General features: G+C 44.1%; 1 protein-coding gene across 1 annotated transcript; it reads right to left on the bottom strand.

Annotated features, from left to right (window-relative positions):
- Positions 1-24384: 24384 nt before the first annotated feature.
- Positions 24385-66886, bottom strand: LOC126106614 (gamma-interferon-inducible lysosomal thiol reductase-like). The gene is made up of 6 exons (XM_049912964.1): positions 66732-66886; positions 55428-55577; positions 45306-45476; positions 34495-34641; positions 27050-27109; positions 24385-24527 (listed from the first exon to the last, which is right to left on the bottom strand). The coding sequence occupies exons 1-6, from the start codon at positions 66789-66791 to the stop codon at positions 24501-24503; spliced, it is 615 nt and encodes a 204-aa protein (XP_049768921.1). The 5' UTR covers positions 66792-66886; the 3' UTR covers positions 24385-24500.
- Between the last annotated feature and the right edge of the window lie 5203 nt (positions 66887-72089).

Raw genomic sequence — 72089 nt, 5'->3', positions numbered from 1 at the left:
GCATGTCGGTCATTGTTACGTCGTTTCGGCGGTTCCATCTCAAAATCCGGAGTACCTTGCCAATTTCTTTCATAATTTCCGAAGTTCCCTGTGTTATTATTTTGTGGCTGTTCCGTATTCGCGAGTGTCCTCTGAAATATGTAATTCTTGTATTACCTGTGTCAACTGATCTTGTACTTTCCAGATTTCACGTTGGTGTTGCGTATTAATTTGATTCTGATTTTGTTTGAATTTCCTAATTTGTTCGTACTCTTCTGTGTCATTAAAGACTACCGGTCTTGTGTCATTCAGATTATCATCTACCTTCGTAGATAAATTAGTTAGCTGATCCGAAAGTTCGACTACTTTCTCTGATAATGAACTAATTTCCTCCAGGTGTCTTTCTGAACCAATTTTCAGAGTATCTACTGTGTCCTTTAAGTTTTCCTGAGTTTTTGCAAGTAGCGTAACCGAATCGGTAGATGCAACTGAGTCAATTTTAGCCCTCAAGGTCTCGTGATTTTCATGAACAATACCTTGCAGTTCTTTCATGGCTGCTTCGTGATTCTGTAATGCATTTTCATGCCGCGAAAAAATAGGTTGCAAATGCTCACAAATTTGTGTTTTTACATCATTACAGACTTTTTGACATTTCGATTCGATGTTATGTAACTCAGTAGTTAAATCTTCACGTGTTTGTTCAAGTGTGGTGTCTAACTTTCGAAGATTTTGTTCCATTGTGTCTAACTTTTGAAGCTTTTGCTGTGTTTGTCTCTGATTTTGTTCCATTGTGTCTAACTTTTGAAGATTTTGTCCCATTTGTTGTATTAATTGTAATAACAATGCACTGGTGTCTGAAACATGTTCCTCAATGCTTTTTGGCAGTGCATTTGCACCGGAAACATTCACATTTTGACAAGCAGAAAATGTGTCCTGACTTATCTGAGAAAACGGTGAGGACCCAAAACCTGAATCTACAGTATTTGCGAGATTGTGTCCTGTCATTTCGGATTCCTGAGGCTAGCTGTTGCCGACCGATCGATCGATAATGCTTCCCTGTTCACTAATTGTTTCACTGTCTACATCATTATTTGCAGATCGCTCCATTTCCCTATGCACAATTACCAAATTACTACTTTGAACATTATTTAATTCATTACACATGGAAATGCCAACTGCTTTTGGTCCCCACAGTAAAAACCGCTTAGTAGAGATACTGATTCTACTGCAAAGCTATCACCGTAATGGACACAGCTGGCTACTACCGTGACAAGCACCCACTTGGCAATTTTGGTTTCACCAGTCCGGACTCAGCTGTACTCCATCAGCACAAGTGCCCAGGCGGAATGGTGGCTCTCCTCTACAGACATCACTACACTTGGCGATCATTGGGGATGAAGTGGATGTGATGGCGTCCCTGTATTACATTGACATGATCCCCCCTCCTTCGCCGCTGCCCCCCCCCCCCCCTCCCATTCCTCTGAAGGGAGTAGCTAGTACCTTGCCAGGATGCTGGTAATACTATAACACAATCTATCTTGGCGCAGGACACAGATTGTTCCTGTGACAGCAGTTACTGCACAGTGGCTACCTAGTCGTGATGATACATCCACTCCACATCGTGACACCAAACAAATGTCTTCGTTGATACGGAAGTTACTGAAATCATATCCTGAGAGCCACTTCAACACACATTTTCAGGACGAAGAAGTGCCAAGCTGTGCGTTTGTGCTGGACTTAGGATATGGAGATACTGGAATTATCATCGTGAAACATGTGCATGTGACTGTGTTTCCAGTATACATTCATACTCGTAAGCTACAATACTGCTCCAAATTTAATTTATTATCGTATTTGTCTTCTGTAGTAAAGATGTGGAAAATAACACATAGTTGTTTGCAAACCTCTACTTTTCTATATTTTTTATGTCTAAACTTATTTTTCAGCTTTTCACGTCTGTGTAAGCAAGACAATGCTTCATAAACCATTTCGAGGATTGCAAGACAATCCAAAACGGTGATAAAGCCCCCACAACTACCTAGTCACCACCACATTGCTATATTTTGATGTAATAGAGAAACGTTCCTACTTTAGTTGGAAGTTGGTAACAGAACAATTTTTGGTTCGCTCGGAATTTCATTTAGAAGTATATAAAAGTATTTGACTGACTTGGTTCTGAACAATAGTACTAGCCTAAAACACACACACACACACACACACACACACACACACACACACAGAACAAAAATCGAGACTTCTAGCGCTACTAAAGCATTTTTTTGTCTTTGCATATCAGTGGCGCGACTGGTTTCTTGAGCTTGAACTCTATCCTTACGTGAAGACCAGTTCAATCAGCATCAATCTTCTGAGCGGTAGTATACAGACAGGTTGATGCAGACTTGTCATCACTCACTGCTGTTCTTGTTCAATCCCTCTCGTGTAGGACCTCCAATACAAGCGACAAGAGAACAGTATTCAGATTTACCTGCTCTATTGGCCATTCGAACTGCAACTCTGGAAACGAACGGAAATAATGAAATGTTTGTTATTGTGCCTACACCGTAAGCTAGAAAGAAAACACACATATTATAATAATGGATGCATACATGTACAAATGTATATAAATTCCACATCTTCACCGAAACTACATGACCATTTTTAACTAACTTGGTACATATATCAGTTACTATCTGGAAAGAACTGCTGTGGGGGTAAAAACCACCTGCCTATGAAAGAGGTGGGAGTGGGATGAAATGACAGTTTAGCCCATTATGCGCAAATACCCACATTTTATTCATCCAGTATTTGAGAATGAGAATACGTAGTGACTTGCGACAAGCTTTACACATAATATCAAGACTTTACGATATTTCTCTGACAACCCCCACAAATGATGAATGGATGAAAATTTATCGCTTGATACATTTTCGCTGTTCATGAATCAGAACTGTGGCATGAAGCGTAACGTTCCATTTTATTACTTGTTTGATACCAACACTATTCAGAACACGTTTCGCAGACAGTAGCTACACTACGTGATCAAAAGTATCCGGACAGTCCCAAAAACATACGTTTTTCATATTAGGTGCATTGTGCTGCCACCTGCTGCCAGGTACTCCATATCAGCGACCTCAGCAGTCATTAGACATCGTAAGAGAGCACAATGGGGCGCTCCGCGGAACTCACGGACTTCGAACGTGGCCAGGTGATTGGGTGTCGCTTGTGTCATACGTCTGTACGCGAGGTTTCCACATTTCTAGACATCCCTAGGTCCACTGTTTCCGGTGTGATGGTGAAGTGGAAACGTGAAGGGACACGTACGGCACAAAAGCCTACAGGCCGTCCTCGTCTGTTAACTAACAGAGACCGTCAACAGTTGAAGAGGGTCGTAATGTGTAATAGGCAGACATCTATCCAGACCATCACACAGGAATTCCAAACTGCATCAGGATCCACTGCAAGTACGATGACAGTAAGGGGGGGAGGTGAGAAAACTTTCATGTTCGAGCGGCTGCTCATAAGCCACACATCACGCCGGTAAATGTCAAAAGTCGCCTCGCTTGGTGTAAGGAGCGTAAACATTGGACGATTGAACAGTGGAAAAACGATGTGTGGAATGACGAATCACGGCATACAATGTGGCGATCCGATGGCATGGTGTGGGTATGGCGAATGCTCGGTGAACGTCATCTGCCAGCGTGTGTAGTTCCAACAGTAAAATTTTGAGGCGGTGGTGTTATGATGTGGTCGTGTTTTACATGGAGGGGCTTGGCACTACCACAGCACAGGCCTACATTGATGTTTTAAGCACCTTCTTGCTTCCCACTGTTGAAGAACAGTTCGGGGATGGCGCTTGCATCTTTGAACGCGATCGAGCACCTGTTCATAATGCACGGCCTGTGGCGGAGTGGTTACACGACAATAACATCCCTGTAATGGACTGGCCTGCACAGAGTCCTGATCTGAATCCTATAGAACACCTTTGGGATGGAAAACTTTGAACATAGCTGCTAAGGTTCAGTGACCCTGTCAGAATTATATTGTAACAAATAAGCCCTCGGTCACAAACTTTAAATTGACCAGGTTTCGACGCTACTATGAGAGTCGTCTTCAGAATTAGACTAACTGTACTAAAACATTAATAAAATTAAAGTTTGTACTGACTCGAAAAGATGCAGTACTTACAAGTCACATATTAAAAAAGATCTAAGCCGGAAAGGCGACGTCATGAACACTTGTGAGATGGCGAGCCGCTAAGGACAACCCTTGTTCACAGTACGAGCAGCCCTTAGCGGCTCGCCATCTCACAAGTGTTCATGACGTCGCCTTTCCGGCTTAGATCTTTTTTAATACGTGACTTGTAAGTACTGCATCTTTTCGAGTCAGTACAAACTTTAATTTTATTAATCTACTATATACCTAATGTTTTAGTACAGTTAGTCTAATTCTGAAGACGACGCTCATAGTAGCGTCGAAACCAGGTCAATTTTGACTTAATATTCAATTTTGACTTAATATTTGTGACCGAGGGCTTATTTGTTACCATATAAACCTTTGGGATGTTTTGGAAGGCCGACTTCGTGCCCGGCCTCACCGACCGACATCTATACATCTCCTCAGTGGAGCACTCCGTGAAGAATGGGCTGCTTCCCCAAGAAACCTTCCAGCACCTGATTGAACGCCGGCCGGAGTGGCCGTGCGGTTCTAGGCGCTACAGTCTCGAACCGAGCGACCGCTACGGTCGCAGGTTCGAATCCTGCCTCGGGCATGGATGTGTGTGATGTCCTTAGATTAGTTAGGTTTAATTAGTTCTAAGTTCTAGGCGACTGATGACCTCAGAAGTTGTCGCATAGTGCTCAGAGCCATTTGAACCATTTGAACCTGATTGAACGTACGCCTGCGAAAGGGGAAGCTGTCATCAAGACTAAGGGTGAGCCAACAACATATTGAATTCCAGCATTACCGATGGAGGGCGCCACGAATTTGTAAGTCATTTTCAGCCACGTGTCCGGATATTTTTGATCACATAGTGTACATACACCACTGGAGATATTTTCAAAATTATGTGATTGTATGACAAATAGTTCAGGATAGACAACGTCATAGGCATTGAGCTGCATGAAAATGAAACTCGAGGGCTACAGTCGCTAGAGAGACAGGTGAAATACACTGACGGAAAAAAAAATCGCTGCATCAAGCGAGTTGCGCGACATAAAGGAAAGTTGGTAGGCGTGTTTCTGGATCTGAGAGCTGATGTCTACTCAAATTTAGAGCCAGTCGCATAAGACTGGCGCTAGTAGCGCCTCTGTGAGGATGCAAATGACTTTTGGTTTAAATGCACGCTGTGTCGGTCGTGAGCGTTGGTTTGAGAACGGACGTCGTGAGTTGATGTTAGCCAGGAATACCTTTAAGGCGACAGTGCGGCCATTATCAACATCTCACTGAGTTTGAACGAGGTCGTGTAATGGGGCTACGAGAAGCTGGATGTACCTTCTGCGATAGTGCAGAAAGACTTGGCAGGAATGTATCCACTGTACATGACTGCTGGCAGCGGTGATCACGAGAATGTACGGTCACTAGAAGACCGGGCTCCAGACGGCGACGTGGCACTACTTACAAGGGAACCTCCCCATCGCAACCCCCTCATATTTAGTTATAAGTTGGCACAGTGGATAGGCCTTGAAAAACTGAACACACATCTATCGAGAAAACAGGAAGAAGTTGTGTGGAACTATGAAAAAAATAAGCAAAATATACAAACTGAGTAGTCCACGTGCAACATAGGCAACATCAAGGTTAGTACGAGCTGAGGAGTACCGTGGTCCCATGGTTGGCGTGAGCAACTGTGGAACGAGAGATCCGTGGTTCAAGTCTTCCGTCGAGTGAAAAGTTTATTTTTTTTATTTTCAGACAAGCACTCACTCATAATCAACTTCGCTCTCCAAAATTCCAGGACATGTTCAGATTTGCTTGGACATATGCAGGATTTGACGGTCTACACACGGGAACATTTGAAAATGTTAAAAACATGTTTTGACAGAGCACAGAGAAAACTGTGCGACTGTGAAACTGTTGCATTCATTTGTTGCAGTTTATGTGACAAACTCCTATGTTTTCATCACTTTTTTGGGAGTGATTATCACATCCACGAGAAAACCTAAATCGGGCAAGGTAGAAGAATCTTTTTACCCATTCGCCAATTGTACAAGTTAGGTGGGTCAACAATATATTCCTGGCCCGCATCTCGTGGTCGTGCGATAGCGTTCTCGCTTCCCACGCCCGGGTTCCCGGGTTCGATTCCCGGCGGGGTCAGGGATTTTCTCTGCCTCGTGATGGCTGGGTGTTGTGTGCTGTCCTTAGGTTAGTTAGGTTTAATTAGTTCTACGTTCTAGGCGACTGATGACCTCAGCAGTTGAGTCGCATAGTGCTCAGAGCCATTTGAACCATTTGAACATATTCCTGTCATGTGACGCACATGCCGTCACCAGTGTCGTATAGAATATATCAGACGTGTTTTCCTTTGGAGGAATCGGTTGACCTATGACCTTGCGATCAAATGTTTTCGGTTCCCTTTCGTTTACTAATCGCACGGTTCTGCGGTGCGGTCTCAAAACACAGACACTACACTCATTACAGTGAACAGAGATGTCAATGAACGAACGACAGAGTATACCTTTGCGAAAATAAAGAAAGTAAAATTTACACTCGAGGGATGACATGAACCAAGGCCGTCTCGTTCCGCAGTTGCTCACGCTAACCAGGGGACCACGGTGCTCCTCAGGTCGTACTAACCTTGATGTTGCATATGTTGCACGTGGACTACTCAGTTTATATATTTTGCTTATTTTTTTCATAGTTCCACACAACTTCTTCCTGTTTTCTCGACTGATGTGTGTTCAGTTTTTCAAGGCCTCACTGTGCCAACTTATAACTAAATCTGTAAATCTGAGGGGGGTGCGATGGGGAGGTTCCCTTGTTAGATGGAAGACGATCGTGTTTGGGGTATGGCGCATCAGCAGCAGCAATGTGAGCAGCAGTTGGCACCACAGTGACACAACGAACTGTTGCAAGGCGGCTGCTTCAAGGACAGCTCGGGGCCAGACGCCCGGTAGCGTGCATTCCGCTGATCTGAAACCACCGCCATTTGGGACTTCAGAGTTGTCAAGCGAGAGCTCACTGGAGGGCAGCTTGGAGGTCTGTTGTGTTTTCCGATGAAAGCTGACTCTGCCTCGGTGCCAGTGATCGCCGTGAGTTTATTACAAGAATCAGTTGAAGGCCTGCAACCAACCTGTACGCATGCTAGGCGTATTGGACCTACACCTGGAGTTAAGATCTGCGGTTCGACTTCGTATGACAGCGGGAGCACTCTCGTGGTTATCCTAAGCTCCCTGACAGCAAAATTGTACGTCAGTCTGGTGATTCGACCAGTTGTCATTCGTGAACAGCGTGACAAGCGGTGCTTTCTAACAGGACAATGCTCGCCCACATACCGCTGTTATAACCCAGCATGCTCTACAGAGTGACAACATGTTGCCTTGGCCTGCTCGATCACCAGATCTGTCTCCAATCCAGCACGTATGGGTCATCATTGGATGACAACTTCAGCCTCCTCCACTAACAGCATTAACCGTCCCTGTGTTGACCGACCAAGTGCAACAGGCACGGAACTCTACCCCACACACTAACATCCGGCACCTGTTCAGCACAATGTATGCACGTTTGCATGCTTGCATTTAACATTCTGGAGCTTACACTGTTTACTAATGTACCAGCATGGCCTACCTAGCTCTTACATTAACCTGTGATCTTGCAATAGGAACCACTTAAATTTGTTACCTAGACAAATGTGTTCTCGAAATTTCATCTCCCTACATTAATTAGTTTTTGGTACTTCGATTTTTTCCCTCCATATGTGTGTACTAAAACATGTAACATATGTTAATATGTGTGACATATACTCGCATTAGGAAACGTTTTGCATCACCCTGGTTTCCAGAACTCCTGAAGATAGACGATGACTGTCCCTTTGACAGTTCAGATATATCACTAAACCCGCCCAAAGATATAAACAACCATGCATGAGGACAGGGGGGTCCAACAGCCGATCAGTTCCAGTCATTCCACCAGGAAGGAGGTACACGGCTCCTGTTGTCTGTAGTTCAACCATGACTAGACGGTCAATACCGCGGTTCGATCGCGTCCGCATTGTTCCCTTGTGCCAGGAAGGGCTCTCAACAAGGGAAGTGTCCAGGGGTCTCGGAGTGAAGGAAAGCGATGTCGTTCGAACATGGAGGAGATACAGAGAGACAGGAACTGTCGATGACACGCCTCGCTCAGGCTGCCCAAGGGCTACTTACTACTGCAGTGGATGACCGCTACCTACGGATTATGGCTCAGAGGATCCCAACATGTTAAATAATGCTTTTCGTGGAGGTCTCCAGGTGTCTTCGAGCGAACCAAAGCGATATTTTTCGGACGTGAAGGAGATACAGAGAGACAGGAACTGTCGATGACGTGACTCTCTCAGGCCACCCAAGAGCTACTACTGCAGTGGATGACCGCTACCTACAGATTAAGACTCGGAGGAAACCTGAGAGCAACACCACCGTGTTGAATAATGTTTTTCGTGCAGACACAGGACGTCGTGTTACGACTCAAACTGTGTGCAATAGGCTACATGATGTGCAACTTCACACCCGACGGCCATGGCGAGGTCCATCTTTGCAACCACGACACCATGCAGCGCGGTACAGATGGACCCAACAATATGCCGAATGGACCGCTCAGGATTGGCGTCACGTTCTCATCACCGATGACTGTCGCATATGCCTTCAAACAGACAATCGTCGCAGACGCGTTCGGAGGCAACCTGGTCAGGTTGAACGCCTTAGACACACTGTCCAGAAAGTGCAGCAAGGTGGAGGTTCCCTGCTGCTTTGGGGTGGCATTATGTGGGGCTGACGTACGCCGCTGGTGGGCGTGGAAGGCGCCATAACGGCAATACGATACGTGAATGCCATCCTCCGACAGATAGTGCGACCATATCGGCAGCATATTGGCAAGTCATTCTTCATGGACGACAATTTGCGCCCCCATCGTGCACATCTTGAGAATTACTTCCTTCGGGATAACAACATCGCTCGACCAGAGTGGCCAGCATATTCTCAATACATGAATCCTATCCAACATGCCTAGGATAGATCGCTGTTTATCGACCACGTGAGCCACCAATCACTCCGAGGCATCTACGCCGAATCGCCGTTGAGGAGTGGGACACTATGGACAACAGTGCCTTGATGAACTTGTGGATAGTATGCCACGACGAATAGAGGCGCGCATCAGTGCAAGAGAACTTAGTACTGGGTATTGGAGCTACTGGTGTGTACAGCAACCACGACCACCACCTCTGAAGGTTCCCCTGTATGGTGGTATAAATGGAATGTGTGGTTTTCATGAGCAATAGAAAGGGCGGAAATGATGTTTATGTTGATCTCTATTCCAATTTTCTGTACAGGTTCCGGAACTCTCAGAAGCGAGGTGACGCAAAACTTTTTTTGATGTTTGTCTTTGATCTTGTGTATGTGGGCAATGCCATTGGTGAGAAGGTCACCCTTTCTCAAAACGATTTCAACCAAATGTGGTACAAAAGTTACTTCCCATGTGGGAGGAAATATTGTGGGGGTAAGAACCACCATTCTCCTATTGGGGTGAGAGTGGTAGCGTGGCGAGAGAAGGGGGAGGAGTTAGACAGACAGAGTGGGAGGGGGGAGAAGATGGGCACATAGTGGGGGAAGGAGGACAGAGAGAGGGGGAGAGGAAAGAGGAGGATATGAACAGAGAGAGGCGGGAGGTAGAGATGAGCGGGAGAGGAGGAGGAGGACATGAACAGACAGAGGAGGGGAAGGAAATGGACAAAGAGTGGTGGGAGGAAAATTGCAATCAATACATACCCGAAAAACGCATTAACACATTAATGAATTTCCATTTGAGTTGCGGGTGTACAGCTTGCTAAATTAAGTAGACAGGGCTGCACCTGTGACAACAGCACTGGCGCTGATCGGGCTGGAACTCAAGTGGGACTGAGTTTGGATGAGAGGCACGGTAGCTGATATTTACTTTTGATCTTCTTTTAAAAACCCGAGTGGTTCTATCCGTGATGTTAACAGGTATACGGTACCGAGGCATGTTTAGTTTTCTTCACTACTGCATCTCTTACAGCCAAGGCAATGTCAGTATGAGCTCTCGCTCTACTTTTCTTTAATTTATCTGTTTAATTCCATTTATTATTAGTGGATTCAAACAGTTGCTTGCATACTGAGCACACACTGGGTAAGTTGACGCGCCACACAAACAAAGAAGGGAATGCCTTCTCGAGGTCTGGAATCTACAAAATTAACTGTAGCTAATGCAAGAGGTTTTATATAGATCAGACGGAACGTAATTTCAGCACACCCTAGGTTGACGGAGAGCAATAATTTCATGGTGGCAACACGTTTCAGAGAGGCCGGCCGGAGTGGCCGAGCGGTTCTAGGCGCTACAGTCTGGAACTGCGCGACCGCTACGGTCGCAGGTTCGAACCCTGCCTCGGGCATAGATGTGTTGAAATGTTCAAATGTGTGTGAAATCGTATGGGACTTAACTGCTAAGGTCATCAGTCCCTAAGCTTACACACTACTTAACCTACATTATCCTAAGGAAAAACACACACACCCATGCCCGAGGGAGGACTCGAACCTCCGCCGGGACCAGACGCACAGTCCATGACTGCAGCGCCTTAGAACGCTCGACTAATCCCCATGGATGTTAGGTTTAAGTAGTTCTACGTTCTAGGGGACTGATGACCTCAGAAGTCTACACTATTTTTGAAGCCAGCGAAGCCCTTCAAACACTACCTACAATCAAGGGATGAAGAGTTCTGGATGCACTCGTGGACATGGGAATGGAAACGAGCATGTGAAGTAAGTTCGTAGATATGTGAGTGGATCGAAGAATTCTTAAATAACAGAACACAGTATGTTGTCCTCGACGGTGATGAGGATGAAATGATGATGAGGACAACACAACACCCCGTTCCGGAGCGGAGAAAAACCTCCTACCCTGGTGGGAATCGAACCTGGGCCTGTTTGCAGGGTGTGTGGGGGGGGGGGGGGGGGGGGCGAGCACGTCACGACCCAGCTAAGCATGCAGACTATGGCAAGAAAGTTCATGGCTCTTGCATCACGACAACGCACGCGCACATTCATACCTGTTCGTGAGTGACTGTGGCACAAAAAACGAAATCACTACGCTGCCTCATCCTCCCTACTCTCGAGACGTGGTCCCTGCGGACTCCTTTTTTAATTTCCAAAGTTGAAAACCTCGCCGAGAGGACGAAGATTTGCAACGACAGACGACATATAAGAAGATTCGCAGACGGAGTTTCACGCGATCCAGAAAGAGGCGTACCAAGACTGCTTCCGGGCGTGGAAACGGTGTTCGCAGCAGTGTATCAATTGTGGAGGAGAGTATTTCGAAAGAGATCATGCACGATAAATAAAAGGTAAGGGCAGAAAAATTGTGTGGACAAAATTTCGGAAATTTTTGAACACCCAGTTCCGGAGCGGAGAAAAACTTCCTACCCTGGTGGGAATCGAACCCGTGCCCGTTTGCAGTGGGGGGGGGGGGGGGGGGGGAGGGGCGAGAAGTAGTGCAAAATTTGGAAATTTTTGGTAAGGTCTGATGGGACGAAACTGCTGTGATCATCGGTCCCTAAGCTTACACACTACCTAAACTAACTTACGCTAAGGACGACACACACACCTACGCCCGAGGCAGGACTCGAACCTCCGACGGAGGGAACCGCGCGGACCGTTACAAGACGCCTAAGACCGCGCTGCTATTCCGCGCGAAGTAGTGCATTTCAAAAAGTTAACGAACACTTAAGTCATCCTGTACTTCCAGATCTCAATGTCGTTACCAGTCCCGTCCTGTGATGAACACATACGTAACACCCTACACGACTAGGAATGAAACTTGTTTCATTGTACCGTTTTCAATAGTATGATTTCGTGTGGATTACGCTATCGGTGGCCAACTACCTTGCCGCAGTTGTAACAGCGATTCCCGTCAGATCATCGAAGTTAAGCTCTGTCGGGCTGGGCTAGCACTTGGATGGGTGACCATCCAATCTGCCGAGCGCTGTTCGCAAGCGGCGTGCACTCAGCCCTTGTGAGGCAAACTGAGGAGCTACTTAAGTAACGGTTCCGTTCTCAAAACCTGATATACGGCCGGGAGAGTGGTGTGCTGACCACATGCCCCTCCATATCCACATGCAGTGACGCCTATGGTCTGAGGATGACACGGCGGCCGGTCCGTAGCTTTGGGCCTTCATTGCATGTTCGGGAGGAGTTTAGTTTTGTACTACAGGTGCATGTCGGTAGCCTGAATACACTGAATTTGTTTATACCACTCGATTTTGAGATGGTTTAACCAAGATAACTGAGGATGCTTTTTTGAGGTATTCTGCATTTTTGGTGTGTGGTACACTGTACACATTTCTGCATCGTGTAACATGAGGTCATCTTCATCCCCGTGGAACATTATTGCGTCATCGGTGTGTCTTTCATAGTAAAGAGCCACGTTTTTAACTAACGGATTATTTTGAAAAAAGTTAATTTCAAAGTTATTCGCAGAGATGCCTGCAGTGGTGCCACACAAACCCCCGACCCGTAGATATGTGTCGTCGTGACACATGAAAAGGATGAAATAAAGTGCCACGTCGAGAAATTCTACAACTTCTGTAATTTCACCTATACTGTCTTTTTTATACTGTAATAAGATATTTTTATCACGATAGTTTGCCTCTCCGGTACATATAAATTCTGAAGACGTAACGGATCCAAGGTCGTGTCGGGAGGTATATGAAGGCCTTTAATTTGGTTAACAATTTCATAGCTGTCCGTAAGTGCAAAATGTATCGGGCAAAGTACATAGTTTTCTTTAGCCATTTTTGAAGAGATAATTTGGACAGTTGACACTGGCGATGAGGAACGGGTTGGAGTGGTGATAATTACGGCCTCCTAATTCAGTTAGGAAAGAAAACCGGTAACGGCTGGACCAGTAGGGATTTTACACACTTCATTCACTGGTAGAACACTAATTTATTTCACAGTTTCAATCACATAGCAGCAAATTAAGCTTTTAGTTATTTTGTTAGTTAATTGAAAGGCCAAGCACTGAGACTGTCATTTAAAATCCAATGCAAGTTTAAATAATTTACAGAAAATTTTAACCCAAGATGACTTAATATTCTTTACGACAGAACATACTCTATACAGGTTGTTACAAAAAGGTACGGCCAAACTTTCAGGAAACATTCCTCACACACAAAGAAAGAAAATATGTTATGTGGTCATGTGTCCGGAAACGCTTACTTTCCATGTTAGAGCTCATTTTATTACTTCTCTTCAAATCACATTAATCATGGAATGGAAACACACAGCAACACAACGTATCAGCGTGACTTCAAAAACTTTGTTACAGGACATGTTCAAAATGCCCTCCGTTAGCGAGGATACATGCATCCACCCTCCGTCGCATGGAATCCCTGATGCGCTGATGCAGCCCTGAAGAATGGCGTATTGTATCACAGCTTTCCACAATACGAGCACGAAGAGTCTCTACGTTTGGTACCGGGGTTGCGTAGACAAGAGCTTTCAAATGCCCCCATAAATGAAAGTCAAGAGGGTTGAGGTCAGGAGAGCGTGGAGGCCATGTAATTGGTCCGACTCTACCAATCCATCGGTCACCGAATCTGTTGTAGAGAAACGTACGAACACTTCGACTGAAATGTGCAGGAGCTCCATCGTGCATGAACCACATGTTGTGTCGTACTTGTAAAGGCACATGTTCTAGCAGCACATATGAAATCACTATAACGTGCTCCATTGAGCGTAGGTGGAAGAACATGGGGGCCCAATCAAGACATCACCAACAATGCCAGCCCAAACGCTCACAGAACATCAGTGTTGATGACGTGATTGCACAATTGAGTGCGGATTCTCGTCAGCCCACACATGTTGATTGTGAAAATTTACAATTTGATCACGTTGGAATGAAGCTTCATCCGTAACAAAAACATTTGCACTGAAATGAGGATTGATATATTGTTGAATGAACCATTAGCAAAAGTGTACCCGTGGAGGCCAATCAGCTGCTGATAGTGCCTGCACACGCTGTACATGGTACGGAAACAACTGGTTCTCCCGTAGCACTCTCCATACAGTGACGTGGTCAACTTTACCTTGTACAGCAGCAACTTCTCTGACGCTGACATTAGGGTTATCCTCAACTCCACGAAGAATTGCCTCGTCCATTGCAGGTGTCCTCGTCGTTCTAGGTCTTCCCCAGTCGCGAGTCATAGGCTGGAATGCTCCATGCTCCGTAAGACGCCGATGAATTGCTTCGAACGTCTTCCTGTCGGGACACCTTCGTTCTAGAAATCTGTCTCAATAGAAACGTACCGCACCACGGCCATTGCCCCGTGCTAATCCATACATCTAATGGGCATCTGCCAACTCCGCATTTGTAAACATTGCACTGACTGCAAAACCACGTTCGTGATGAACACTAACCTGCTGATGCTACGTACTGATGTGCTTGATGCTAGTACTGTAGAGCAATGAGTCGCATGTCAACACAAGCACCGGAGTGAACATTACTTTCCCTCAATTGGGCCAACTGGCGGTTAATCGAGGAAGTACAGTATATACTGACGAAACTAAAATGAACTCTAACATGGAAAATAAGCGTTTCCGGACACATGTGCACATAACATCTTTTCTTTATTTGTGTGTCAGGAACGTTTCCTGGAAGTTTGGCCGTACCTTTTTGTAACACCTTGTATAAGATACAGAATTTAATAAGTGTAATGCCGTAATAAAGGCAGAAGTAAATTTATACAACAGTACGAGAACAGATTAGAAGGGCCTTAATTACCGAATAGTGAAAATAAAACATGATTTATACATGATTGATTAAAAAAAAAAACCGCGGCAACCACACTTGAAACAATGAAAAACAATTTAGCTCCAGTATCTAGGCATGACAGTTTTAAGCTGAGGAACACACATCAATTGAAGATTAAACACTTTTTTTTCTATAACACAAGAGTGATTAAGTTACAACAGATTAAGGTATATGTTGGCATCCCAACACAGGTCAATATTTGCTTAAGGTGAAGGTCACAAGCTAACGGGTACAAATCGAGAATTATTCCAAGTATTGAACAGCGACAGTAAGCAGTTGGAGGAAACAGCGCGAAAGGCAGTCACCGGCGAGGGCTGCTGAGCATACGCACGCCAGATGACGGGAAGAGCCCGGCTAAGCAAGCCGACGGGGCGTAAGTAGGCGGGGCCCGACCCTACGTAGCACGCACGAGCAGTGGGGGACAAGAGACTTACTAACGACATCTCGACGCAGCACAGATAATTTTAATTAGGCGGAATTTCAACACACAGCTGTGCATCAAATAGATACGAGGGTTGTCCAGGAAGTAAGTTGCGATGGGTTGCGAAATGGAAACCACAGTGAAAACCAGAAACGTTTTATTTGGAGCAGTTAGGTACACCTTCCTCCTACTTCTCTATATATTCGCCTTTCCAACTTTGAGTTTTGTCTTAGTGTGTTATCAACTTTCCAATACCATCGTCATAGAAAGCAGCCGCCTGGCTCTGAGCACTATGGCTCTGAGCACTATGGGACTCAACTTCTGAGGTCATTAGTCCCCTAGAACTTAGAACTAGTTAAACCTAACTAACCTAATGACATCACAAACATCCATGCCCGAGGCAGGATTCGAACCTGCGACCGTAGCGGTCTTGCGGTTCCAGACTGCAGCGCCTTTAACCGCACGGCCACTTCGGCCGGCAAAAAAGAAAAGCAGCCGCCTGTGCTTTCTGCACTGGTCTGCAGCTCGTTGTCTGTGGAAAAATTTGGTCTCCATAGGCAGCGGTTCTTGTGAGCAGAGATGAGACTCAGGGGGAGCCAATTGCGGACTGTATTGTGGGTGATCAAACACTTCTGGTCGGAAACGTTGCTGGAGCGTCTTCATTGCCCCTGCAGTGTGCGGCCGAGAATTGCCACGACGAAGGAACTGCTCGACAGTTGTGTTATGTGGGCTGCATGACACAGGCGAAATCTCTAACCAGGCCCTTATACTTGGCGGGAGGCGCTATTCAATACGCGTCTTTACGTGCTCACTGTTCATTCGAAACTGAAAAGAGCGACGCGACACGATCGACGGGCGTGCTAGAGACACTGCCCAACACACCTGTGCAAAGCTTTACCGGATTTTCCCAGTGGTTTCCATTTCGCGACAGATCGGAACTTACTTTCTGGACAACCCTCGTAAGTCTCAGGGTAGAATTAATTACTCTGAACTCTAATCCAACACCATAAAAGTTAACTGCTTTTTAATAACTTAACCAAAAGATTTAACAAACCAACAACAAATATTTTGAAAAAGTTGTTGCAGCAATAAGAAGGTAATATAAAAAAAATTGTTTGAAGCAAACCATTAGAACTGCCCCAAGGATACTTGCATGATATTCAAAGCTCATCAGTATTCACATTAGTCCATAGCGGTTCGGAAAGAACAAATGCTTTCTGGAATGGTCTAAAATTTATCCGAGCGACGTACATAGAACAGACACACCATGTAATATCTTAGACAGCGTAGACCTTTATTACTGGCTTCAAAGAAACCAGAACAACAAAAGCAATTTATAAATTGGGAAATAAAAATAGCAAAACAGACACACATTCTGATATGAAGAATTAATCATCTGTGGTAACTGGTAATAATAGAGATTTCGCTGCGCCTCCAATTGAAAATTACAAGATCAATCAACAACATGGCGAATGGACCGCTCAGCACTGGCTGCACGTTCTCTTCACCGATGAGTGTCGCATATGCCTTCAACCAGACAATCGTCGGAGGCGTGTTTGGAGGCAACCCGGTCAGGTTTAAAGCCTTAGACACTGTCCAGCGAGTGCAGCAAGTTGGAGGTCCCCTGCTGTTTCGGGGTGGTATTATGAGGGGCCGATGGACGCCGTTGGTGGTCTTGAAAGTCGCCGTAACGTCTGTACCGTACGTGAATTCCATCCTCCGACCGATGGTGCAACCATATCGGCAGCATATTGGCGAAGCATTCGTCTTCATGGACGACAATTCGCGTCCCCATCGTGCACATCTTGTGAATGACTTCTCTCAGGATAACGACATCGCTCGAGTAGGGTGACCATCATGTTTTCCAGACATGAACCCTATCGACATGCCTGGGATACATTGAAAAGAGCTGTTTATGGACGACGTGACCCACCAACGACTCTGAGCGATCTACGTCGATTCGCCGTTGAGGAGTGGGACAATCTGGACCAACAGTGCCTTGTGGATAGTACGTCACGACGAGTACAGGCATACATCAGCGAAATAGAACGTCTCACTGGGTATTAGAGGTGCCGATGTGTACGGCATTCTGGACCTCCACCTCTGAGCGTCTCGCTGTATGGTGGTACAACATGCAATGTGTGGTTTTCATGACCAATAAAGAGGGCAGAAGTGATGTTTATGTTGATCTCTATTCTAATTTTCTGTGGAAGTTCCGGTACCCTCGGAACCGAGGTGAAGCAAAACTTTTTTTGATGTGTGTGTAATTCTCACCGTCTGATTTCATTCACCGACATTACATCATCCTTGTTATACTTTTACTGATCCCCATTTTTTGTTTATTGTTGTTTTCAGACATTATTCATTTAGCCAGTCTCAAATATTTGATATGTTATAATTTAAGTATGTTAGACTTTAAAAGGTACATCCAATCATATCCATCACACAGAGAACACACACACACACACTCTCTCTCTCTCTCTCTCTCTCTCTCTCTCTCTCTCTCTCTCTCACACACACACACATATACAGGGTGAGTCACCTGACGTTACCGCTGGATATATTTTGTAAACCACATCAAATACTGACGAACCGATTCCACAGAACGAACTTGAGGAGAGGGGCTAGTGTAATTGTTTAATACAAACCATACAAAAATGCACGGAAGTATGTTTTTTAACACAAACCTACGTTTTTTTAAAATGAAACCACGTTAGTTTTGTTAGCACATCTGAACATATAAACAAATACGTAATCAGTGCCGTTTGTTGCATTGTAAAATGTTAATTACATCCGGAGATATTGTAACCTAAAGTAGACGCTTGAAACCTCCGACGTTCACTTGCGTGTTGTAACAAACACGGGCCACGCTCGGCGAGCAGCATCATGTTTACGATGACGACCGTGTTTACGAGTGTGGCTGTAGTGCACTGTTGTGGTTTGGTCTAGCTGTCGCAGTGTCCGCATGTAGCGCTTGCTGCTATTGTTATTCTGCATTCGTCTCCGCACGCAGACCAACTGTAGTACACCGTGTTACCAGACGTCTGTGATAGTTTAGTGTTGTAGAAACTGTGTCCATGGTGTATTCGAACTCTGAAAAGGCGGAGATGATACTTATCTATGGCGAGTGCCGACTAAATGCAGCTGACGCCTGCAGGGTGTATGCAGAACGGTACCCGGACAGAGAGCATCCAACGTGCCGCACATTGCAAAACATCCACCGCCAACTGTATGCAACAGGTATGGTCGTTGCACGCAAACGGGTCCATAACAGGCCCGTCACAGGAGAAGCGGGTGCAGTTGGTGTGTTAGCTGCTGTTGCCATGAACCCACACATGAGTACACGGGACATTGCGAGAGCCGGTGGACTGAGTCAAAGTAGTGTCACGCGCATACTGCATCGTCACCGCTTTCACCAGTTTCGTGTGTCGCTACATCAGCAATTACATGGTGATGACTTTAATCATCGACTGCAATTCTGTCAATGGGCATTAACAGAGAATGTGTTGCAGTTCTACCTGTTTACCGATGAAGCGGGTTTAACAAACCACGGGGCAGTGAATCTACGTAACATGCATTACTGCTCCGTGGACAATCCTCGCTTGCTCAGACAGGTAGAGCGACAGCGACCGTGGACTGTAAATGTATGGTGCGGAATCATTGGCGACCACCTCATTGGTCCTCACTTCATTGCAGGGGCCCAAACAGCTGCAACATACATCGCGTTTCTACAGAATGATCTGCCAACGTTGCTCGAAAATGTCCCACTGGAAACACGTCAGCGTATGTGGTATCAGCATGATGGTGCACCTGCACATTCCGCAATTAACACTAGGCTGACCCTGGACAGGATGTTCGACGGACGTTTCATAGGACGTGGAGGACGCATAAATTGGCCAGCCCGTTCTCCTGATCCTACACCTCTGGACTTCTTTCTGTGGGGTACGTTAAAGGAGAATGTGTACCGTGATGTGCCTACAACCCCAGAGGATATGAAACAACGTATTGTGGCAGCCTGCGGCGACATTACACCAGATGTACTGCGGCGTGTACAACATTCATTACGCCAGAGCTTGCAATTGTATGCAGCAAATGATGGCCACCACATTGAACATCTATTGGCCTGACATGTCGGGACACACTCTATTCCACTCCGTAATTCAAAACGGAAACCACGTGTGTACGTGTACCTCACCCCTCATGGTAATGTACATGTGCGTCAGTGAAAAAGACCAATAAAAAGGTGTTAGCATGCGGACGTAATGTGCTGTTCCAGTCTCTTCTGTACATAAGGTCAATCACCGTTCCCTTTGGATCCTTAAGTAATTCGGTGCTCTCCGATACACACGATCGAACAGCGGAGGAGTGGTACTCAAGCGTCAGCTTTAGGTTACAATATCTCCGGATGTAATTAACATTTTACAATGAAACAAACGGCACTGATTACGTATTTGTTTATATGTTCAGATGTGCTAACAAAACTAACGGGGTTCCATTTAAAAAAACGGAGGTTTGTGTTAAAAAACATACTTCCGTGCATTTTTTTGTGGTTTGTATTAACCAATTACACTAGCCCCACTCCTCACAATCGGCCTGTGGAATCGATTCCTCAGTATTTGATGTGTTTTACGAAATATATCCAGCGGTAATGTTAGGTGACTCATCCTGTATATATATATATATATATATATATATATATATATATATATATATATATATATATATATATATAAGAAGAAATGCAGATGATAAACGGGTATTCATTGGACAAATATACACTCCTGGAAATTGAAATAAGAACACCGTGAATTCATTGTCCCAGGAAGGGGAAACTTTATTGACACATTCCTGGGGTCAGATACATCACATGATCACACTGACAGAACCACAGGCACATAGACACAGGCAACAGAGCATGCACAATGTCGGCACTAGTACAGTGTATATCCACCTTTCGCAGCAATGCAGGCTGCTATTCTCCCATGGAGACGATCGTAGAGATGCTGGATGTAGTCCTGTGGAACGGCTTGCCATGCCATTTCCACCTGGCGCCTCAGTTGGACCAGCGTTCGTGCTGGACGTGCAGACCGCGTGAGACGACGCTTCATCCAGTCCCAAACTTGCTCAATGGGGGACAGATCCGGAGATCTTGCTGTCCAGGGTAGTTGACTTACACCTTCTAGAGCACGTTGGGTGGCACGGGATACATGCGGACGTGCATTGTCATGTTGGAACAGCAAGTTCCCTTGCCGGTCTAGGAATGGTAGAACGATGGGTTCGATGACGGTTTGGATGTACCGTGCACTATTCAGTGTCCCCTCGACGATCACCAGTGGTGTACGGCCAGTGTAGGAGATCGCTCCCCACACCATGATGCCGGGTGTTGGCCCTGTGTGCCTCGGTCGTATGCAGTCCTGATTGTGACGCTCACCTGCACGGCGCCAAACACGCATACGACCATCATTGGCACCAAGGCAGAAGCGACTCTCATCGCTGAAGACGACACGTCTCCATTCGTCCCTCCATTCACGCCTGTCGCGACACCACTGGAGGCGGGCTGCACGATGTTGGGGCGTGAGCGGAAGACGGCCTAACGGTGTGCGGGACCGTAACCCAGCTTCATGGAGACGGTTGCGAATGGTCCTCGCCGATACCCCAGGAGGAACAGTGTCCCTAATTTGCTGGGAAGTGGCGGTGCGGTCCCCTACGGCACTGCGTAGGATCCTACGGTCTTGGCGTGCATCCGTGCGTCGCTGCGGTCCGGTCCCAGGTCGACGGGCACGTGCACCTTCCGCCGACCACTGGCGACAACATCGATGTACTGTGGAGACCTCACGCCCCACGTGTTGAGCAATTCGGCGGTACGTCCACCCGGCCTCCCGCATGCCCACTATACGCCCTCGCTCAAAGTCCGTCAACTGCACATACGGTTCACGTCCACGCTGTCGCGGCATGCTACCAGTGTTAAAGACTGCGATGGAGCTCCGTATGCCACGGCAAACTGGCTGACACTGACGGCGGCGGTGCACAAATGTTGCGCAGCTAGCGCCATTCGACGGCCAACACCGCGGTTCCTGGTGTGTCCGCTGTGCCTTGCGTGTGATCATTGCTTGTACAGCCCTCTCGCAGTGTCCGGAGCAAGTATGTTGGGTCTGACACACCGGTGTCAATGTGTTCTTTTTTCCATTTCCAGGAGTGTATTATACTAGAACTGAGAACTGACATGTGATTACATTTTCAAGCAATTTGGGTGCATAGATCCGGAGAAATTAGTACCCAGAACAACCACCTCTGGCCGTAATAACGGCCTTGATAAGCTTGGGCATTGAGTCAGACAGAACTTGGATGGCGTGTAAAGGTACAGCTGCCCATGCAGCTTCAACACGATACCACAGTTCATCAAGAGTAGTGACTGACGTAATGTGACAAGCCAGTTGGTCGACCACCATTGACCAGACGTTTTCAGTTGGTGAGAGACCAGCCCGAAAGGCCCGTACAGGACCTGCAACATGCGGTCGTGCATTATCCTGCTGAAATGTAGGGTTTCGCAGGGATCGAATGAGGGATAGAGCCATGGATCGTAACACATCTGAAATGTAACGTCCACTGTTGAAAGTGCCGTCAATGCGAATAAGAGGTAACCGAGACGTGTAACCAACGGCACCCCATACCATCACACAGGCTGACACACCAGTATGGCGCTGACGAATACACGCTTCCAATGTGCGTTCACCGCTTTGTTGCCAAACACGGATGCGACCATCGTGATGCTGTAAACAGAACCTGGATTCATCCGAAAAAATTACGTTTTGCCATTTGTGCACCCAGGTTCGTCGCTGAGTACACCATCACAGGCGCTCCTGTCTGTGATGCAGCGTCACGGGTAACCGCAGCCATGGTCTCCGAGCTGATAGTCCATGCTGCTGCAAACGTCGTCGAACTGTTTGTGCAGATGGTTGTTGTCTTGCAAACGTCCCCATCTGTAGACTCAGGGATCGAGACGTGGCTGCACAATCCGTTACAGCCATGCGGATAAGATGCCTGTCATCTCGAGTGCTAATGATACGAGGCCGTTGGGATCCATTACGGCGCTCCGCTTTACCCTCCTGAACCCACCGATTCCATATTCTGCTAACAGTCATCGGATCTCGACCAATGCGAGCAGCAATGTCGCTGTACGATAAACCGCAATCGCGATAGGCTACAATCCGACCTGTATCAAAGTCGGAAACGTGATGGTACGAATTTCTCCTCCTTACACGAGGCATCACAACATTTCGCCAGGCAACGCCGGTCAACTGCTGTTTGTATATGAGAAACTGGTTGGAAACTTTCCTCATGTCAGCAAGTTTTAGGTGTCGCCACCGGCGCCAAACTTGTGTGAATGCTCTGAAAATCTAATCATTTGCATATCACAGCATCTCCTTCCTGTCAGTTAAATTTCGCGTCTGTAGCACGTCATCTTCGTGCTGTAGCAATTTTAATGGCCAGTAGGAAGGCTCATACAAAATGTGTACAATGGTTTATCAGAACAATTAAACGATGATGCGTTCATCTGCCAAAAAGTGAAATTTATGTCGATGCAGTGCGATTAGTGACGTCACACTGATACGAAGATGATGTCTGCTGCCCGTGGTGTCGCAGTAACACAGTCGATGTCCTCCCCCGTGTTGCAGTGACATAAGGCCGAATCAACCAACAGGTGTATCGGTGAGAACAGCCCATGGCTCAAGCGGACGTGAAACGTGGCAGCGGGAAACTTTCTGTGTTACACACTATCCATTCCGTTGCTACACACTATCCATTCCGTGAAACGGCTCCTCCAATTCTTTTTGCGTCTCTGGCAGAATTGCAATGTCATCAGCAAATCTGCAAGTCACTGTTACTTCTGTCAGAAAATTAATTCGGTTTCCAAGTTTTCTCCTTTGTTTCCTGAACTGCTTGCTCAGTGTTCAAAGTGAATAACATAAGGGGTAGGTCACAACCGTGTCTCACTCCCATCTCAGCCAATGCTTTCCATTAAGGTATTTCGACTCTTACAACTGCAGTGTGGTTTATGTGTTACGAAGTCTGTTTTGAATGTATGTAACAGGTGTGTAGACTTATGTCATCTTGCCGAGACAGGAATGCACAAGTCATATTTTAAGGTCTAAAACAGTAAACCAGTCAAATATTTTGTGAAGTATTTTAGAGGAATAAAGCTAGACCCACTGAAGATGACACATAGGTGTCGAAACATGTATACATAAATAATAAATGAAAAATGTTTTGTTAAAGGTGTAATTCTAATACCAAATGTAGTCTAATGTGTTAAGTAAAATGTGGACAGCAAATAGGACGAACAAAATGACAACATAAGCGTTTTAAATATGATGCTACACATGACTACTGAAGATTATACATGTGGATTGAGAAACAATAGAAGATCTACTGATCTAAATAGTGAGGAAGAGTTTTATGACGCTACTTCCCAAGACGTTATGGATGTGATGTTACATGGTATTATGCTCAAGGTTTTTCAACAAGTTTCACTATATTAAGCGTGCATGCAGTTTTCACACGTGCTTCTCGAAAATAATGAATGGGTGGCCTTAAATTAAAATGTAAGGGGAAACAAAGAGATAGGGCACATACTGAGGTGTGAAGAAACGTTTTAAAATGTGACAGTTTGGTAGTTGGTGCCACTGGGCAAGTGGGGAGGGGGGGTAATAATTGTGAAGGGAGACTTAAGGCTTAGCCAGTGACTCGAACTAGTCTATTAATAATGATTTCAGTGTAACATTTTCAAAGGATTATATGGTGTACTGCTCACTTGTCATACTCTGTGTGTTCTTTTTTAGTTTGGTATCTTTCCTCAGTCCTGGTTAAGATCACTGTCAGCAGTTACTTGTATCATATTTAAAATTTGAATGGTCACAAAATGTTTTTGGGTCTTATGAATAATTCTGTATTTAGAAACGAATGAAACAGTGACTATATATGTTCATAATAACATTTTATTTTATACAGTAATATAATGTGGGCTGACAATCAGAATCCGTGCTCTGCCATCGTCTTCTATTCCTTAGTGTTAGCCACTGGAGCGTGATTCAAGTCATGGACAAGTTAAAGGCTTCGGTTGCTGGAACAATTTGCACATTGTCAATTAGTCGTACTTCACACATTAGAGTTCTCTCAAACAATAACAATACATAATGAAATTTGGTGTATACATAAAGATTCATTGCCTGATTCTGATGGAGTTAACATATTCATTCAGTCTAATGAGTTAACACACTAATCTACCCTTCGATTCCGTAACAACGGCTGAAATCTGATAAATATATGAAACACTTTTAATCGTTGCTTAATATTGTTATGTATACTACCATGTAAAGACAAGTTGTTGTTTAAAGTTGTTAGTAAATATCTGGAAAAGTTCTTGAATGATATACATCAAATTTTTACATGATATTTTAATAAATATTCGGACAGACATAGCTCACACATTTTTAAATATATGTGGTGTATAAAGTTAAATGCACGACACGAAGGGGAAATGTTTTTATGAAAAATTTCGAAAAGTTCTTGATCGATTTACTTCAAATTTTAACGCAATAGTCTAATAAGTGTTCAGGTAGACATAAGCTAAATATTTTTAAATGTATATGGCATACAAATATATATATGAAACATATATACAACTATACAGATGCGTTGCTACCGAAATTCTCGATAAGTTCTTGACCGATTTACTGAAAATTTTGACACGTTACTGTAATAATCATTCAGTCGAACATAGAATACATTTTTTGAAACAACAGTGTACAGGCACTCTATTAAAAGCGACTGCAAGAAAGAGAATGTTGTGCAGTGTTCTGCTCTGCTGTGAAAACGTGTGGTTTTGTTATATTTTTAACTACAAAAGCAGGCGCTTCAACCATCAAACAAAATGTTTCTCCCGTACATATATTTTCTCGCTATACATATTTTAAGCAAAAATTGTGCCCACAACAGCTTGTTGTTTTGTTTTCCTCTTCACATTCGGTTTTCACAAAGAACAGGAAACTTGTATTGATGTCTTATCGGCATATGATTAGAATACTACTACGGAATCTGAACTTTCAATAACAATAAACAAGACTCAGAGTCTAGGACAGGTGTTAATAGGAGGTGGACAGAGAGGGCAGGGGGAGGAAATGGACATAAGTAGGAGAAAGTCGGAAATGTAAAGAGAGAGGGGGAGCGGGAGGTGTACAGAAAGACGAGAAGAAGGAGAATAGGGTGTGTATAGAATTCTCCTACATCTTTAGCAACTGCGTTACTGGGTCTGTTAGTTATATTACATTTTGTACTTATTTTGTGACCTTTTTTTTTAAAAGTGGCTTGGACAATGTGAGCCATGACACACTGTTATGGAATGAAACAGTATGTATACGACAGAATACTGATTTGAAAATTTACAAATATCAATACTCATAATATTAAAGAATTATTAAAACAGAGAAAAATTATGAGAGTAGAGAAATAAACAAGACATTACAAAGGAAAGTTCATATCTACCAGAAGGAACTCCTGTACAGAATAGAAGAAGTTATTCACAAGGAAGTTTTACAGCTTACATCTGAAGGCTTAGGTTGTATTATTAAATTTTTTCAGTTGTGTTGGAAGGCTATTGAAACTGATAGCATTCTATATAGTACTTAAAGAAGTATCTAAATGCAAGTGTTGTCTGAGTGCCTAGAGTTCACTGAATGCATGTTGCGGTTTCACCCAGTTAAGTCAGTACTGTGAACAACAAACCCCGTGATGGAATATGTGTACAGAGATGGCAGAGTTATAATTCAGAGGCACCCGAACGATGTCTTACATGAAGTTCGTGAGCTGACGCACTAGACCAATCTGAATACCATTTTTTTGCCCCAAGAATAGTCTTGATGGGTGCACAGAGTTGTTCGAACATTTGATACCACAGAAAATAATAGTATGATAATAAAATTAAGCAAAGGAGCTCGAATGCTTCAGTGTGAGACATAGTGGAGATTGCAGCATTCGGCACCTGCGTAAGGTCTTGAACCTAAGCCCCCAAGTAAATTTTTGATCTATTCACAGTCCTAAGAGATTTTGAATGGTAGATTTCACTGACTCTTTGGTCACCTTGGAACAATAATTTTTTTTCTTTTACAAGAGCTATGTGCCAGAAAATGCGTGCACTGCATTTTGTGGCTGTTAAGACTTGATCCTTTCTTCGAAAGCCATGTGCTCACATTAAACGCTAACGAGAACAGAGCTCTGTGGCAGCCCCCACCTACCCCACTTTACATGACACCAATTGCACCAGGCAGATCCGAATATCCTCCCTGTTTGTTGACACTGACGCTGGAGGACAACCTTCTGGTCCCTAATGCAGATAAGAAGAGGATGTATATATATGTGTGTGTGTGTGTGTGTGTGTGTGTGTGTGTGTGTGTACTGGTATTTTGATCGAAATAAGTCCACTTGATAATGGGAATATCAATAAAATCGACTTATTAGAGTTATTTGTCTATTTCAGTTAAATATTCTCAGCAACATAACGTAAGTCTAATATAAACTTAAGCAAATGAAATCTACCTTGGTTATGAAACAATTGTTCACTAATATTATTTCATATATAGTACTTACCAACACTTTACAAATCTCATTCCAGAGGTTTGTGCGTAATTGTGATTCATCGTTCTGTCTCTGAAAGAAGATAAACAGGAAGTCAGTTGAAGATGATTACAAACACCGCTAGTGTCGAGCTAATAATATACATTTAAATATATACGACCGTCAAAAATCAGCAATTTCTAATTTAAAAAAGAATAAATTGAAAGAAAAGGAATGAATAATTTTCATAATGTGAAAATATCTGCTGTATATGCTTCACAGAACTGAAACAGGGTTTTGGCCACGAAAGCATAGTGTCGGGCTAAAATCGAAAGAATGACCAATACTGAAGTAGGGGAAACTTCAAATACGATATTAGATGGTTCAAATGGCTCCAAGCACTATGGGACTTAACATCTGAGGTCACCAGTCCCCTGCAACTAAGAACTACTTAAAGCTAACTAACCTAAGGACATCCCGAGGCAGGATTCGAACCTGCGACCGTAGCAGCAGCGCGCGTCCGGACTGAAGCGCCTAGAACCGCTCGTCCACAACGGCCGTCCACAATATTAGAAATGACATTTCACACACCAGTAGAATGAGCTGTGTGGAACAACCTTATTGTTGTTGTTGTGGTCTTCAGTCCTGAGACTGGTTTGATGCAGCTCTCCATGCTACCCTATCCTGTGCAAGCTTCTTCATCTCCCAGTACGTACTGCAGCCTACATCCTTCTGAATCTGCTCAGTGTACTAATCTCTTGGTCTCCCTCTTCGATTTTAGCCTCCACGCTGCCCTCCAATACTAAATTGGTGATCCCTTGATGCCTCAGAAAATGTCCTACCAACCGATCCCTTCTCCTAGTCAAGTTGTGCCACAAACTCCTCTTCTCCCCAATTCTACTCAATACCTCCTCATTAGTTATGTGATCTACCCATGTAATCTTCAGCATTCGTCTGTAGCACCACATTTCGAAAGCTTCTATTCTCTTCTTGTACGAACTATTTATCGTCCATGTTTCACTTCCATACACGGCTACACTCCATACAAATACTCTCAGTAACGACTTCCTGACACTTAAATCTATACTCGATGTTAACAGATTTCTCTTCTTCAGAAACGCTTTCCTTGCCATTGCCAGTCTACATTTTATATCCTCTCTACTTCGACCATCATCAGCTATTTTGCTCCCCAAATAGGAAATCTACGTTACTACTTTAAATATCTCATTCCCTAATCTAATTCCCTCAGCATCACCCGAGTTAACTTGACTACATTCCATTATCCTCGTTTTGCTTTTGTTGATGTTCATCTTATATCCTCCTTTCAAGACATCTATCTACATCTACATACATACTCCGCAAGCCACCTGACGGTGTGTGGCGGAGGGAGACACTGTCCATTCCGTTCAACTGCTCTTCCAAGTCCTTTGCTGTCTCTGACAGAATTGCAATATCATCGGCGAACCTCAAAGTTTTTATTTCTTCTCCATGGATTTTAATACCTACTCCGAACTTTTCTTTTGTTTCCTTTATTGCTTGCTTAATATACAGATTGAAGAACATCTGGGAGAGGCTACAACCCTGTCTCACTCCATTCCCAACCACTGCTTCCCATTCATGTCCCTCGACTCTTATAACTGCCATCTGGTTTCTGTACAAATTGTAAATAGCCTTTCGCTACCTGTATTTTACCCCTGCCACCTTCAGAATTTGAGAGTATTCCAGTCAACATTGTAGAAAGCTTTCTCTAAGTCTACAAATGCTAGAAACATAGGTTTGCCTTTTCTTAATCTAGCTTCTAAGATAAGTCGTAGGGTCCGTATTGCCTCACGTGTTCCAATATTTCTACGGAATCCAAACTGATCTTCCCCGAGGTCGGCTTCTACCAGTTTTTCCATTCGTCTGTAAAGAATTCGCGTTAATATTTTGCAGCTGTGACTGATTAGACTGATAGTTCGGTAATTTTCACATCTGTCAACACCTGCTTTCTTTGGGATTGGAATTATTATATTCTTCTTGAAGTCTGAGGGTATTTCGCCTGTCTCGTATATCTTGCTCTCTAGATGGCAGAGTTCTGTTAGGCCTGGCTTTCCCAAGGCTGTCAATAATTCTAATGGAATGTTGTCTACTCCCGGGGCCTTGTTTTGACAGGTCTTTCAGTGATCTACCGAATTCTTCACGCTGTATCATATCTCCTATTTCATCTTCATCTACATTCTCTTCCACTTCTATAATATTGTGCTCAAGAACATTGCCCTTGTATAGACCCTCTATATACCCCTTCCACCTTCCTGCTTTCCCTTCTTTGCTTAGAACTGGATTTCCATCTGAGCTCTTGATATTCATACAAGTGGTTCTCTTTTCTCCAAAGGTCTCTTTAATTTTCCTGTAGGCAGTATCTATCTTACCCCTAGCGATTTCCGCCTCTACATCCTTACAGTTGTCCTCTAGCCATCCCTGCTTAGCCATTTTGCACTTCCTGTCGATCTCATATTTGAGACGTTTGTATTCCTTTTTGCCTGCTTCATTTACTGCATTTTTATATTTTTCCTTTCCTCAGTTAAATTCAATATCTCTTCTGTTATCCAAGGATTGCTATTAGCCCTCGTGTTTTTACCTACTTGATCCTGTGCTGCCTTACCTATGTCATCTCTTAAAGCTAGTCATTCTTCTTCTACTGTATTTCTTTCCCATATTCGTGTCAATCGTTCCTTAATGCTCTCCCTGAAGCTCTCTACATCTGGTTCTTTCAGTTTATCCAGGTCCAATCTCCTCAAATTCCCACCTTTTTGCAGTTTCTTGAGTTTTAATCCACAGTTCATAACCAATAGATTGTGGTGAGAGTCGACATCTGCCCTGGAAATGTCTTACAGTTTAAAACCTGTTTCCTAAATCTCTGTCTTACCATTATGTAATCTATCTGAAACCTGTTAGTATCTCCAGGCTTCTTCCATGTATACAACCTTCTTTTATGATTCTTGAACCAAGTGTTGGCTATGATTAAGTTATGCTCTGTGCAAAGTTCTACCAGGCGGCTTCGTTTCTTACCCCCAATCCATATACACTCACTACATTTACTTCTCTTCCTTTTCCTACTATCGAATTCCAGTCACCCATGACTATTAAATTTTCGTCTCCCTTCACCGCCCGAATAATTTCTTTTATCTCATCGTATATTTCTTCAACTTCTTCGTCATTTGCAGACCTAGTTGGCATATAAACTTGTACTACTGTAGTAGGCGTGGGCTTCGTGTCTATCTTGGCCACAATAATGCGTTCACTATGCTGTTTGTAGTAGCTTACCCGCACTCCTGTTTTTTTATTCATTAGTAAACTTACTCCTGCATTACCCCACTTTGATTTTGTATTAATAACCCTGTATTCATTCACCTGATCAAAAGTCTTGTTCCTTTTGCCACTGAACTTCGCTAATTCCCATTATATCTAACTTGAACCTATCCATTTCCCTTTTTAAATTTTCTAACCTACTTGCCCGGTTAAGTGATCTGTCATTCCACGCTCCGATCCGTAGAACGCCAGTTTTCTTTCTCCTGATAACGACGTCCTCTTGAGTAGTCCCCGCCCGGAGATCCCAACGGGGGACTATTTTACCTCCGGAATATTTTACCCAAGAGGCGCCATTATTATTTAACCATACAGTAAAGCTGCATGCCCTCGGGAAAAATTACAGCTGTAATTTCCCCTTACTTTCAGCCGTTCGCAGTACCAGCACAGCAAGGTCGTTTTGGTTACTGTTACAAGGCCAGATCAGTCAACCATCCAGACTGTTGCCCCGGCAACTACTGTAAAGGCTGCTGCCTTCTTCAGGAAGCACACGTTTGTCTGGCCTCTCAACAGATACCCCTCCGTTGTGGTTGCACCTACGGTACGGCTATCTGTATCTGTATCGAGGAGGCACACAAGCCTCCCCACCAACGGCAAGGTCTGTGGTTCATTGGTGGCGGGTGGGGGGGGGGGGGGGGTGGCGGGGAACAACCTTACTAAAGTTGTTTAAATTCTGTGTGTGTAATTAAAACAAAATTTGCATTTAGTTTTATTCATGTAAAACACCATCAACTGTCTGCAATGAAACAGATTTGGAACCTGCTGTCACCTATAGCTGCACTCCCACATTAGTAGTTTCGTTATGGCGAGTGATGGTGAGTAAGTGAGCAGTTGTACGTGCAGTGACGTCAGCTGTCCTCAAGTGTCTCCCTGCTCAGGTAAGCATGGCTTGTCCTGTGCATCCCCCCACCCCCACCCCCACCCAGTCAACTGATCTAACACGTAGCGTGGTAGCACGTACATCGTCGCTGCCGACCAGTGTATGCAGGGGGTTAGGGGCAGGAATGCACGTCTATGCATTGTGCTATTGAAGTAGCTACGGAGTACACAGCGCTTAGACTATACAACAAATTTAATAATTTTTTAACATGGTCTACCTTCACTAATATAAATAAGATATTCCATTGCCTACTTCACCCTCTTAGGATTAGACTGCTGTATGCTATCACGATATCAAATTTCATCGAACTGGATCAGCAGTTTAGTCGTGAAAACAAAAGACAGAGTTATTTTTGTATTTCGTAATATCACTATGGAACTGGTCAAATTGCGTCAAAATGTACAGACAATGTAAAATACAGACACTGACCTACTGTATTTCATGGAAAAGCAAGCAGCCTGACGAAAAACAGATTCTCTCCCTGTGTTGGAATCACACGATTTGTGTGCGAGCACCAAGGGACTTAGACACCAAGACACATGGAAGTTAGTTCGGTCCTGTAGATGTCCTCAGACAGCGTAGGTGGTTAAGGTGACCGCTTGCGTGTAGTGGGAGATCGGGGTTAATGTTTCTGTCTGGTACAAAATTTCATATGTTACTAGAAAATCGTATAGCCATTGTACAATCGTGTTCTCCATTGGCGAATGCATTTCATAGTTTAATATGGCTGCTCCTCCAGAAATGCATGCATGTAAGAAGGTATGTTACATCGAGCTTTAAAGACGCTGTAAAATGAAGGGGGTCGACCGAAGCGTCCGATCCCACCTGTCGGCTTTGAGCAGTAACGTAAGGCTGTTGTGGTGTGTGACGTTACGACGGCGTGGAATTTAGTTTGTGAGAGTGGCGTGTTTGTAGGTGTCGTTTTGATACGATCGGTGGTGCTCTCTGGTGGTGCGTTAGGTGATGTTTTTGGTTTAGTTTGCGAGTGTGGTGTCGTGTGTGAATTTTGGTAAATTGATTTTTTTTATGTCTTTGGTAGGTATGGATATGGCTGACAGGGTCAACAGTTTTCGATTGTCGGCTATGATGGGGGACAGTGCGTTGTCTCTAATAAAATTTCTTCAACTATTCGAATTTTTGGATGAAGTCGTGTTCAGTATGTCGTGAAGAAATGGGGCTTACTTAAAGTTCCGGCGTCTCGGACAAGGGGCGGCGGTATGTGGAGATGTCGTAAGGATAACAGGTCAAGGGAAGTGTTCGATCCCAATTTGTGGCTGCGAATGTTGGTATTGGTATCGCGAGATGTTTGTGAGCTATATAGGTCAAGGGATGTGTTAGGTCCTAATTTATGGGATCGGGAGCTGCTGTTGAGCTATATAGGTCAAGGGAAGTGTCCGATTCCAGATGATGATGTGTTTAGTGGTATTTGGGGAGTTTTGTGATGTCGGTTTTTTTCGTCGTTTTGCGTGGGGGTGGGTGTTTAAATTTGTTTATATTTAGCACATCCCCACCCTAAAACCCCCTATTTCCCGCGCTTGTACCGTTAGTGTCATTAGGCGTTTTGTGGAACGTGTGTGTGTTTGTTTTTCGATGTATTTTCGTCCTCATAATGTGTACGTAACGACTTTATATGCGCCATATTGGACTCATGGTTTATGGTCGTTTCCGCCATATTTGTGACGTCATGGGTCAAAGCAGACGGGCGGGATCGGACGCTTCTGTATTTCCAATGAAGGCACCGCTCCACTGGATGATATATGAAATTTAATGCACTCCAATTTAATTATTTACACAGCTGGTGGATAGAAAGATAACAGGAGTTTAAGACAGCTATGAAAATCAGTAATATGACCGGTTTTTAATGTGCAGGGTGTCCACAACATTCAGCGCCAGCTCTGGAGCAGTAAAAAGGCTAGGCACCAGCTGTGTGGAATATGGATGAAGATTAATGTGAAGAAGACTAAGGCAATGATTTTTACAAGGCAATCAACGAAAATTAAAAGTAAGAATTAGTGATGAGGTAGAGGAACAAGTTGATAACTTCCGTACATAGGTTGCAAAATTGCTAGAAACATGATGTTTAATCAAGAAATAAAATTAAGGATTGCTATTGCAGAATTGTGTCTTACACAAGGAGGTGTATTTTCCATGGTTCTTTAAATAAACAGTTAAAAAAAAAGATATGTGTTTTAGATGGAGTGCTATCGTCTATTGTGACGAAAAATGAACAATACGGTGAAGAGAGTAGAAATACGTAGAAGCTTTTGAGATGTAGAAGTGGAGATGAATGGGCGGTGTGCAATGGGCAGATGTAGCAAAGAGTGTTATTGTGTTACAAAAGCTGAACGAAAAAAGACAAATACTCGAAACAGTTTAGAGGACCAAAAGAAATTGGCTAGGCCACTGCAAGAGAAATGACTTTATAACAAAAAACTACTAGAGTGCATTTCATTTCAAAGATAGAGAAACAACAGATAAAATCACAATCGAATTTGGTGTTACAGCAGAATCAGTGAACATGTTCACATGGGGATGAAATGATGATGAGACAACACAACACCCAGTCCCTGAGCGGAGAAAATCTCCTACCCAGCCGGGAATCGAGCCCTGGTCCGTAGGACGGCAATCCGTCACGCTGACCAATCAGCTAGCGGGGCGGACATCATGGAACTGATGTGGAGGTATTGAATAGAATTGGGGAGACAAGAAATTTTTGGCACAGCTTGACTGGAAGAAGGGATGAATTGATAGGGAACATTATGAGACATTAATCGATTACGAATTTTGTACTGGAGAGGAATGTGTTTGTGTGTGTGGGCGGGGGGGGGGATTGGGGAGGGGGCGTAAATATCGTAGAGGGAGACAAAAGGTGAATACAGTAAGCATATTCAGATGGATGTAGGTTGCAGCAGTTATTTGGAAATGAAGATGCTTGCATAGGATGGAGAAGCTTGGAAAGCTGCATCAAATCATTCTTGGGACTGAAGATCCTGACAATAACCTGCCATCTGCAAAAAGCCGCTTATGGGACAAGAGCCCCATTCCCGGCGGAAGTCTCTTTCCGCAGCATTATCTCCACAAACAGGTGTTTCAACCTTAAAGAATGCTGTGTTGTGCGGTGATAGACCTGGCTAATTAGCAGAACACAAGATCGTTGTAATCATGGTAACCAAGCAATTTCACCGAAAATAAAACCTCATTCAAATAGGCGAATAAAAAGGATAATTTCCGTCGTGGTCGGTCACCCACTCACCCCGTTCAACGTGATGGTGGGTAAGTTCTTAACTCCCGGATTCAGCCCTTCCGTTTTGTCTCCGTTGACTTTCAGCAGTTGGCTGCCATTCGTCGACTTGGCGCAGTCCGCTATCGGACTCAATTCGATCCCCAGGTTCGTGGCACACTGAAAACAAACCCAACAATAAACAACAATAAATTTTCTTAACAGGATAAAAGCGTTTATGTACAAATCCACATGGATTTACAAAGTATAACTCGTGCTGAATTTATACGCATACAAAGTATTATACAGGGCGTTACAAAAAGGTACGGCCAAACTTTCAGCAAACATTCCTCACACACAAAGAAAGAAAATATGTTATGTGGACATGTGTCCGGAAACGCTTACTTTCCATGTTAGAGCTCATTTTATTACTTCTCTTCAAATCAAATTAATCATGGAATGGAAACACACAGCAGCAGGACATACCAGCGTGACTTCAAACACTTTGTTACAGGAAATGTTCAAAATGCCCTCCGTTAGCGAGAATACATGCATCCACCCTCCGTCACATGGAATCCCTGATGCGCTGATGCAGCCCTGCAGAATGGGGTATTGTATCACAGCCGTCCACAATACGAACACGAAGAGTCTCTACATTTGGTACCAGGGTTGCGTAGACAAGAGCTTTCAAATGCCCCCATAAATGAAACACAAGAGGGTTGAGGTCAGGAGAGCGTGGAGGCCATGGAACTGGTTCGCCTCTACCAATCCATCGGTCACCGAATCTGTTGTTAAGAAGCGTACGAACACTTCGACTGAAATGTGCAGGAGCTCCATCGTCAATGAACCACATGTTGTATCGTACTTGTAAAGGCACATGTTCTAGCAGCACAGGTAAAGTATCCCGTATGAAATCATGATAACGTGCTCCATTGAGCGTAGGTGGAAGAACATGGGGCCCAATCAAGACATCACCAACAATGCCTGCCAAACGTTCACAGAAAATCTGTGTTGATGACGTGATTGCACAATTGCGTGCGGATTCTCGTCAGCCCACAGATATTGATTGTGAAAATTTACAATTTGATCACGTTGGAATGAAGCCTCATCCGTAAAGAGAACATTTGCACTGAAAAGAGGATTGACACTTTGTTGGCTGAACCATTCGCAGAAGTGTACCCGTGGAGGCCAATCAGCTGCTGATAGTGCCTGCACTCGCTGTACATGGTACGGAAACAACCGGTTCTCCCGTAGCACTCTCCATACAGTGACGTGGTCAACGTTACCTTGTACAGCAGCAACTTCTCTGACGCTGACATTAGGGTTATCGTCAACTGCACGAAGAATTGCCTCGTCCATTGCAGATGTCCTCGTCGTTCTAGGTCTTCCCCAGTCGCGAGTCATAGGCTGGAATGTTCCGTGCTCCCTAAGACGCCGATCAATTGCTTCGAACGTCTTCCTGTCGGGACACCTTCGTTCTGGAAATCTGTCTCGATACAAACGTACCGCGCCACGGCTATTGCCCCGTGCTAATCCATACATCAAATGGGCATCTGCCAACTCCCTATTTGTAAACACTGCACTGACTGCAAAACCATGTTCGTGATGAACACTAACCTGTTGATGATACGTACTGATGTGCTTGATGCTAGTATTGTAGAGCAATGAGTCGCATGTCAACACAAGCACCGAAGTGAACATTACCTTCCTTGAATTGGGCCAACTGGTGGTGAATCTAGGAAGTACAGTACATACTGACGAAACTAAAATGAGCTCTAACATGGAAATTAAGCGTTTCCGGACACATGTCCTCGTAACATCTTTTCTTTATTTGTGTGTGAGGAATGTTTCCTGTAAGTTTGGCCGTACCTTTTTGTAACACCCTGTATATCAGAGCTTTGTCTTCATCTCATTTACGGGCACTTAAGTCAATGTGGGGGCGTATTAACAGATAACACATGTATTATCCTCTATTATGTTATAAATAAATATTCCCATCCTATCCTACTGCCCATTACAATCATAGCACTATTTAGTAAGCTGTATGATGTCGACAGATGAAAAGACTTTAGGATATAAAGCTTATAAGTTATATCCTTGGTGTGCACTATCTTTGCTACGTGCACAGGCAGTATCTTTAGTAAATGTATTTTCGCGCCAACTGACTTAGCTCCACATGTTGTCAGTGCACCTGAACTTGTATGTGTGATAGATTATTAGAACGATGGTAACATCGACAGTTCAGTATATATTTAACAACATATTAAGATGTAATAAGTGTCGTACTCATCGGACCTTGTGGGACTCTCAATCAAAAGGCAGCATTTTGACGACATGTCTTTCCCTCCAACTTAACTCCCGTCGCTCTGCTGTCTTTGTTTCCCTTGATCTCCAGAACGCCTATGACCGTGTCTGGCATCCCGGGCTTCTCTTCAAACTCCAGACCTATGCTCTCCCCATCAACTTCGTCCATCTCGTTGCTTCCTTCCTCTCCCATCGTCCCTCCTATGTGACTATCCACAATTCCAACTCCTGTACTTTCTTTCCCTCTGCCGGCGTGCCCCAAGGTTCTGTCCTTTCCCCTCTCCTCTATCTCCTGTCCACTGCTGATATGCCCAAACCTTCCCCTCCTGTTCATCTTCTCCAGTTCGCTGATGACATCGGATTCCTAGCCCTTTATCCTACCCTTCAACGGTCCCAACGTACCCTCCACACCCACTTTGACCAATTCACCGCTTGGTGCAACCAGTGGTTCCACCGTGTTAATCCCTCCAAGACCCAGGCGATCATCATAGGTCGCACCACCCACTCCTTCCGCCTCTGTGATTTCTACCTCACCACTTATGGCCGTCCTATCCACCTCACTCCTACCCTCAAATACCTTGGCCTCACACTCGACCGCCACCTCACCAGGACTCCCCATCTCCTTACTATCCAAAACAAAGCTGACAACCGCCTCCACCTCCTGAAACTCCTGTCCAGCCAGATGTGGGGTCTGCATCCTTCCACCATCTTTCACACCTACAAATCCTTGATCCGCCCCATCCTCTGTTATGCCAGCTTAGCTTGGATTTCCGTCCCTCCCCGGTTCTATAAAGCCCTCCAAATCCTCGAATGCGATGCGCTCCACCTCGCCTTTCGCATCAGCCTTCCGTCCCCCACGTGCATCCTCTACGACCTCATCCCCTTCCCCCAACTTCTCAGTTTCCTTGAACAAATCCGCACACTATATATTGTCCACCACCTTGATCCCCCTCGCCTCCCGGTGTCTCCCTTCCTCTCCACCCCCATCCAGTTGCCGCAACTTTCCCATTGTGTCCCACCCTCTCTCCATCTCCATACCCTTCATCTCCTTTCCCAACGCAACTTCCACCATCTACCCCTCCCGGATGATAAGCATCGCCCTGACATCTACCCTTCCTACCAACTAACCCCATCTTCCTGCCTCCTCCTCAGTGCTCCCTCTCCTCCCTCTCCCTCCTCCTGAGCGGCATGCCCCTCCTACTTCTCCTCCATCTCTTCTGCCTCCTTTCAGTGTCTCTGCACTCTCTCCTGCCCTGTCTTCCCTTTTCATCTCCTGCCCCACGTGTCTCCTGCCTCTTCGTGTACCCACTGATCCCCTTCCTCTCTTCATCCTGCAGCTTCCCCTGCTGCCCCTTGCCCTCCCCTCCTTTTCCATCCTCTCTGCCCTTTCCCTCGGCAGGTCCCGCCTGACAGTTTTATTCTTCATCGTGTGTGCTCCAAATGGGTTTTAAGTGTGTTATTCCGGAGTGTTTTTACTACTGTGGCCGACTTTTAACGTGTGCATGTCCATTCAGTGTCTTCTCTGAATTTTGAAGAATCGCCAACTGTGTTTTTTTAACTTTCTGGTGACCTTTTTTTTAACTGTCCTCCATGAACGTCTCCGTGTTAGTCTATTTTTTACCTCCATTTTCTCCCATTATTCTGTTTTAAGTTCCCCTTTATCGCCTTATGTATATAACATTTTATTCTTATTTTAAGTTGTCATGTTACTCGGCTGAGGAGTGGCAGATTGTGCTGCTGACAGCCCTCCCCTGCCCATATGGGGCAGGGTAATGAAATCACGATAAAGAAGGGAAAAAAACGACGACATTCTGACAGAATGTAAGTAATGTATATCTCTCTCCAATTTTTGTAATTGAGCTACTTTATTGATGAAATGTTTGCTTAATTATGTATATACACCCTGTGCTTCACTTTTGTATTTTTACGTTTAGGTGACTTTGCAGTGTTACTTGAAAATGGCCATAAGGCCGAAATTGCAATAGTAACAATAAATATTTTATACAGTCAACGGCGACTATGATGTCTTTTAAGAAATATTATATGACTGTGAATCCCAACCATGAGAAGTTAATCAAATTCTGAACAGTTTGTAAGAAATATGGAGTGAGTTGTGACAGGTTGGATGTTTGTTGCGGCAATAGGTGTTTTGAGATAACGAGTGTTAAAGTATTACTTTATTATCATTGTTTGACATACTTAAGAAGCAACTTCTGCACATATATTACCCTTAAAACGTCCTTTGGCAAATGGTACGGAGTTTTTAAGATAACATTACACATTATGTGGTCAGCCCATTCAGACCTATAGCAAATTACACTATACATAAATTTAAAACCAAGTTAACTGGTTCCAGATTGCGAGAAATTAGTCAATGCTGTGCTGCCTTTTTTGACAACATTTTCATGTTATTATTCTGTGTTATGACCAACTATAAACTGGCAACATCTGTAGGTATTGATAACTCTCATATAACAAGGAAATATTTGTCTTCTTTGGCGCCAGTGTAATCACAAAATGTTCTTTTTTATACAAAGCTACTCTGAGTTCCTTAAAATGCTTTAAAAATTTCGGATATGGAACTTTGTGAGGCATTACATACCCAGCTACGAGATAAAGGAAAGTGTCTTTTTCCGGTCAGTGTTATTTCCACATAACGACGGAAGATCTGTTTTCAGAAGATTCATATCTATTGCATTCAATGCTGTTGTTCACTCCTGTCGGATACGAACAACATTCAAGTCGACACGAGCATGTACAGAATGAAGTGAATTACTGTAAAACACAAAACTACAGAAGCGGATTTTTTAGAGATTGTAGAACGTTTTCGCTCGCGCCGAGAGTTTTGCTTCTCCGATAAGAGGTCCCTTCTTGATATCCATCTCAGATATGCAGACTGAAGCGACGAATGAAAATTTTATACCAAGACTTGGATTCGAATCCAGGTCTGCTGCTCACTAGGCAGACCACTACGCCATCATCATTCTTGTCGGACAGGGAGTCACGAATCCCGTCTCTAGTGAAATTTGACGTTAATGGGCTACGGCAGCAGATGACGAACGTGAGTGCCTTGCCTGAGTAAGCCTCCTCATGGTGCGACGGGTGTGCCAATTCCTTGCCTGTCCTACTTCCCCTGCGTACCCTACCGTTGCACGACCGCCTATGGAACGTCTCTTTTCCAGTCGCCCCAGGGCAACGAGACCATTTGGGATTCGTGCCAAACATTTGCTTGACTCCCTTGTTGTGGAGCGTGTGGCACCCCAACTCCAGGGTTTTACCCGCCTGCCTTCCTGGTTGCTCCAGAGGCCCAGCGTCCTTTTAGACTTGTCAGAGTACCGGAGGAGCTGCACTCCTGCGTTTGTTTTTACCTCCTTATTTTACGATATTTTACACCAGCATCCCGACCATGTACCAGTATTTACGGATGACTCTAAACAGGGGGACTCTGTTGGTTGTGCTGTTGTTTTCCCTGATCGAGTCGTCAAGTTACGGCTTCCTGCGGCGTTTACCATCTTTGATGCCAAATTGTTTGCGATCTTGCGGGCATTGGAGCAGATGAGATGTGTTCTGACTCCCTGAGTGCCCTTCAGACCATGCAACACTTGTACCCAGCGGATACGGTCGCCCAGAACATCCATGATGCCCTACTCCACCTGCAACGGCAGGGGAAGGAGGTTTCCTTCTGCTGGGTGCCGGGGCACGTGGGTATTAGGGGAAAAGAACTGGCGGATGTGGCTGCCAAAGATGCATGTTCCCTCCGTCACGTTGTCGAATGTGTCGTCCCCCTCCATGCTGTTACCTCCCTTTTGCGTTTTCGTGTTATGCGTCAATGGGAAGAGAAGTGGCTGGCAGTCGGTGAAAATAAGCTGCGTCTGGTCAAGGCTACCACGCGGCCATGGCGTACGTCCTACCAGTCATGCTTGCGGGATGAGGTTCTCCTCACTCGCCTCCGCATCGGGCACAGTCCCTTAACGCATGGTTTTTTTTACTCCGGCGGGAGACCCCCCAATCTGCAGTGCTTGTGGCGTCCAGATTACTGTCCGCCACATTTTACTTGACTGTCCTTTATTCTCTGACCAGAGGGTGGTGGTTTCCTTGCCACCGGATTTGCCCTCTATTTTGCAAGACGACGCAACGACTGTGATTAAGGTCTTACGGTTTTGTGTCCTGTCCAATTTGTTGCCTCGGATTTTAGGGAGAGGATTTTAATGCGCTGCTGGGTGACTGGCTCACCCAGTTTTTAGGTAAGAGGTCCGCCAGTCACGATTACCTACTTGTTTCACTTCGATTTCTGTTCTCTTTTCCTTGTGTTTCCTTTCCTTTTTTAGTGCGTTTCTTCTCCTCTTGTTTTGCCTCTGTATGTGAGGATTTGGAACTGCGTCAGGTCTGTGTCTTTTAGCCGTTCTCCTTGTCCGATGTCCGTCTTCGTCCCTTCCCCGCTTGTGTTCCTGTTTCTATGCGTTTGGGCGCTGATGACCATGCTGTTTAGCGCCCGAAAACCTCAAACCACACACACACGCACACACACACACACACACACACACACACACACACGCGCGCGCGCGCGAGTGCCTTTGCTGCTATGGCTAAAAACAATATGATAAAGCGTAATCTTTTGAACACTTATTTTGAAAAGTGACAGTTTTACGTATTAATTGTTGCTAATAGTTACCCTCATGAGTTTGTGTTTTATTTCTCGGCCACTAAGTGCGACGTATTGAAATGAAGCTTACAAGCGCTTCTAGCGCCAACAAAGTGCATTTTGTAAATAAGTTCACGTTATATCTTTCGTTAAGTAACAACTAATTAAGGTAAGACAGTTCCCAACACGACAAAATATGCAATACTTCCTATAACGTACTTTACATAGCCATAGCAATTTTATAATTAATTTTAGCCCATGAGGCGTAAAATGTCACTGTTACGTGCTATAGTAATTTTAAACATCTAGCACATTACAGACATGAGAAAAAGTAAGAATTGTAATTTTACATAGTTTTACTCATAATAATTTCATGTTACTACTTAGTTAGTATACAATATAAATATTACAAAAAACGTCGTCAAAACTGTAAACTTCAGGCGCAGCTCATAGAGGGCGCCATACGCAAAACCGATCTGTACTGTGAAACCAACATATAATTTTACGACAGTAATGGTTGAACTGTGTAAGCATTCACTTGAGCTCGAAAAACTGCTACAATTCCGCACTGGTATATATTGTGAACATTAAAAGACAACGATGTGATGGACTTGTAACTTTTGTAAATCACATTGTAATATATACTCTTGTATTTGTTTTTAGCATTGATAATGACCTGACACAGGTCGAAATCTGATCTGCGTTGTGACTATAAATGTCACATTAAAGCAACTTAATTCTACGACTGATTGCTGCTCTATCTAACCCAGTATTATTTTATTGTTCACAATAAACAACAAAATATTACTGGGTCACCAACTGTTGCGATTTTACTCCATTTTGAGAAAATGGGCATATACAGTTGTGGTTACACAACGAAAAGAAGTCTTTGTACCATCAACAGTGTGGCATGCCCTCACTTGATAAGACACTACACACGGTTTTGGAATTTAATATCGGATATTGGCGCAAACTCTGATGATCAGAAAATTTACGCGACGACCTGTCCTCCCCTTTACTGCCCACCAGATACTGGCAGTTAAAATTTCATCCACCTCTAGGATATGAATCGGCTTACTTCCGAGCGGAGTGCCGCCCAACTGGGGTGCACTAAAATACAATGAACTACGATGTTATAAACTGTTGATACAAACTTTTCACTATCAAACCATCCTTCAAATGATTACATTAATCAAGAAATTGAGTTTTCAAAAAATTAAGTGAACAAACTATAAGGCAAAATCAGCAAACACAATTCTTGAAACACTAACACTGACGATATCTAAAGATAAATTTGTAGGAGCACTACCTCGGCCATTTGAAATAAAAGTTGCTATTAGACAAGGGGACGGTTCGTCCCGTTTACTGTTTCACTGCGTTCTAGGAAAAATACACTACTGGCGATTAATATTGTTACACCATTAACATGACGTGCTACAGACGCGAAATTTAACCGACAGGAAGGAGATGCTGTGATTAGCAAATGATTAACTTTTCAGAGCATTCACACAAGGTTGGCGCCGGTGGCGACACCTACATCGTGCTGACATGAAGAAAGTGTCCATCCGATTTCTCATACACAAACAGCAATTGACCGGCGTTGCCTGGTGAAACGTTGTCGTGATGCCTCGTGTAAGGAGGAGAAACGCGTACCATCACGTTTCCAACTTGGATAAAGGTCGGATTGTAGTCTATCGCGATTGCGGTTTATCGTATCGCGACATTGCTGCTCGCGTTGGTCGAGATCAAATGACTGTTAGCAGAATATGGGATCGGTGGGATCAGGAGAGTAATTCGGAATGCCGTGCTGGATCCCAACGGCCTCGTATCACTAGCACTCGAGATGACAGGCATCTTATCTGCATGGCTGTAACGGATCGTGCAGCCACGTCTCGATCCCTGAGTCAACAGATGGGGACTTTTGCAAGACAACAACCATCTGCACGAACAGTTCGACGACGTTTGCAGCAGCGTGGACCATTACCTCGGAGACCATGGCTGCGGCTACCCTTGACGCTGCATCACAAACAGGAGCGCCTGCGATGGTGTACTCAATGACGAACCTGGGTGCACAAATGGCTAAACGTAATTTTTTCGGATGAATCCAGGTTCTGTTTACAGTATCATGATGGTCGCATCCGCGTTTGGCGACATCGCGGTGAACGCACATTGAAAGCGTGTATTCGTCATCGCCATACTGGCGTATCAGCCGGCATGATGGTATGGGGTGCCATTGGTTACACGTCTCGGTCACCTCTTGTTCGCATTGACGGCACTTTGAACAGTGGACGTTACATTTCAGATGTGTTACGACCCGTGACTCTACCCTTAATTCGATCCCTGCGAAACGCTACATTTCAGCAGGATAATGCACGACCGCATGTTGCAGGTCCTGTAAGCGCCTTTCTGGATACAGAAAATGTTCGACTGCTGCCCTAGCCAGTACATTCTTCAGATCTCTCACCAATTGAAAACGTCCGGTCAATGGTGGCCGAGCAAGTGGCTTGTCACAATACGCCAGTCACTACTCTTGATGAACTGTGGTATCGTGTTGAAGCTGAATGGGCAGCTGTACCTGTACACGCCATCCAAGCTATGTTTATCAAGGCCGTTATTACGGCCAGAGGTGGTTGTTCTGGGTACTGATTTCTCAGGATCTATGAACCCAAATTGCGTGAAAATATAATCACATGTCAGTTCTAGTATAACATATTTGACCAACGAATACCCGTTCATCATCTGCATTTCTTCTTGGTGTAGCCATTTTAATGGCCAGTAGTGTAGTAAGGATCTGGAATTTGGAGCTAGAAAGCTCACAAAATTGAATGAATAATTCCACGAAGGAAGACAAATGGTATTAAGGTAAACTGACTGGCTTTTGGAGTCCAATTTGGAACACAAGAGACGCAGTTATTCAAATAAATCTTCTGGAAGAAATAGTGAAAAATCTGGTCTCAAAATTTTAGCTGAAAAAAAAACCAAATTAATGACAAATATAAAAAATGCACCAAAATTCATAGAAAAACAGGTAGGCAAAATAGAGCGAGTTAGTAAATTTAAATATCTTGGAGAAGCTATACAACAGAAGGGACTAGAAAATTTTTAAGTATATGTAAGACGTAACGATAAGGAGGGAGCATATGATCTGACAAAGAATACTTACAACAAGAAATACATATCTAGAAAAACAAAACTAAAATACATTACCACAATAATACTACCAGAATATTATATGGATCTGAATGCCTAACAATGATCTATAAACTGGATAGGATAGAGGTCCCTGGAAGATGTATTGTTGAAAAAAATGATGGACGCAATACAAACTACAGATACCTGGAAAATGAGAAGTAGTGAGGAGATCGACAAAAATACAAAGGAAATATCAGAAGCAATGGTTACAAGAAGATTAATCTTTTTTGGACACCTCTACCGAATAAATGAGAACAGGCTCGCGAAATAAATGTTTCTGTATTTCTGGAAGAAGAAATCATAACAGCATGAATTATAGAAATAAGGAAAGGAGTAGAAAAAAATTAGAATAAAAAATCGGAAATAGCAGAACGAAATCTTTTTAACAATAAAATACTACATTCAGAAGGCTTTCAGTGGAGATAAAATAAGAAATTCGGAACAACATGGAAAGAAGAAAGGAGAAGGCAACATAGGGAGAAGGTGAAGGACTACTGCAATAACAGAATACAAGGAAAGGAGAGGGTCTGAATTTATTACGTGTCCACAGCTGGTTAATAAGAAGATAAAAAAACTATAAAAATAAGAAGCAATATCTGTCAGGCTACAAAGGCAGGGAGCGCTTGGTTAAGTCGTTCTCACCGCCCGAGCTCAGCTAATCTGAGTCGACTGAACGACAATCGATGCGAATTCAAGGCTGGCTTACATCAGTCAGAATTGCTTCTGGGTCTGTCTGGTTGCGGATCGTGCACTCCGTCAGGTTTAGCAGCGAGGTCTGGTCGTGGACGAGGGCTACGGCACACGAGTGGATTTTGAGTCCTTCACACTCCTTTTCACCGTGCTCGCATATGAAAGTGAGAGGATCCGTGCTATTAACCTGTGAAAGCAAAAGCAATTGACACACACAGTCTGTAATAAACACAAGCAAGTAAAAACTGCATAAGTTAGTAACTAAGTTAAGAGAATCTTCCGTCAGTTCTTGGTGCTTTTCATTAATTAGTAACAAGTCATCGAATCTGAAGCTGAGTTTCTGTACACAGCTAGAAAAACAAAAAAAAAAAAAAAAAAATTCACACACCTGGAAAGACGACGTCGATTTCCATCCACGACGGCATATGAGACCTGGGATACACTCATGCTCATAAATTGAAGATAATGCTGATACATGATGAAACAACGCACTGGTGGGCGCTTTGCGGGTTTAAATCACCTCCGGATAAGACCATGCGGTGCATTTGACCTGCGGTCGTCGCACGATGGCGCTGGCAGAAGTCCACATACGCAGAGGTGTCTTGGTGCATGTCAGAGTACGGTGCAGCGAATAAGTGTGCAGACGTTTTCAGACGTGCTAATGGTGACTATGTGCTGAAAATGGCTCAAAGAGCACATATTGATGACGTTAGGAGCGGTCAGACACAGCAGGTCGTAGCACAGGCCGTCCGTGTGCCACAAAGTATGATGTCAAGATTATGACAACGATTCCAGCAGGCAGGAAACATGTCCAGGCGCTACAGTACGGGACGTCCACAGTGTACAAGAAGACCAATATCTCACCATCAGTGCACGCAGACGGCCACGGAGAACTGCAGGTAGCCTTGCTCGGAACCTTACCGCAGCCACTGGAACATTTGTCTCCAGACACACAGTCTACAGAAGACTGAACAGACATACTTTATTCGCCCAGAGACCTACAAGGTGCATTCCACTGACCACTGGTGTCAAGAACACCGTACAAGGTCACTGGAACAGTGGTCCCAGGTTATGTTCACAGACGAGATGAGGTATAGTCTGAACAGTGATTCTCGCTGGCTTTTCCTCTGGCGTGAACCAGGAACTAAATACCAACCCCTTAATGTCCTTGAAAGGGACCTTTATGGAGGTCGTGGTTTGATGATGTGGGGTGGGATTATGATCGGTGCACGTACACCCCTGCATGTCTTTGACAGAGAAGCTGTGACAGGTCAGGTGTATAGGGACGTCATTTTGCACCAGTATGTCCGCCTTTTCAGGAGTGCAGTGGGTCCCACCTTCCTCCTGATGGATGATAACGCACGGCCCCACGGAGCTACCATCGTGGAGGAATACCTTGAAACAGAAGATATCAGGCGAATGGAGTGGCCTGCCTGTTCTAAACCCCATCGAGCACGTCTGGGACGCTCTCGGTCGACGTATCGCTGCACGTCTTCAAACCCCTACGACACTTCAGGAGCCCCGACAGGCACTGGTGCAATAATGGGCGGCTACACCCCAGCAGCTGCTCGACCACCCACTCCAGAGTACGCCAATCGGTTCTGCGGCCTGTGTAGTGTGCATGGTGGTCATATCCCATATTGATGTCGGGGTACATGCGCAGGAAACAGTGGCGTTTTGTAGCACATGTGTTTCTCAACAGTTTTCTCAACTTATCATACCGTGGACTTAACAGATCTGTGTCGTGTGTATTCCCTATGTGCCTATGCTATCAGCGCCAGTTTTGCGTAGTGCCACGTTGTGTGGCACCACATGCTTCAGTTATCCTTAATTTATGAGCGTGAGTCTAGATGTACTCACACTGAATGTTATCCCACAGCAAGTGGCGTAGCTACGAGAGCGCCGTCTGTGTCTACACTTTAATCGGGAATGCTCCCACCCAGAAGGCTCAGTATGGTGCAAAAGTGTGAAGCAGGCAGACAACCATGCCACGGACAGGCACTCGTGCCACCTACAGCCAAATGAGCGTGAGTGACAGGGATCAGATTGTGGCGGGATGGTTCTTTTGGAGAATTACCACACACGTTGGACGTTGTGTAACGATGCTGAGATCAGCAGTCACGTGAACGTTCTCATAAACCGTAGGTGACGTTTTGGACGTTGACGCAGCAGAGACGCCCACCAGGATCGTGGTATTGCAAGGGCAGCAGAGGCAAATGGTACAGCTACCAAGTGGGTCATGAGAAAGCTTGTGAGCCGAGACGTGTCAACAAGAACTGTTGCGAACTGTTTATTAGCAGTGGGGACAGGTACACGATTCGCGTGTGTCGTTAGAAGATCGCTCGGGAGAGGAAATTGTGCGCCATGGTCTTGAGCAATGAAGGTTCCATGAGACTGGAAGAAGGCCCAGTCATAGCAATCTATAAGAAAGGGTAGAAAATCGGATGCACATAATTACTGGCCCATTTCACTGACATCTATTTGTTGTGTTCAGACATAGTGACCTTATAGACTCTGAGAAGCTGATCTGCAGAAACCAGCACGGTTTTAGGAAAAATCGGTCATGCGAGACACAGCTGGACCTCTTTGTGCATGATATACAACAGGCTCTAGATAACAACTCCTAGGTTGATGCCATATTTCTCGACTTTCGAAAGGCGTTCGACTCAGTTCCGCACTGTCGCTTGCTCCAAAAAGTGCGCGCTTACGGTCTATCCGATGAGATTGGATAGAACGTTTTCTAACATACAGGGAGCAGTATATCGTCCTGATCGGGGAGACTTCAACAGAAACAAGGGTAACTTCAACTGTGCCCCAGGGCAGCGTAATAGGTTCGCTGCTTTTTGCGATTTACATAAACGATCTGGTTGATGGTATTGACTGTTTGCCGATGATGCTGTAGTCTACAGGAAAATAGTATCAAACGAAAGTTGTGAACATATCAATGAGGATTTGCAGAAAATAAATGCGTGGTGTAATGACTGGCAGTTATCTCTCAATATTAGTACGTGTAACCTACTGCGTATAACAAGACGAAAATCCCCATTAATGTACGGGTACAAAATAAATGCCCAGTCTTTGGAAGCGGTAACATCCGTCAAGTATCTGGGTGTGACTATTCGAAATGATCTCAAATGGAATGATCAGATTACACAAGTAACGGGTAAGGCGAACTCTAGATTGCGTTGTATTGGTAAAATCTTGAAGCGACGAAGTCCTTCAACAAGGACAATGCGTTAGTTCGTCCAGTCTTAGAGTATTATTTGTCTGTATGGGACCCTTACCAATGGGATCTGATTCAAGAGATTGAGAAGGTCCAAAGAAGAGCGGCAAGATTCGTGACTGGTACATTTATCCATAACGAGAACGTTACAAATCTCATAGAATGTTTGAAGTAGGACACACTTGCAGATAGGAGGCTCGCTAAACGGAAAGGGCTGCCCACTAAATTCCGAAATCCGATCTTAACGGAGTATATGTTATTGCCACCAACTTTCAAATCGCACAATGATCACCATTCAAAGATAAGGAAAACTAGAGCTCGTACTGAGGCGTTCAGACAGTCGTTTTTCCCTCGCGCGATCCGCGAGTGGAACAGAGGGGGCGGAATATGACTTTGGCGCGAATTGTGCCCTCTGCCACACACCGCTTGGTGGCTAGCGGAGTATATACGTAGATGTTGAGGTTTTACCTGCACGCAAGTGATGGTCGCTTGCGCGTACGACGTAGACCTGGTCAGTGCTGTCTCTTAGAGTGCATTCGTCCAAGATATACTGACCCAAACCCAGGCCTTATGGTGTGGCGTGCACTAAGCTACAACTGTCGCTCACATGTGCTGTTTTTGGAGGGGACGTTAATCAGCGCTCGGTACTTGCAGTATGTTGTTATACCCATTCTTCTGCCTTCTTTGAAAAAGAAAGGTAATGTATTGCTCCAACAAGATAATGCCCGCCCACACGCTGCCCGTGTTGTGCAAGACGCGCCGCAGCTTCCCTGGCCACTACGATCCGCGGACTTGTCTCCAAACGAGCACGTGTGGGCTACGATGGGACGAGGAGTGACTGGTGCGGCTCATCAACCAACAACTATTACAGAATTACGTGAACACGCCGAGCAGTCGTGGCATAACGTTTCCCTTTGTACGATCGACTGGATGCCAGATTCAGCGCCTGCATTGCCGCCTGTGTAGACTGCACCACGTACTAATATGGGTGTTTCAGCATGGCTCGATACCTCACACCTCAGAACCGCCTGTGCTATTGATGTGTAAATGTAATCATTTCGTGTACTCCATATACAGTGTTGCAACAATAAATCTTGAGTGAATTGGAAATCCCTGAAAGGGTGTACTAATTTTTTTTCCGCTAGTGTACTTATCCGTCTGTGCGGGAAGATGCGACTTTTCAGGGTCTCATATCTTGGCTCCTATTCATAACAGAGGTAAGTGGTCATATGTTTTGGAGAACCCTTTGCCTAACGACCGTTTGTATATATATCGGAAGAACGGGCATACTGTAGGTGTCCTGCATTACAGGGTCAAAATTTAAACATTACATACGTCCTCCGGTCTAGCCAAATTGGGCAGACCAGTTGATTCTTCTGCGTTAGGAGCGGTCTAACACCGACCTTAGGCTCTATTTGTTCATCAGTGGTGCGTGAGAAAACCACTAAAAAACCATGATTTTTGAGTACGAAAAGTACCAATTGTGGGAATGGCAACTTTTATGATTTATATTCATAGTAGATCGTCGAAATTTGTACCATAAATCCTTAAGACAATTTTTTGAGGACCTTGAAACTTTTTTCGAAATCATTATCCGTTACCGAGGTCTATGTTACAGACCTTACACACATAAAAATGCGCCTGATATTCGGTCTTAGGCGTAAATGTAAATTTAACTGACGCAGTGAACACATGGCAAGGACTATAGGCTCATCGAAATAGTTCGGACGTCACCAAACTAAGTTTTTAGTCGGCATCTTCTCACGAATAAAACCTTGTGACTTGCTTTCTCTAAGGTGGACACTTCATGCCTTCACAAATATGCCGAGCGTAGTGCTGGAAAAAATGTGCTGAAAAAGGTCTTAACATACCAAACTGAACTTAAAATCAATGTCAGAGATTTTATAAAATTGGCATGACTGAAAATTCAGTGAAATATTTCTAATAACATTTTTACAAATCATTAACTGCGAATTTTCGATGAAATGCGATCGGCGAGCAAAGTATTCAGAAGAAATACAAAGCAAACTATTTTGTCTTAATCTCTTACGATGCGAACTTATTTGTTATTTGTATGTATCAAAGTATCAGTATTTCCAAGCACATAAAAAAACAGTCAAAACTTTGGTGACGTACATAATTCGTTTTATATAAGCAGCACACACTACTATAGCAAGGAAAAGAGGGGGAGTAGCAGAAAAACACTCCTGTCAGAGCACAAATATGGCGGATATGTTCCTCTCGGAAAGACTGACAGGGAAGTCAGTACCCATTCCATCTTCCTCCCAAAACTTTTTGTGCTGGAACACAGCAGCAAAGAGACGGTGGCGGCGGCAGAGAAAGGAGGCAGTGGCAGTGTGAGAGGAAGGGAAAGGAGGAGAAAAAGACGTCAGTGAAACAGAACGAGAAATAGATGGAGGTAGGTGCACTGGGACCGAAAGAGACAACAGACAGTGGAATTTAAAAATACGGATGGGTCGAGATCATACATAGTCTTGGGGGTCTGGACACTCCCAGACCGGCAAATTGGAGAGTAAAATAGGGGAGGACGCATTTTGGACCGAAAATTTAAAGATTCGTGAGCAGGAGCTGGACTACTGAGAATTATTAAGCTACCAACTTATGGTGGAGACAATAGTAGTGGGAAAGAAAGACAGAAGGAGACATTGTAAGAGGGAGAGAGAGAAAGAGAGATAGGAGTGATAGTGGGATATACTGTAAATCAATGGGAGGTAAAGGAAACAGTGGGAAAGGGGCATATGTGGATAGTGGCAGTTAGAGGGAGATGCTTTGTACGAACGCTTAACTACAAAGAGAGACTGGGTTAAATGATTTACAATGTTCTTGTTAAAAGAGTGAGAATGCATTCATCTGTCAAAAATTTTGGGCAGGAAGATGGGATGAGGATTGAGACAGCTGATTTCCCACTTTCCTGTCTTTAAAAGAGGAAGAGCGTTTGTCCACTCATGTGGTAATGAATTACATGCAGTAAACGAAGTCGGCGTGTGAAACGCAGACATACCTCAGGTGTATAAACCGCGTGGAAAGGCCTCAGCTTCTCTCCACTCGGGACACTTAACAAAGAAAGAGAGTTTAAGAAAATAAACACCTTGTTCCCAATCGCGGATTCTTACTGCATACATACTCACGATATCAGTTATGTAGTTACAGGCCTACGGCTTAATTAATTAAAAAGTTAATAAGATTAATTGGTAAATTTATGCACGGAAAACAGTTTTCGCCTGTCGTAACTGTTATAGCATAGCACTCCATCTTCAGGTCACAAGTGGCCCATCGGGACCATCTGACCGCCGTGTCATCCTCAGGTGAGGATGCGGATAGGAGGGGCGTCTGGTCAGCACACCGCTCTCCCGGCCGTTATGATTGTTTTCTCCGACCGGAGCTGCTACTATTCGGTCGAGTAGCTCCTCAATTGGCATCACGAGGCTGAGTGCATCCCAAAAATGGCAACAGCGTATGGCGGCCGGGATGGTCACCCATCCAAGTGCTGGCCACGCCCGGCAGCGCTTAACTTCGGTGATCTCACGTGAACCGGTGTATCCACTGCGGCAAGGCTTTTACGTAACAGTTATAAGTTTCCTATAAGTCATTTGATTTACACCAGACACCAGGTCACAAACAAGTGATTTGATATCAATATGCACGGATATCTTTGGTGAAGTTGACTTTAAAGACAGAAGAAGCCTCCACCGATCGTGAAGTTTTATCTACCACTGTCCACGACGATACATTGGCGAAAAAAAATTAGAACTCAAAAAATAGCGTAATGAAATTTCGGGAACACATTTGTATAGGTAACAATTTAAGTGATTAACATTGCTAGATCACAGGTAATATAAGCGTGAGAAGCCACTGCAGTTGTGAAAGCAGGTGGATAAACAACAGGTATAACTGCAAGAATGTTCAACGCAAGCAAGCAACATGAATGCATTGTGTTGTATAGGTGCGGTTGTCAGTTTGTAGGATGGAGTTCCACGCCAGTTTTACACTTGGTCGTTCCATATAGGAACACTTAATGCTATTTGTGGGTAACACTGGAGTTGCTGTCCCATCATGTCTCGTTTGTGCTGGACTGGAGACAGATCTGGTGTTCGAGCAGGTCAAGGCACATGTCGACATTTTGTACAGCATGTTCGTTTACAAGAGCGGTATGTGGGCGAGCGTTGTCCTGTTGGAAAACGCTCTCTGGAATGCTGTTCATTAATGACAGCATGACAGGCCGAATCACCAGGCTGCGTACAAGTTTGCAGTCAGGGTGCGTGGGATGACACCGAGAGTGCTCCTGCTGTCATTTGATAATCCAACCCCAGACCGTAACTCCAAGTGTATGTAAAGTGTGCCTAGCTCGCAGACAGTCTGGTTGAAAGTCCTCCATTGGCCTGCTCCTAACGAACGAGTGGCCGTCGCTGGCACCGAGAGAGAGAAGCAGCTTTCATCGAAAAACACAACAGACCTCCACCCTGCCCTCGAATGAGTACTCACTTGGCACCACTGAAGTCGAAAATGGTGGTGGTTTGGGGTCATTGAAAAGCACGCTACAGGCCGTGCGGGTCGGAGATGTCCTTCAAGTAACCGATCTGTAACAGTTGTGCCACTGTTGTGCCAACTGCTGCTCAGATTCTGCTGCAGATGCAATGCGACATAGCCATACTCCAAACACGATGGTCTTCCCTCTCGGTAGTGCCACGTGGCTGTCCAGAGCATGGTCGTACATTCTCGTGACCAGCGCTGCCAGTAATTATGTACAGTGGCTGAAATATCGCAGAAGGAACATCCAGCTTCTCGAATCGTCAGAGACGAGGGTGTGGTCAGGAGTCCCCCATGGAAGAGTAGGTGGACCACTCATATTCTCCACACACAAAAACGTCCCGACGAACAGCGTGAGCAGCAATTAACAGCTGTTTGCTGATGTACAGAAAGATGGCGAGTACGGGTGGCGGGTGCGAATAACCTCTAACTTTGTATGAACATGCCTCTCGAGGCACAGCAGCACCGACCGACCGCCGTGTCATCCTCAGCCGTTAGGCGTTACTGGAAGCGGATGTGGAGCGGCATTTGGTCAGCACACCGCTCTCCCGGCCGTTGCGAGCTTTCGTGACGAGAGCCGCTACTCCTCAGTCAAGCAGCTCTTAAACTGGCTGTTGTGTACATAGTTCCGTGTAGTCAGCGCGTACACAACTTTCCCACTAGAGCGCCCCGCTAAGCACAACAGCGCAGGCGCAGTGCTCGTCCGTCTCCGCACTACGAGATGGCGCTGCCTTAGAGATGGACCAAATTCTGCTTCCGCCGATCCGTGTATTAATATGTAACGCAGCCAATGAGGTTACTGCTAACGTGGAACCTTTTCTCCTCACGGATCACACTCGCGCAGTGATACGTGAATGCGCGAGGTATTATAACGAGTGTACAGACCTCCGATTAGTCAGTATGTACCAGTCTCCATTTGTCTGCACCAGTCTGTACCAGTCTATAGTCAAGTTTCAGTCTGTGCCTAATAAGATTACCCATATTCCTGTACATAGCTATGAAGATAAATGAATAGACACTTTTGTCAGGTATCAGAGATATGTGAGAATAAGATTAACGTACCAAGACCAAAGGAACTTCAGATTGTCAATTGTAAACATCATCCAGAATCAAGTTACGTAATGTCTATGCTTTTTATTATTTTAATAAATGTGTGTGAAAATTAATCAAGTTGTGTTTAAAGTTGGTCACCGTCAATCTGCTACTCTAAGCATGCAAGTGGCATTTCTGTCGTCTGACCTAACGGCAGAAGATAAACACGCCACGATAAGACCACGAGACATATTGCTGGCACTCGCCTACTTCGTTAGAGCGACAAGTCAAATAATCTGATGGTGTGTGTACCGAAGGTCTTACAGTACGCACACCACACTGGCCTCACAGGCTGATTGCACACTGTTTTACCAACAGTGTTCGACAGACCCCAAATGGTCACCCACCCAAGCGGTAGCCAAGTACGACAGCGCTAATCTTCGGTGATCTGGTGGGAACCGATGTTACCACTGTGGCAACGCCATTCGACGCTAAGTGGTTAGACACAGGGAGTGCTTCTTCGTACAGCCGGGCAGCTGGATTTGGCATTTGCCGGGCTGTAGTGAGATGTGTCTGGGCTAGTGGTCGTCCCACCGTAGAGCCTCCTGGAGCGTCGCTGTGCTGTGGAAAATGGTTTGGATCCACTTTTGCCTTGGACAGTAATTTATTTCTTGACTAGTCAGGTGTTTTGGTATTGGGAAGATGGCTGATTATGTGGGTAATACCCAATTTCATGCTTTGCAATTCCTTACGCTTTTACTTGTGGCGCTGTTCGCTGTGTATTTTAGGAAGTGCCTTTTAAGCTGTGATATGAAGATATATGTTACCTTCATTTTTTTTTAAAAGGAAAAGGAAATACAAAACGTTCCAGCTGATTTCCTAGCAAGTGTTATTTAAGATGCCTGTTTCTGGTGTAAGCTTGATCTTGATAAGGAATGAGCTCTTTCTATGATGCTAAGACTGAAATGTGTCGAATTTTTTCATTTTGTGAATACTATAAGGCATATAGGCAGTCGTTTTCCTAGAGCTCTGTCTGCGGGTGGAACAGCAAAGGAAACGAGTACTAGTGGTACAAGATACCTTCCGCCATGCACCGTAGGGTGGTTGGCAGGCTATGTATGTAGATGTAAATGTAGATGTAGATGTATAGAGTAGAATGTGCTGTCCTCTGCAGCAGGTGTGTGTGTGTGTGTGTGTGTGTGTGTGTGTGTGTGTGTGTGTGTGTGTGTGTGTGTAATGTAACACTGATGAGTGGTGTGAAATAAAGCTTTACGTGTAGTTTACTGTGCTTCAATCGTCTTAAACAGTAGAAAGTAGAGAGAAAGTGTTACTTACCACAGTTTTGCCAAATGGCACCAGTGTAACGGTGATACGATCTGGAGCCTGTCTATAAGCCGGAAGCAGCTGGTCTATGAAGAATCCTTTGCACGGTAGGCTCAGCGTTTCATAGTAGACGCCAACTGTCGCTGTGTTATCAGCAAATACCTGTAACATAATATCTTCCGTAACGACTGGCAGTACACATACATGATGGAAAAGAGCCACCGTTGTACAACAACCGAGTTTGAAAACTGCTGCGGAAGCAAAGGGAGCTTCATAGCAAATATAAACATAGCCAAAGCCTTGCAGACAAACAAAAATTACGCGAAGCGAAATGTAGTGTGAGGAGGGCTATGCGAGAGCCGTTCAATGAATTCGAAAGTAAAGCTCTATGTACTGACTTGGCAGAAAATCCTAAGAAATTCTGGTCTTACGTCAAAGCGGTAGGTGGATCAAAAAAAATGTCCAGACACTCTGTGACCAAAATGGTACTAAAACAGAGGATGACAGACTAAAGGCCGAAATACTAAATGTCTTTTTCCAAAGCTGTTTCACAGAGGAAGACTGCACTGTAGTTCCTTCTCTAGATTGTCGCACAGATGACAAAATGGTAGATATCGAAATAGACGACAGTGGGATAGAGAAACAATTAAAATTGCTCAAAAGAGGAAAGGCCGCTGGACCTCATGGGATACCAGTTCTATTTTACACAGAGTACGCGAAGGAACTTGCCCCCCTTCTTGCAGCGGTGTACCGTAGGTCTCTAGAAGAGCGTAGCGTTCCAAAGGATTGGAAAAGGGCACAGGTCATCCCCGTTTTCAAGAAGGGACGTCGAACAGATGTGCAGAACTATAGACCTATATCTCTAACGTCGATCAGTTGTAGAATTTTGGAACACGTATTATGTTAGAGTATAACGACTTTCCTGGAGACCAGAAATCTACTCTGTAGGAATCAGTATGGGTTTCGAAAAAGACGGTCGTGAGAAACCCAGCTCGCGCTATTCGTCCACGAGACTCAGAGGGACATAGACATGGGTTCACAGGTAGATGCCGTGTTTGTTGACTTCCGCAAGGCGTTCGATACAGTTCCCCACAGTCGTTTAATGAACAAAGTAAGAGCATATGGACTATCAGACCAATTGTGTGATTGGATTGAGGAGTTCCTAGATAACAGAACGCAGCATGTCATTCTCAATGGAGAGAAGTCTTCCGAAGTAAGAGTGATTTCAGATGTGCCACAGGGGAGTGTCATGGGACCGTTGCTGTTCGCAATATACATAAATGACCTGGGTGATGACATCGGAAGTTCACTGAGGCTTTTTGCAGATGATGCTGTGGTGTATCGAGAGGTTGTAACAATGGAAAATTGTACTGAAATGCAGGAGGATCTGCAGCGAATTGACGCATGGTGCAGGGAATGGCAATTGAATCTCAATGTAGACAAGTGTAATGTGCTGCGAATACATAGAAAGATAGATCCCTTATCATTTAGCTACAAAATAGCAGGTCAGCAACTGGAAGCAGTTAATTCCATAAATTATCTGGGAGTACGCAGTAGGAGTGATTTAAAATGGAGTGATCATATAAAGTTGATCGTCAGTAAAGCAGATGCCAGACTGAGATTCATTGGAAGAATCCTAAGGAAATGCAATCCGAAAACAAAGGAGGTAGGTTACGGTACGCTTGTTCGCCCACTGCTTGAATACTGCTCAGCGGTGTGGGATCCGTACCAGATAGGGTTGATAGAAGAGATAGAGAAGATACAACGGAGAGCAGCGCGCTTCGTTACAGGATCATTTAGTAATCGCGAAAGCGTTACGGAGATGATAGATAAACTCCAGTGGAAGACTCTGCAGGAGAGACGCTCAGTAGCTCGGTACGGGCTTTGGTTGAAGTTTCGAGAACATACCTTCACCGAAGAGTCCAGCAGTATATTGCTCCCTCCTACGTATATCTCGCGAAGAGACCATGAGGATAAAATCAGAGAGATTAGAGCACACACAGAAGCATACAGACAATCCTTCTTTCCACGAACAATACGAGACTCGAATAGAAGGGAGAACCGATAGAGGTACTCAGGGTACCCTCCGCCACACACCGTGAGGTGGCTTGCGGAGTATGGATGTAGATGTAGATGTAGATGATGAAGCTGCCTTACACGATAAAACGCACTGAAGACGGACAAAGGCAAGGTCTGGTTGTGAATTCCCTGGCGTAGGTAAAAGCCGTGTACGGCAGTCGCTTAGTGAACAAAATAAGAATGTCGGCCAGATTTGTGACGGATTCAGGACTTATTAGCGGATGCAACTTTGCACGGCGCTCTAATCGGAGCAAAATTATTAGATGTGGAAGTACCCTAAGGGAGCCCGCCCGGCTAGCCACGCGGTCTGTTGCGCTGCTTCCCGAGCGGGAAAGCATGCCGGTCCACGATACGAATCCGCCCAGCGGATTCGTGTCGAGGTCCGGTGTGCCGGCCAGCCTGTGGATTGTTTTTAGGCGGTTTTCCATCTGCGGCGAATGCGGGCTGGTTCCCGTTATTCCGCCGCAGTTAAACTATGTAGGCAATTGTTGCGCAAACACTGTTTCCACGTATGTGCACACCATAAGTACACTACCAAGCAAACATTTGGGGCTACACTCGTCTGGTATGAAACGTTTCCACGAATGGGGTGTCCAATGGGGGCCGAAGGTGGAACCACACAATAACCCTTGGTTTGGTGTATGGCGGCAGTATGGTGGGTGGACTGTTGTGGAGTTGCGGACCACTGCGGGTTATGGTGGGATGGAGCCTCTCCGTTGTTTCTAGGTCCCTGTTCAACAGACACAATACACACAAATGTTCAAATGTGTGTGAAATTTTATGGGACTTAATTGCTATGGTCATCAGTCCCTAAGCTTACACACTACTTAACCTAAATTCTCCTAAGGACAAACACACACACTCATGCCTGAGGGAGGACTCGAACCTCCGCCGGGACCAGCCGCACAGTCCATGACTGCAGCGCCTTAGATCGCTCGGCTAATCCCGCGCGGCACAGTACACACACACACACGCACACACACACACACACACACACTATGGGAGTGTTGATGAGAGGCTTATATTTTTCGTCATATTACATGCCGGGTGTGTCACCGAAGACACGGCACCCAATTTACAGGGCAGTGCAGTTAAAAGCGGTCCTCCTCACGTTTGAATGTGAATGCAGCATTTCGACTTCTGCAACAGAGCAAAGAGCTACAACAATGGACAGTGTTATGCAATAATCAACTGTTACTATTCTTCTCTCAGCATTTCAGCTTTTTCATTAGCGACACTGGAAATTCCTCTTTGCGGTTTGCAAAATGACTTTCTCGATAGAATGAAGAACTGTGGAAGCATGTGCGAAAACAAATTCGGTTAAGGAAACTCGCGAAATTTTCATGGTATGCTATCCGGATGAAGGACCACCAGCAAAGAGAGCAATACAGAGTCTGTGTAAGAATTGGTGCACCTACAGATCTGTGCAAAATGTAAAACGACAAAGAATTCCTTCAGTTTGCACACCAGAAGTTATTGCAGATATTCGCAGAAGAATTGTTCAGAGTCCAAAGCAGTCGACACGTAAATTGGCCCAACTGACGCATGTAACTAGGGTCGTTTGCCAGCAGATGTTGAAAAGTCGTAATCTGAAGCCAGCTCCTGTGACGCTTGTGCAGCCGTTATGGGAGGACGAATCAGAAACGTGTAGATTACTGCACGTGGCTTTTGAACAACATCAACGGTGGTTTGTCAGACCCTTTCTATTACATCATCAGTGTCCGCTCCGATAGCCAAGTGCTCAGCGTGACGGATTGCTATCCTACGGGTCCGGGCCCGATTCCCGGCTGGGTCGGGGATTTTCTCCGCTCAGGGACTGGGTGTTGTGCTGTCTTCATCATTTCATCCCCATCCTGCTCTCCCGTCGCCCAATGTGGTGGCGTCGAATGTAGTAAGACCTGCGCCAAGGCGGCTGGACCTGCCCCAAAAGGGGCCTCCCGGCCAGTGACGCCAAACGCTCATTTCATTTCATTACATCATCAGCGACAAATCTTGGTTTCATCTTTCCAGTGATGTGAATTCACAGGACACGAGGTACTGACCAACAGAGAGCCGTAACATTGTGTGTCAGCAACCTCTCCAAAATGGTTCAAATGGCTTTGAGCAGGAGTCGAACCTGCGAACGTAGCTGTTGTGTACATAGATCCGCGTAGTCAGTGCGTACACAAGTTTCCCACTAGAGCGCGCCCCGCTAAGCACCACAGCGCAGGCGCAGCGCTTGTCTGTCTCTGCACTACGAGATGGCACTGCCATAGAGACGGACCGAATTCTGCTTCCGCCGATCTGCGTATTAATATGTAATGCAGCCAATGAGATTGCTGCTAACGTAGAACCTTTTCTCCTCGCGGATCACACTCGCGCAGTGATACATGAACGCGCGAGGTATTATAACGAGAGTACAGACCACCGATTAGTGAGTCTGCATTTGTCTGTACCAGTCTGCATTAGTCTGTACCAGTCTGTACGAGTTCTACATTTGTCTGTACCAGTCTATAGTCAAGTTTCAGTCTGCGCCTAATAAGATTACCATATTCCTGCACATAGCCATGAAGATAAATGTATAGACACTTTGTCAAGTATCAGAGATATATGTGAGAATAAGATTAACGTACCAAGACCAAGGGAACTTCAGATTGTCCATTGTAAACAGCATCCAGAATCAAGTTACGTAATATCAATGCCTTTTTATTATTTTAATAAATGTGTGTGAAAATTAATCAAGTTCTGTTTAAAGTTGGTCACCGTCAATCTGCTGCTCTAAGCTGCAAGTGGCATTTCAATCGTCTGACCTAACGGCGGAAGATAAACACGCCACGATAAGACCACGAGACATATTGCTGACATTCGCCTACTTCGTTAGAGCAACAAGTCAAATAATCTGATGGTGTGTGTACCTAAGGACTTACAGTACGCACACCACAGTAGCGGTCGCGCGGTCCCCCACACTGAAGCGCCTAGAACCGCTCGGCAACACCGGCCGGCGCAACCACTCCATTATGAAAAAATTACCGTTTGGCTCGTCGTAACATGAACGCGCATCGTCTCATTCTTTGTGTGAGGTGTTCTCCGTTACTAACGATCATTTTATACGAGCACAGTAGCCGCGAGGAGTGGCCGCGTGGTTTGAGGCGCTTTGTCACGGATTGCACGGCCCCTCCCGCCGGAGGTTCGAGTCCTCCCTGGGGCATGGGTGTGTGTGTTGCTCTTAGCGTAAGTTAGTTTAAGTAACGTGTGAGCGTAGGGACCGATGACCTCAGCAGCTTGGTCCCTTAGGAATTTAGACACATTTGAACATTTTGGCGAGCGTAGTGCAGTTTCTGATTCGTGACCGGACGAGAACAGTGGACGCTATACACTATGGAAAGCTATATTGTACCTGTATCACAAAGAATCGAAGTTTTAAGGAAGTAGTTTTTCATTTCATAGATTTTCACCGTAGTTTAGCGTAGAGAAACCTGCAAGGAGAACGTATGTCGTGCGCTGGAAATACGTTTCTTACAAGGAGATAGTAATAGCGTTGCATTCCATACGAGTAATAGGTCGCATACCGCAACGATCTGACGTAATACCTTGTTTTAAATGCAGAACCTTATAGCCTTAGGAGTGCATGTGTTTATGTTCTCTCTTACTAATACCTTCTCGATAATGACCCCATACACTAGAATAATATTTTAGAATTGATGCCGCAGACGATTTACGTAAAAGGCTGCAAACTCCGTTCGTCTGGAGCTCCACCATGCATAAAGAATATCCGTTTCTTGTTCTTAACCGTCTGTTATATCATCACAACAGTTTCACATCTACTGCACACCGAAAAGGCGTGCTAATCTCCTCAATTTCGCGGATCTGGAGAAATCTTGTGCTCTTGGATGGGTACTGGACAGCAGTTACGTACTCGATTCGCTGTGTTCCTTTACGAAACGTGGAATGTAGAGGTCTTCTTCTGGTCAGCTGCAGATTAAATTGGTGACTGTGGCCGGCCGGAGTGGCAGAGCGGTTCTAGGCGTTACACTCTGGAACCGCGCGACCGCTACGGTCGCGGGCTGGAATCCTGCCTCGGGCAAAAATGTGTGTGATGTCCTTAGGTTAGTTAGTTTAAGTAGTTCTAAGTTCTAGGGGACCGATGACCTTAGATGTTAAGTCCCATAGTGCTCAGAGGCATTTGAACCATTTTTGAAGAAACATTACCCAGCGCAGATTTTTGCCAAGAGCAAGATTTATATGTTGTAGTTTCGTTTTCGAAATGTGGAGCTAGAATGCGCCCAGGTAATTACTACTCCTCACATATTCCATGCAATGCCCAATGTGAATGTAAAACGTCAGTTGTTTCCTGGTAGAACGAAGATTGTATTTAAAGCGGAATTTTATGTGGTCATGCAACAGAGCGGTTCCAAATTGTTCTGTTGTCACACGTGTTCTATCGATACTTATTAGCGCTGACTGTAAAGTACGCAGAACATCTGCAACTCCAGCACTCCAGTCCTCGGCCAGTTTGGTCGTTTCGCACGCCACCCCGGCCGACGCTCAGTGTCGCTGGCAGATGGCAGCGCCGCTCAGTCGGTCGTGGAGTAACTGCTACTCTCCTCGTTTTACTGTCACTGTTAATGCATGTCACCAAACCGAATATCGCATTAGAGTAATTTTGGGCCACCCTGTCGAGTGAGCACGTAAAATTCTACTTTAAGAAATGATTTCTGTTTATAATGGGAAACAGACCAAAGTTTGGTGCAGCATGGAAAACATGAAAAAAGCAGTACTTGTTTGGGCTGACTCCTGCTAGACATTGCGAAAAACGCCAACATAACTGTTGTAAGGTGTCAGGCAAATCCAACACCTTCCATGAAAACCCTGACATGATAGAAAATCCGGCAGTATGTCACATAGCTCCGAATAAATCCTGACATTAAATTAACCAAAGTAATACGATCAACGAGTGAGCAAATGGAATACCACAGACTAACACAAGAACGCCTAAATGCATATGATACCTTCCCACTGTGAAACAGACGCAGTTCCGAGGGAAGAAACGAGAAGCCAAGAGCAGAACCGTGTTAAGCTAGAAGGCCCTATGATAAGGGACGGACATCCACATCGCAGCTGACCGCCAGGACCACCCCCCAGCCCATGTTAAAAGATAGAGCCCTCCAGAAGAACAATATAGATCTTACTATAACACTAAAAGGGCTACACTAGCTGAAAGTTTTAGCGTGAGACTATACGCGTCTCAGTTACGTTGCAAACATTAAAAACATTGCCCCATCACAAAAAGTATAATGTTTCTCATTGGATGGACAGAATTTTTGTAGGCGGAGCTTAAGGTTAACATTGAGACCCTGATTGCTCAGTTGAAAACACAGACAGATAGCTTTTCTTAAACCAACTTCAGTAAATTGTAGTAAGGAGAAGTTAGAGAGAGTTGCTTCCGAGACGGCGAGGTGTGTGGAGCTGCGCCGCCCGCCGCACCCTGACGCTGCCTAACCAACGACAAGGTAATGAACACACGCGATGCCTCATAAGAGTCATAAGGCTTCACTCAGAACTGCAGAAGTCTCACATCCCCTTTTTGCGTAATACTAGTGTCGATCGTCAATTAAAGCTCATGGTATTCACATTTGCTACTAGAAGTTAAAATCTGAAACCCAATGATTTTTCTGTTATATAATTATTGAGAAGCCACATCAGCCACTGTAATTTACGACAAGTTAAATAAGTAATTAAAGATAATTGAGGGTCACTGTAGACCGTTTTGATAGTTTTCTCTTTTATGAAACTTAACTTAAACATAGATTATAGATGTGATATGGCATAGGTCATCCTTCGATCCATTGTAGAACTTGGAAACCCATTCAGGGAATATTCGTTCAAATTTTTGTTGAATGCAGTTGGTTTTTATCATCCTGTATTAAAATATTTCCTTTTATCAGTAATGCAATTTATAAACAATGTTTTGTGAGTAGAATAAAATTTCCAATGGTAAACTTAACTGCTTTTTCGACGTTATTTTACCAGCTAACTAAAAATAGGAAAGCCTTGAACCCATTCCACTAAATTTAGTTAGTATTAAGATTCTTTTACAGGGAGTGCAGTGGAGCTGACGCTGAAATCATTACGTATTTGATTATATCATCACTAGTCTCACTGAACTCTTCTGAACTCTACATGTCATGTGTGGTCTGGCGTCTCCTTACCAGCAACAGGTCCCAGGTTCAAACTAGTCAATTCCCTAAAAAACACGCTCAGAGCGTCGTTGCGCGAAAGTAGTAGGGAGACATGACTTAGAACAAACAGACACCACGCAGAATGTTAGACTGTTCGTAGGAGTCCGTGCTGGAGAATGATCTTCGACCAAAATACACCATACTGTAAAGCAGATCAAATTGTTACGTAATGTGATTTCTTCATATTATTGAATGATTTTGAATAAACAAAACATTTTGTCAATTTCAGTTATTAACTGTATGAAAATGCAAGTCGTTAAAACAAATTAAAATTCCTTACCAAAATGTGTAAGATCAAATAGAAAAATACTTTTCTTATTTCTCTATGTACCTACGTTTTTCAGGATATATCGTTTCGTATCTCTCTGCAAATTGTAGTTCATTTTCATGCGATTAGTGAGTGGAAACAAAAATATTTTATTTTCATTTAGACAAAAATGTTCAAATGTGTGTGAATTTCTAAGGGACCAAACTGCTGTGGTCATTAGTCCCTAGACTTACACACTACTTAAACTAACTTATGCTATGAACAACACACACACACACACCCATGCCCGATGGAGGACTCGAACCTCCGGCGGGAGGGCTTGTGTAAACCGTGACACGACGCCTCAAACCACGTGGCCAATCCGTGCGGCTTCATTTAGACAATTATGACACAATATCCTTGGTTAAAATTTCGATTTCATAGTAAACTAGCTTACTACCCGCTGCTTTGCTTATGTAGACTGTATGGTCTCAACAGTTTTTTTTTTATTTAATGGAATTATGTTTTTCACGAAACGCAACATCACCTAAACTTTCCACGCTAATTAAGGCCATTGAAGCAGAGTATTTTCCGGATATACTTCTGACCAAAAAGCGGTTCTGGTAGCTGGAGCCGGAGCTCCTTGTTAAACTTGCCTTATGAGTTCTCGTGGTGGCAGTTGCATAGAAAGTCTCATCCCCTAACATACGTTTTCTTACAAGTCACAAACCGATTTTCATAAATTTAAATTAAAAGAAAATTTTTTTATGACGAAATCCTTTCATAAAAATTTCATTCCCTATATCACTATGTCGGCAACGGCTTTTCCGCAGTGGATACACGAAATCCCGTGAGATCACCGAAGTTAATCGCTGTCGGGCGTGGCCGGCACTTAGATGGGTGACCATCCAGCCGCCATGCGCTGTTGCCATTTGTCGGGTTGCACTCAGCCTCGTGATGCCAATTGAGGAGCTACTCGACCGAATAGTAGCGGCTCCGGTCAAAGAAAACCATCATAACGACCGGGAGAGCAGTGTGCTGACCCACGCCTCTCCTATCCACATCCTCCACTGAGGATGACACGGCGGTGAGATGGTCCAGATGGGACACTTGTGACCGGAAGACGGAGTGCATACATCACTGTGTCAGAGGTTGTATTTCCAAAAAAAAAGCTCTGAAAAACATATTTCTTTATTTTTGTAACTGACAAGCGCAATACAAATTTTCACAGCTTTAGCTTTGAAAATGTTTTCATAGTGACACGTTTTATTTCCATAAAAGCTTAGGGGTTGAACTTCGAAATAGACAGAAACACTTATTTTTTATTTCTAGCTTGCAAGTCAAACTCCAATTTTCATTGATTTAAATTGCTCTAGTACTTCTTTAATGATTTATTTTCAAGAAAGCTTTCATTCACAGTTAGACCTCCATACGACATCCGCCCCATTAGCTGGGTGGTCAGAGCAACAGACTGTCATACCAAGGGGCCTGGGTTCGATTACCGCCTGGGTCGGAGATTTTGTCCGCTCAGGGACTGGGTGTTGTGTTGTCTCTATCATCGTCATCTAATTCCCATCGACGCGCAAATCGCCGAACCGGCGTCAACTCAAAAGACTTGCACCAGGCGACCGGTCTACCCCACGGGAGGCCCTAGTCACACGACGGTTCCATTTATCTCCATAGGAGTTAAATTTCCACAATTGCTAAAACACGTATTTCTTTATTTCTGATCAAGAAACCATTCGCCAATTTTGGTTGCTGGATACTTAGCAGTGATAGGAAATCTTTTAATCTTCAATTCCGACTTTTCCGTACTTTCATTTTACTTCCTTTTTTCTTCACTACTGGCCATTAAAATTGCTACACCACGAAGATGACATGCTACACATGCGAAATTTAACCGACAGGAAGAAGATGCTGCGATATGCAAATGATTAGCTTTTCAGAGCATTCACACAAGGTTGGACCCGGTGGCGACACCTACAACGTGCTGACATGAGGACAGTTTTCAACCGATTTCTCATACACAAACAGCAGTTGACCGGCGTTGCCTGGTGAAACGTTGTTGTGATGCCTGGCGTAAGGAGGAGAAATGCGTACCATCACCTTTCCGACTTTGATAAAGGTCGGATTGTAGCCTATCGCGATTGCGGTTTATCGTATCGCGACATTGCTGCTCGCGTTGGTCGAGATCCAATGACTGTTAGCAGAATATGGAATCGGTGGGTTCAGGAGAGTAATTCGGAACGCCGTGCTGGATGAACTGTGGTATCGTGTTGAAGCTGCATGGGCAGCTGTACCTGTACACGCCATCCGAGCTCTGTTTGACTCAATGCCCAGGCGTATCAAGGCCGTTATTACGGCCAGAGGTGGTTGTTCTGGGTACTGATTTCTCAGGATCTACGCACCCAAATTCTGTGAAAATCTAATCACATGTCAGTTATAGTACAATATTTTTGTCCAGTGAATACACCTTTATCATCTGCATTTCTTCTTGGTGTAGCAATTTTAATGGCCAGTAGTGTATTTATTCATTTTAGATCTGCTGCATACTGCATTAGAAAATAGATGCATGGCCACTAAACTAATTCTATAGGAAGTAAATTTGATTATGCGATTCCATGAGGACCCGTTTGTTAGGCATCAAGTATCTTGTAATTTTTTTTTTCATTGTCTTGATAAAATTGTATGGAGAAACGAGCGCTCATCACTCTTACAGTGATCCTCGAATTTCCTGCTAAGGAACGAAGGAAGACATTGGGAGGTACTTACTTGTGCGTGAAACAAGATGGCGAGACCGAACGCAGAGAGAACACCCCGTGGCAGAAACATCTTGGCGGTGTGGCGGCGGCGACAGTCCAGGGAACGGCAGCTCTGTCCATTTATACGCTGCCCGCCGGCTGGTGTGCGTCGGAAAGGAAACAAAACCTCACCGACGGGTGTTGCGTAGATACGCGGGTGCAGACCATGACCCGCGACTCGCAGCTGCGACGAGGTGACTCCGTGTCAAGCAGGAAGACCTGTAATCTCTCGCGAGGCGATAACACACCCCGCTACTGAGGTCAGCAGACTTATTCCATTGCGGAGCGGATAACTGGCAGACTCACGCGATCAAAGACCGCACCGTCCTTTAGGCAAGCCAGAACGGAAACTCGCAAAAACCACAGAATAACACTCGATCTTAAAAAGAGACTGGTCTGTATCATTTCCATAGAAAAGTTTGCATTCTGCCACGGGTGACATCTTAACAGAGAGAAACAAAGTAACAAGATATTAGTACTAGACGAGGAAAATTATGCATTACTTCAAATGGCTCTGAGCACTATGGGACTCAACATCTTAGGTCATAAGTCCCCTAGAACTTAGAACTACTTAAACCTAACTAACCTAAGGACATCACACACACCCATGCCCGAGGCAGGATTCGAACCTGCGACCGTAGCAGTCCCGCGGTTCCGGACTGCAGCGCCAGAACCGCTAATATGCATTACTCAATGATGTCAGTGTATCATTACATATTCCAATCAACGGTGCAAAAAACACTCTCCTTAAAATTAAACCAATAAACAGCGCTCGGTCGCTATTTTACCTAGGTTTCGGCCACTTCTAAGAGTGCCTTCATCAGAAATAAAACATTGAAACTGGCCTATAACATGAGCGCAAAGTTTTAGGGAAACATGTCTTTATAAGTTTAAGTACTGACTAGTAGTATAAAAAGAAAAGGCACAGTACTTACATGTCACGTATAAAGTAAATATTAAGCGATAAAGCTTTAGTGACAGAATTCTAAAATAGAAAACATAGAAGGCAACCCACTGTAGGCTGCTCACACCTATCGAGCTGCAGTAGCATCATACTTAGGCGCCCGGCAGGTGAACATTACGCCAAAAGTGCCATCTAGTAGCCGCAAATACAAACAGGCTTCTTAACATTCGAAATATAGACAGGCGAATATTGTGATGAGCATTATTTAATATATGAAGTAAGAGGCAATATTTTATCTGTCAGCAGCAGACGTGGTAACAGTTTGTCTACATAAGAGCTTAGAAGTACAGTTTAAAGCCTGAAAACGCCATAAGAATTACAAAGGGATCTGAATAACTCAGCGAGTAGAAATAACGATGTAATATGGAATGTAGATAATATAAGCCATTTAATGAACAAGAAATTATAAATCGACTTAGAAAAAATATTTCGGTAACTGCACGAAGGAACACGAAATCAAATATCAAGCAACGGCTTTATACCGTTGAAGAAGCTTCTATTACGTAGCTGTAGCTGCTCATTAAGAAGGTGGCCATTTCGAGAAAGATGTTTAAAAACTTTATAATTCTTCGAGAACATTTAATCTACGCCTTTCTTCTCAGTGTGCAGAATGCTTAGGCGAGTGACCTGTAATCAGAAGGTGGTCGGCAAAAGACTAATTCTGAGTGCTAGTACCATTTTTTCTTTAAAGATATTTGTATCTGACTGTAAAAGCACGTCTTGTTTGTCCTACGTAGTAAGAAGAGCAGGTGTCGCAAAGAATTTTATAGACACCAGAGTCTTTCAAAGGGGAACGGGTCGATTTTAAATTATGAACACATTTTTTTCAAACTATTATTGGTTGTAAAGGCAACATTACAGTTGTATTTATTACGAAGAAGGCGTTGTATCTGACAGAAGATGGACTCCAAGAAAGGAATAGAGAACTTCTTCTTTAGACTGGACTCAATGATGGAGGTGCCGAGTGTAGTAACTCTTTTAACAGTTTTCTTTTTAAGAATGCTATTCACTATGGCAGGTTCGTATTCGTTATTAACTGCTATCGTTTTGATTAAATTAATTCCTTCCTCGAATATTTCTTTCGACAATAGAACAGAAGCAGCTCCGTGAATAGCAGGGTCAAAGAAAGCGTTCTTATGAGATTGTGGGTGCATAGAAGACGCAGGTACGATCCGATCGGTTTATGTTTCTTTACGAAAAATATTAACTGAGATTTTATTTTCTTCTACCGTAAGCGTAAAGTCAAGAAAATTCTATTGAAGGGCCTCGTTTTCGAATTCGCTGGTGAAGGATATTTTCTCGTTCAAGTTCTTTGAAGAGATTGAAAATACGGTTAATGCCATCAAAAACTCCTTTGTAGATGACTAAAATATCATCGACATATCTGAAATAAGAGAGAATGCCTATCGCTGTAGCTGAGAAACGGTTGAAGAGCTTTACTTTTAGAGAGTTAATGAAAATTTTTAAACATCTTTCTCGAAATGATGGCCTCCTTCTTCATGAGCAGCTACAACTACGTAATAGAAGCTTCTTCAACGGTATGAAGCCGTTGCTTGATATTTGATTTCGTGTTCCTTCGTGCAGTTACCGAAATGTTTTTTCTAAGACGATTTATAATTTCTTGTTCATTAAATGGTTTATATTATCTACATTCCATATTATATCGTTATTTCTACTCGCTGAGTTATTCAGCTCCCTTTGTAATTCTGTAATGGCGATTTCAGCCTTTGAACAGTACTTGTAAGCTATTATGTAGACAAATTGTTACCATGTCTGCTGCTGACAGATAAAGTATTGCTTCTTACTTCATGTATCAGATAATGTTCATCACAATATTCGCCTGTCTATATTTTGACTGTTAAGTAACCTGTTTGTATTTGCGGCTCCTTGCCTTCTGTGTTTTCTATTTTAAAATTCTGTGACTAAAGCTTTATCGCTTGATAGTTATACGTGACATGTAAGTACTATGCCTTTTCTTTTTATACTGCTAGTCAGTATTTACACTTGTAAAAAACATTCTTTTCCCTAGAACTTCGTACTTATGTTACAGGCCAGTTTCAATGTTTTATTTCTGATGAAGATACTCTTAGAAGTGGCCGGAACCTAGGTTAAAAAGACTTCATTTTGCGACAGAGGGATGTTTATTGCTTTAACTTTACGTTGCAACTTCTAACAACCCTACAAGGTCAAAAATTAATTGAGATTGTAGTGTTGCTCACGCTGCTAAATATTGCAATTTCGGGCAACAACGAAGTTATATTATGTGGCAGGTGTCATTAGAGCACAGTTAATAAAGTCATTTCTTGAAATAATGGATAAAGTAGGCACTCATCTTTTCGTGTTTCCCACGCTGGTCTCGTTGTGAACTCATGGCTCAATCGTCGAAAATCTAGGTAGTGATGATTCCAAGCTCGGATGCAAAGAGGCCTAGGTGCTATTCTGCGATATTCAAAAGTTTTATAGATGTGTTTCATAAACCATTTTTGAAGATTAAACTTTTGCAAGTTAGGACAATGGTGATGTAAAAAAGTAATCAGCACTCCGAACTTAAGTTACACTTCTTTTTTTATTGCTTTTGTTGCAAATATCACGTAACTCGCTCCAAAACATCACTTCACAATATAAAACATACTTGAAAATATCTTCCTCACTGTTAAAGTTCACATTTCATAAACTGACTACAACTTGCGTCTTTTTAACATGACGAGCAAAACTTGACTCCCTAATAACCGCTTACGTGCCCAAAAATCAGAGTTACAAGTACGTCACTTATCGAGATGACAAAAGAAAGAATACACGTAAGAATAATACCATTGCAATGTATACATATCGATGTATCGAAGTACCTCTACATTAATGAAATCGAATCTGAATGTTGTCACAGAAATATGTTAACTATTTTACAGAAAAACAGTAGAATATTGCTGGTATCGAGAGGTTCAGTTGAGGTGCAGTAATGGTTATGTAATTCAAGTACCATTACAAACTGTCGCTGACTTTAAGATCTTTGCTTAAAGTAATTATAATAGCACGAAACACACATATCCTACACATCTGATAGTGCTTATATTAGTCCTCGTGGAGCATATGTGGAATTTCGATGAAGTGGAAGAGAACAATTTCCACAACTCACTAAAGCCATATTTTTTACATTTGAGGTCAATTTTGCAAGCAAGTAGTCCGATAGCAAAAGCCACACTAATTACATTTTCAAATCATGATACGGGTATGTCAATGTCATTACCTACCTTTCGCCAAACGTATTGCGAGTTCTTTGTTGCAAAAAATGGACTGTAAATCAGAGAGTAAAGTTTGATTATGAAATAACGATCATGTATTTTCACTTGTGGTTTGGCGCGTTGTAGCGTTACAAAATCAGCAGTCCTCCTGATATAGAACTCATATTGGCGAAAGAAGTATACGTCAGGGTTGGCAATATTTTGTTGTTTTCGGTGGCAGTATCTTCAGCGTAACAAGTTTGTTCGTAAAACTTGTATCCGACCAGGAATCACACAACAACAGGCTCTTTTCACTTGTGGCATTGTCGCCAAGGAATGAAGTTAGAAAACATTTACTGTGTTCTTTATTCATTTTCCCAATTTTGCCTGCCGCCTCATGAATGTTTCATGGGCAGGTTGTTTGAAGTTTGTTTGAAACATTCGGGCAAATTGCCACATCCCTCCTGAAAGCAGATGTACGCCTTGTCTGTCAGTTTTTCTATCACTCCAATTGTGCAGTTGTGGGCAGAGTTACGCACAGACTGCAACTAACTAGCCGCAGTTTCCTCTCCTCTGTGAGACAGTGCTGATGATGATGATCTTTCGTACTGGAATCGACTCGGGTCATCACTCCAAACATTTCCTTTCACTACAGCCTGCTCTGTCAAAAGCGTGATCACTGCCTCTATAGACTGTTGTGACTTCTGACGTATGCTATTATTGTGTTCTATGTCCTCGCGGGTGCCAAAGGTAGTAAAATGCCTGATCAATTGCCATATTCAGCTTTAAGGCTGACGACAAAACAATACTGAAGCTTTGAAATTGTCCAAGCCAATCATTTTAGACGCTTCTAGTGCCCACATTTGCAGATGCCAATATTGTAGATGCATACCATCTTGCTCTATCAAATTTGGATATTAGATGCTATTTTACGGTTTGTAATAGCGACAGTCTGTTTCCTTTGAAACGATCTCCTGCTCGCCTTTTGCTAGACGCATAATTTAAAAATAATCTGCAATTTGATTTACTTTTAAAGGACTTGTAGTGCCTCATTAGTTGGATATAGAAATTTAAATCTAGGCTTCAACAGTCTTTATGAATGTTCTCTAGTACGCTGTCATCAGTATCTTCTAAAACACTGGACCTC

This window comes from Schistocerca cancellata, chromosome 10 (assembly GCF_023864275.1).
Source record: "Schistocerca cancellata isolate TAMUIC-IGC-003103 chromosome 10, iqSchCanc2.1, whole genome shotgun sequence".
NCBI lineage: Eukaryota > Metazoa > Arthropoda > Insecta > Orthoptera > Acrididae > Schistocerca > Schistocerca cancellata.
This window is presented reverse-complemented; position numbering and strand designations above follow the sequence as displayed.

Bases quoted from the DNA above. Each gene is read 5' to 3' on its own strand.
- LOC126106614 (XM_049912964.1), bottom strand. From the start codon at position 66,791: ATGTTTCTGCCACGGGGTGTTCTCTCTGCGTTCGGTCTCGCCATCTTG. The intron at 55,578-66,731 runs GTAAGTACCTCC...ATTATGTTACAG, and splicing joins CCATCTTGTTTCACGCACAA to GTATTTGCTGATAACACAGC. The intron at 27,110-34,494 runs GTGAGTGGGTGA...ATCTTCTTTCAG, and splicing joins CCACCATCACGTTGAACGGG to AGACAGAACGATGAATCACA.